The sequence below is a fragment of the Brassica napus genome, chromosome C2 (genome assembly GCF_020379485.1).
Source record: "Brassica napus cultivar Da-Ae chromosome C2, Da-Ae, whole genome shotgun sequence".
NCBI lineage: Eukaryota > Viridiplantae > Streptophyta > Magnoliopsida > Brassicales > Brassicaceae > Brassica > Brassica napus.
The window spans coordinates 17,468,031-17,540,119 of NC_063445.1; the positions used below are offsets into that span (position 1 = coordinate 17,468,031).

The following is a 72,089-nucleotide window of genomic DNA, read 5'->3' on the forward strand; positions in this document are numbered from 1 at the left end:
ATAAGTCGTACTCGAACGTCTCCTCTTCTGAGTTGTGAATGCATATCCTCGAGTACAAAATCTCGGATATGACTTCACAACAAAGTTTGGTCCAACGACCATCTCACGTATCCAATCGTCAAATGTTTCACCTCTGGCCAAACCAGCAGACACCTATTAATAGCACATATATATATGTTATATCAATAAATGTGAATTAGTATAAATATGTGATAAAATATATTTTAATTTGTTTAAAGCACTCACATAAGTAAACATCCATCCAGTAAATTCTCTCTGCTTCATTTCTTCTAGTTCGTCCTCTGTGGCGTATCTATACTCGAACCGCTTTTCTGCCATGAAAATCATGTATATGATGACAATAATGTAATTAATTAAGATTTAAATTTCAACTTGTTAAAATAAAAATTTGTAAGCTCATTTATTTACCTCTCATATTGAAGAACGTCTTCGCAGTTGGTGAGCAAATATGTTTGCAAATGACTGCGCTCCTGCTCAGTAAGTCGACGGTCCTTTGGTTTTCCGCTAAGTCGTCCAACGTCTGTGAAAATGCCTCTATCATCATGCCGAGCAGGTCTTCTGTTTTTGGTCTGAACTTCTGCTGGAAAGTAGTACTCGGCAAAGTTTGAAGTTTCTTCATTGATCATCTGTGCGACTATAGAACCTTCCACCCTACTTAAATTTTTCACCATCTTTTTCAAATGGAACATATACCGCTCATACAGATACATCCATCTATACTGCACAGGACCACCAAGTTCCAATTCTCTTGCCAGGTGAATAACAAGATGCTCCATAACATCAAAAAATGAGGGAGGAAATATCTTCTCAAGGTTGCACTGAATCACGGCTATGTTAGTCTTCAAATTTTCAATACCTTCAAGAGTCACTGATCTCGTGCATAAATCGCGGAAGAAACCACTTATCCCTGCAATTGCTTCATGAACATTTCGTGGTAATAGTTCCTTGAAGGCGAACGGAAGGAGGCGCTGCATCATTACATGGCAATCGTGGCTTTTCAAGCCAGTAAACTTTCCTTCCTTTCTGTCGATACAGTTACGCAAATTTGATGCGTAACCGTCTGGAAATTCCACATCGTTTGAAATCCAATCAAAGAACGCATCTTTTCCCTCTGCATCAAGTCGGTATATGGGAAAAGGAGCCCTACCATTCTCATCAACATGAAGTTCTGAACGAGCACATATATCGACTAAATCCAGTCTTGACTTCAAATTATCCTTTGTTTTACCTTGAACATTAAGGATCGTGTTCATGAGATTGTCAAAAAAGTTCTTCTCAATATGCATGACATCTAAATTATGCCTTAGCAGATGATCCTCCCAGTATGGCAGATCCCAGAAAATACTTTTTTGTGCCAGTTATGTAGTTCTCCAACAGCATCTACCGGAAAACGCTCATGTCCACCGACGTCTGGCGTCCTTTCTGCACCAAAATCTCTTAGTTGTATCTTCAAATCTTTCCCACAAATTTCCGGAGGTGGACTGTCAAACACCCTCTTGTTCTTCGTAAACAAATTCCTACTCCTACGATATGGATGATCAGGTGGTAGGAATCTCCTGTGACAGTCAAACCAACACGTTTTCCTTCCGTGTTTTAGTTGGAAAGCATCAGTGTTATCTTGACAATATGGACATGATAGCCTTCCATGCGTTGTCCATCCAGACAACATACCATATGCTGGAAAATCACTTATTGTCCACATTAGTACTGCCCGCATTTGAAAGTTTTCTTTACACGAAACATCGTATGTTTCAGCACCTTGAGCCCATAGTTGTTGCAACTCATATATTAGTGGCTGAAGAAACACATCAAGTGATCTCTTAGGATGCTCTGGTCCGGGAACGAGAATCGAGAGAAACAAAAACTCTCGTCGCAAGCACAAGTTTGGGGGTAGGTTGTATGGTGTAAGAATGACGGGCCATAGAGAATACTGTCTTCCACTCTTGCCAAACGGACTGAAACCATCAGTACATAATCCAAGGTAGACATTTCTTCTCTCATACGCAAAGTCGGGATACTTTGATTGGAAATGCTTCCACGCTTTTGCATCTGAAGGATGTCTGATCTCACCATCTGTTGAGTGCTCCGCATGCCATCTCATTGGTTGCGCTGTGCGTTCAGACAGATACAACCTCTGCAACCTTTCCGTCAAAGGTAAATACCACATCCTTTTATATGGCACTGGAACTCTTCCACTCGTATCTTTATAACGAGGCTTTCCACAAAATTTGCATGTAACCCGCTGTTCATCCGCCCTCCAATAAATCATGCAGTTGTCGCTGCATACATCTATTACCTGATACGATAAACCAAGACCAGCTACGAGTTTCTGAACCTCGTAGTATGAACCAGGAGCTACATTATCCTCGGGTAGAATACCTTTTACAAAATCAGCAATCGCATCCACACAGTCTTCAGCCAAATTATAATCTGTTTTAATGCCCATCAATCTTGTAGCAGATGATAAAGCTGAATGACCATCTCTGCAACCTTCGTACAATGGTTGCTTTCCAGCATCCAACATATCATAAAATCTCCTAGCTTCTGCATTGGGTAAATCTTCCCCTCTAAAATGATCATTTACCATCTGCTCAGTACCTACACCATAATCTACATCCGTTCTAATTGGTTCTTCTAATCTAACCGCTGGCTGAGGTTCGCTAGTACTACCATGTTCATAATCAGTTTCCCCATGATGATACCAAATTTTGTAACTTCGTGTAAACCCACTCAAATATAGATGAGTCCAAACATCCCACTCTTTAATAACCTTTCTATTTTTACAATTAGAGCAAAGACATCTTAACATACTTGTTTTTTCTTCCGGTTGTCGGTGAACTAACCCTATGAATTCGGTTATACCTCGTTGGTATTCTTCCGTAAGCAATCTCGTGTTCGGATCCAAATGAGGTCGATCGATCCAAGAACGAAAATAATTTGAAGAAGACATATTTTTTATGAATCAAATTCGTGTGTAAATAGAGTAAGAGGGAGGATGAAGATATGGAGTGAATGAAGAGGAAGAGGAGTGCTTGTATTTATAGTTTAAATCCTGCCGACAGATCGAGGAAATTCCGACGGAATTCCGACGGAAAAGGCTAGTTCGTCGGAATTTCCTGGGAATTTTGTAAAATCCCCCAACGGCTCTCCAACGGCTATAATATTTCCTCGGAATTCATCGGTTTTTTCCGATGAACCCATTTTCCCTCGGAATTTCCTCGGAATATTCCGACGGATAGATATTTCCTCGGAATTCCGTCGGTATATTCCGAGGAAATTCCGAGGAAACCCAATTTTGTGCTTCCTCGGAATTTCCTCGGAAATTCCTCGGGATATTCCGAGGATTTCATTTTCCGTCGGAATGTCCGTCAGAATACCGCTGTTTTCTTGTAGTGACGAGCTCATTTCCTTGGTGATAGGTACAACTTGACTACGACCAACATAGCTGAATCTATAAACAGAGTGCTTTCAGAAGCAAGAAACTTGCCGATTGTAAGACTTTTAGAAGCAATAAGGCTAATGATGACACGATGGTTTTTGGCACGGAAGAATGATGCATATTTGATGAAAACAACTCTAACTCGTGGAGTTGAGAAGCTTTTAGAGGTACACTTGAGTTCCTATAACACATGAATATTTTATGAACACAAAACTAATGTTGCAAACATACTTTCACAGGGACGTGTACCATATTCTAAAATGCTCAGCGTACAGCAGATAGATATTCACCAATATCAGGTTTCTGGTGTCTCAACTACACACATAGTGAATTTGACTGAGCGGAGATGTTCATGCCGCAGATTTGACATAGAAAAGTTACCATGCACGCATGCAATAGCAGCAGCAGAGGTGACAAAGTTATCAACGATTTCTCTATGTCATCCATACTACCGTGCAAACTATATGCACAATGCTTACTCCACTGCAGTACTGCCGAGAGATGCTGATACATCAGTTCCTGAAAATATCGCAGGAATCATTTGTTTACCTCCGGTGGTTCGCCAACCACCAGGGAGACCCAAAAAATCAAGAATGAAATCTTGCCTTGAGAAAGGTGAAAATAAGAAACGCCCAAGAAAAGAGCATAAATGTTCTATTTGTAATCAGGTTGGTCACAATTGCAAAACATGTCCTGTTCTTTAGACAGTTTGAGTCTTATGTTTTTTTTTGTTTCTTGTTTCGATTTGTACTTGTTTCTTGTTTCTGGTTAGACAGTTTAAATCTTTTGTTTTTTGTTTCGATTTGGACTTGTTTCTTGTTTCTGGTGACAATTTGACATGCTTGTTTCTTGTTTCTAGTTACACAATCTATTTACTGGTTATACAGTATGTCCTTTGTCCTGTTGTACTCATAATAAACAAAGGCAAGATGGGCAACGATGTCTGCAGATATGAGTCTGCCTGATTCCAACGATTTTTACTAAAAATTCATAATGAAATTACACAACTTCAAGGCAGCAAGTAGATAATGATTCCAAAACATGAAATACTACATAACAGTAAATAACTTTGTTTCTAAAACATGAAAATACTACAGACCCGAGACCTCATCATAGATCTCGGCAGCTAACTTAATACGCATTGCCGGAATGCACTGGTCAGAAAGTCCTTCAAAACCACAACCAACTGCCTTACACTCTATGTACTTCAGAGCGTAAACACCACAATCCCCAGGGTCTTCATTCTTAGGCACACTTTTAGGTCTTGAAATCCTGAACTGTTGTGAACTCTTCTTCCTTTCTGGAACCATTTCATTTAGCAATAACGGAATCATCTTCGTGAAAGGACGACACTCTTCTAGAAGATCTGTGATGCTCGGGACAACTGTATGTATGCTGTCGTAAACATGAATTATTTTCTTGTCAAGATCCACTTCTAAAGCGACCCAATGGTTACCATTGATCAAGTGGCAAAGAAACAACCGATCAACATCCTTCAGCCACTTTCTGTTGTTGGAAAACTCTTCAGGATAATTGCCATTGAAGACCTTCTTGTACGTATCTGAGAACTTCCATGTCTTAGGATCGTATTTCTTGTAGTCTCTGACCCACGTGTTGACAAACCAGTGGTCAAGAAAAGCTATCCTTGATGAGTATGGTGAAGGGTTCCTCATAGATCTTTTATGAAACATAAGCATTGCAGATGCCATATGCTGTCAACCAAAAAAAAATAGAGTGTATGTTAGCTACCCGGAATCATGTTGATACAAGAAAAAAATGAAAAACTTACAGAATCTGTTAGCCACCCACACTCATCTTTTTTCCAAAGATTTCTTGGCGTTATTAGCTTCATGTAGAAGTGAGTGTCTACATCGTTATCACCACTGAAATGAATGAAAAACAAGCTCAAGTTAGTCTAACAGTTTGAATTATGAAGAAAAAATAAGACATGTTACTCATTACACTTACGCAATACTTCGTAGATAATCCATTAGCTTCTTAAATTTTGTTTCCTCAACTTTAGTTAACGGATCACAGTCGGCTATACACTCAGAATCGCCTGTTATGATCCTCTTCACAGTTGAGTTACCAACATATGGATACACGTGAGTCTTTGTCAGCTGTGGCTTGCGTTTATGCAAAGGTCCTTCTAAGATTGATGCCACTAACTGGTCTAACGTGGTACCTAGGTTGTCATATTTTTGCTTATCTTCTAAATCAGACCATGTTTCAGCAGAATCTCTAAGTTGTGGAACTCCATTCTTCTCCTTCTTAACATTTATCAAACCTCCAGCAGGTTCTTTTTACTTGATTTTTTCTAGTAACCGAATCTCCAACAGTGTCAAGTAGAATAGGAGACGTTAGCTTGACCTCGGATTTCTTGGCTTTCTTTCTAACCACACACTGCACTGCCGCATCTACATCAAATGGTGTCTTGTCTTGGACCATCCATGACTATTTGAGTATGTCAAAACCAATTTCAAGTTAATTTCGAATCTAAAGTTACTTTAACCTAAAATAGACATACTCGTAAGTGAAGCAAAAGACTAACCGGGTCATTGCTGTTGACTTCATCTTCTTGGTTTACAATGTGTGCATCATTTTTGGGGGCATTTGCTTGCATCTGCTCTGTAATTTTAGCAACTTGTTCTTGTAATGCTAAGATTTGATTGCCAAGTACCTGCTCGGCTTGAGCAACTCTTGCATTTACTTTTGCTTCAATCTTTGTGTCTAATGTAGTCAACACCTTCTCAGCAACAACTGTGTCCACATTTTGAACCGTTGCAGTCAATGTCTTCACTGCTTCCATTAGATCATGCCTGAATCCATCATCTCCACCTGAGTTAAGGCTGGATCCACAGTCCTGCCATAAAACAGTAAACGAACTCAACAATAAAGTCAAGTAAAAAATAAAGTACTTTCAGCACGGCTTCACAAACTAGACTAATCAATACATACAAGTAAACAATCAAGTAAGCATACTCACTGTGATTTTCCTCTTCGCTGGATTTTTTTTTTCATGCAATCATCTTCTTCAGTCACTAAATTCCTTTGCTTTTTGATTGCTACTGGTTCATTAGTTGCCTTCAAGCTCCAGTACTTATCATCAAGCTGGTCATGTAGAATGTCTAAAATCAAGTTATGAAGATCATCATCAACCTTGTCATCATCCCATTGAGAATATATGTCCGATTCTGCCTTAACAATGAGATGTCTGACACGCACCTACCAATCAAGTCATGTAAAAAACATTAGTATGAATACATTACAAGTGATCTCTTTTAATAAGAGTTAACAATAATGTAAGAAACTACCTTCTGGTGAGCTTTTTTCTCTTTTTTATAAAACATATCCCACTGTATACGGGGACGGGATGCAGACCAAGAGAGAAGAGGAACTTGGTTACCCTCAATATGGTTCCCATATTCATGCCCAATGCCAGGTATTGATTCATACACCCAGATGAGAAGAGCATGAACACATCCACGAAGTGTATATTTCTTCTTTCCTTCATATGAAACAAGCTTAACTGAATTAACGAGGCTGGAAAATCCGACACGCCCCCAAGGATATCTTTCAAAAGCTTCTGCGTCTAAGACTCTCTTCGCTTCTTCCAAAGGAATTCTGCTACCGGGAGAGATGCCTAATATGCCAATCGATAAGACACAAAGCCAGCCAATCATTCTTCTCTTCTCAAATGACCAATTCCTAATGCGAGGAAACAATTCGCGCAACTCAGATAACATTGGACCATGTGAAGGAGACACACCAATCTCTTCCCAAAACGCCTTATGATCAACCTCCACCTTATCATTGATGTCGAAAGGTTCACAATTCAAACCTGTTATTTCACCAAACTCATATAGCGAAAACCTGATTGGCTGTCCTTCTATTGCAGACCATAGCTCATGAAGATTATCCACGACCAGTTGGTTTGCCAGCAAATGGTGAACGACTTGGGCTGACCATGTATAATCCATCTCTTTGAACCTTATAATAACTCCAACAGAAGATGCCTTAATGGATTCCCACGCATCCAAGACAACAGATTCCTCCACCATCTGCAAACCAGCCAAGTGACAGTTATGATTCATTGATCGATATTGCAGTGGACATTTTCCCTCTTCATAAAGTCTTGCTGGATATTTCTGTGGGTGCTTGATGTAGTCATATCTCTGTAAATAATGAACAATGAAGTAAGGGACACACGAATTTTATATTTCCAGAAATCCAATTCAAAAATACCCAAAAAACTAAGAAAGAGACTAAACTTTGATGCCACGATTTCTATTTCAATTGAATAGCTTCAAGAGGAGATGAGGTTGTATCTGAAGAAACAACTGAGAAAACGTAAATAAAGCCACCACCTTCGACGAAACTTTGAATTTTAGAAAGGAGATTTAGGGTTCGCCGGCTGAGTGGATGAGGAATCGAAAGCTTTTAGTGGTAGAGTAGAGTGTTGACATGACCCAATCGATGAGGAATCATCTTAATAAGAAAGAGAATCGAAAGTTTGAGGATTACACAATTTGGAGATTTAGGGTTCTTGGGGAGGGTCACGGGAAAGAGAAAGTGTCGTGGGGGAGAAATTTTTTTTATTTTTTTTTACCTTTTTTGTTCAACCAAAGCTTCTACTTTATCTAGAATCTTTCATTTTTCTGTATTAAAAAGTTATATTACGTTTAAATCTATTTATTGATTGGGTATTTTGGACTTTAACTCACTTTTTTCTTTTTTTTTTGTTTTGGTATGTTATTCTAGTCATTACTCATAAAAAGTGTGTTATTCTAAGTAATTTCGCATTATAATACCAATAAAGTGAATACTAATCACGGAGAACAATGACCAATTGTTTACGAAAACTTAAATGGTTCAAATCAGTAGCCAATGAACATTGAACCAAAAAAAAATAACAAGACAAACAGTAAGTATTCTTATGTAAGTATGACTATTACATTAGTAAACATTGATATTAGTAAAACCATATATCTCGAGTAAAGTGACTTCATATGCTAAAAAGAAATTTTACTAATATTATATCTATTCATATATACACATAATATATTGCAAGCACTCAACCATAAGACTTTTACAATATTGTATGCACTCATATATGTAAATAATATATTGCATTTACTTGGCCTTAAAGTCTAAATGCAATTTCTTATCAATTCTAAAATAATTCTTATTTTATGAATCCAATACACAGTTTCATAGGTTAATAAATTTAATAATCATTAGACAATATGCTGCCGTAAATAAGAATGAAGATTCTAATAACAATATGCAGCCGTAAACATGAGCAACATGATGTCTTTTTGAACAAAAGATAAGATGTTATTACTAATTATCATATATCAACAGCTCGTAAGTTATTAAACTAATATGCTTTAAGAATTAGCAGCCGTATGAGAACTTTAAATATGCTTAACAAGATGCAGTAGCAAGGATGCTAAGTAATGCTAACTTTGACATGTTTAGTTTTACGAATGAATGCAATATTAACAATAAGTAATGAAAGCGATACCAACGTGATGACTTTCAATAACAAAATATAAGCATCACATATGATTAATTTACAAAGAGAGCACATACGGGTATAAACTGTAATAAAATTGAGCATTAGCTTATAAACATCGACAAGATCTCTTTTCAATCCAATGATTTTCTTTCCTTAAAACAATGGTAGATCAATATTGTCGACTAAAGCACCTAAGCTTATATTGTGTATGAATCAATTCTTACAAACCATGAATTGATAATAAGCATGATTTGAAAAGGGATTGAATATAGACTAAAAGTATAGTAGAATGAAAATCTATACCTACTAGTTCAAGATTGCTAGAGTTTCGTGCTGATAACGTGTTATAAGTAAAAAGAGAAGATGAGAAATTGATGTGTATTATTCCATGAGTAATGAATCCTTTATATATGATTACAATAGCTCGTAGACAAAACCACTTGGAGAACAAGTAAAGCTTGGAGAACAAGTATATTTAAGACTTGCCATAATGACATCACCATAATATTCATAACATTTCCAAATATATTATTTGGAGGCTTTTTTTTTGCTCATTTTTATTCAGAAACCCGCGATCTTTCTATTCTCTGTTTTTTTGTTAATGTAGAATCCATAGTATATGAATCCAAATGGTGATATTTAACGTGCCTTGCAATACAAAAAATGAATTCGGATTGTATATTTAATAGAAAAATCAAATCAAGTCTACCTAGAATATTCTTCGGACAAAGTATATCATATTCTTAATATCAATTTCATATAAATTTAAAAACCTAACAAGCATACAGACTGTATATATTTAGTATTTTTTTTGGTAAACACATTGATTAAACGTTTAAACACACACCAATTAACCTAATGTTCCAATAATACTACAATCGAATGGTATGTCATTGTAGTATTTTAGGATCGAATCCACAAGGAACTAATGATCTATAACACCAAGAATACACAAGCTTCCTTAATCTAAGCAAACAAGAATATGGATGATTTTGTAACAAGATAATGTCCTAGGAATATAAACAAGGTGATCTCAAATCCAATCAAGAAATAAGTGCAATAAGTGCAAGAACTTTCAATCAAATGCTAAGGATGGATCCATGGGCAAAGATAATTGATATAAGGTGATCAAGGTTCAATCTAGGATGTTCAAACAAAACAATCAACAAGTCTATAGGTCTAGATCTCATTCAATATAGATTAATCCACTGTCGTGGCAAAAACCACTATGCTAATCATGAATTAAACATCAACTGTCGTTGGCTAACGCAATCAAGCATGCATGAATCACAAGTCTACTAACCACTTAAACATCTCGGACATCAACTGTCGTTGGCCAAGTATTAAAAGACAATACTAAGTTCATTCAAGCATTTTAACAAACACTTCCGGGCGTAAACTAACTTAAGGTCTAGATGAGAGTGATCAAGTCTAATCTAGCATTAAGAACACTTAGCAAGCATTGAACAATTTTAATCAAGCAATAAACATCCTAAATATCCACCTAATCACCCTAATCTATCTGATCCATGAATCACGAGTCACTACTCACTAATCTCCATGAGAAACCTTAAACCCATGTAAGGATCAAGGCTAATCATGTTAATGAGCAAGAGAAACACAAATATAAGATGAAGTACTTCCTTAGATTATCAAAAGATTCAAGCTTTTACAAGTTTAGACAAAGTTTCGAGAGAAAATGTGATAAAACTACAATTTTTAGGTCTAAAACTATATATAAGAGGTCCAAACTCGTGCTTGTTTAGTTGAATTAAATTGGGTCAAACCGGTCAACAGCTCAAAATCTCGTCCGCGAGCGGCTTCTTTCTCCCGCTCCAGCAAGTCGATATTGGACAGGGGCATGGGTCTTTTTCCAGCAGGTTCACTTGACCGCTCCACTAGGCCGCTGCAATGCTTGATCTTTGATGTTGAGCGGGTACGTCTTGCCGCAACTGAAGACCGCTGTGAGCTATGCTCCAGATACAACGACTTCTCGTCCCCGCTGGCATCAAACCGCTGTAGCCCGAGCTTGGAGACTATGGTTCATCGTCTCTGTTCTACTCGAGCCTCTCCTCTCCGGCCATCAAACAGCTCTATCCGAGCTTGACTTCTTCTTCCTCGCCTTGACCAAGCCGTGACTGCGCCACCGTCGTGCTCTCAGTTCAAGCCGTGGTCTACTCCGGTAACTCTCGTCGTCGGAATCAAGGCGCTTCAGTCGCAGGTGAAAGCTCGATGCTCAACGGTGTCTCACCCCCGCGATATCAAGTCGCTCCGGCAGTGTTCTCAGCTCCTAGCCGCGGCGATCTGGGTCGAGCTCATGCTCCTCCGCCGTGCTCAGCCGTGAGTTCTCCATCTCCACCGTGAAATCAAAGCACGGATTCACTCGTCGTCTTCTAATCATTGCGCCTCCGTTGAACCACAAATCCTCCATTGCCGTGCTCCGTCGTCACCGTGACTATCTCTCCCGTCGTGGTGGCTGCCAGAACCGTCAGAATCAAGTCTCGCCGTCGGGATTCAGATACGGCGAAGAGAGCTCGTGAGCTTCAATGGTGGTTTCTTCAATATTGCAAACCCAGTCCCTGACCTTTTAAATACTTTTTATTTGGACACAGACTTTGGAAAGTTAAGAAACGTCCCTTTGATTCAGCCCCAAACATTTTCAACTTGCAATCTAACCCAGCGAGTATTCCAAAACTGCAACCTTGGTCCTTGAACTTTGAATAACTTCATATTTGACCCAAGACTTCCATAATGTGCAATTCAACCCTTGAATTTCCCCCCAAACTTCCAAATGAGCATTCCAACCCCTATGATATGCAAATGAATATGCAAATGCAATATAAAATGACTAAATCCTAATCTATATGATCAAAATGTACAAGAATGAATGGCTAAAATCATGCAAATTCATAAGATACACATATATATCATCTCATAATATCGTCAAACTCCAATATATATTTCAAACTTATTGAGACGCATATTTGTCAATATGATTTTAGTTACAAGTGACCACTGTTCTATCCTTATTTCGGTTATAATGGATATGTATTATTCCTTGCAAAAAAAGCTTTAATGTTACTCACTCTAATATAACTAAAGACTAAATATTCACTAAATTAAATTGATGACACAGTATATACTGTACAATAGGAATGTCGATTTTATATTACCAAAGATGAGTTCTAAAAAAATTGATTTCTTTTCATATTAGTGATTGGTATAACATGTTAAGGTATATTATTAATTGTTACCGGCTGTATATATATAATATAGTTATTGTATTGTCGTCCGAACCATTACAAGAATGAGAACAGAAAAATTGCTACTGACTATAAAAAAGAGAGAAATTCTTGGGTTCACCCCATAGGTTGAATTTCTAGGTTCACCAACCAATAGTGTTTGAATATTTAATATTTGATATCTTTTAAAAAAGGAAATAAAATTGAATTTCCAAATTAGATTATATTTTTAAAATAAAATAATAAAAATACATAAAAATAGTTACAAAAAATAAATTAATTAATATTGTTAAGTTTTCAGCAAAATACTAAACCCTATACCTAAATCCTAAACCCTAAACCCTAAAAGTTAAACCTTAAACTTTGGATAAACTCTAAACCGTTGGAAAATCTTAAACCCTAAATCATACATTAAAAACTAAATTTTAATAACACTAAACCCTAAATACTAATCACTAAACCCTAAACCTTTGGGTAAATTCTGAACCCTTGGATAAATCATAAATTTTAGTGTTTAATTTTAAATATTTTTTATTTAGAGTTTATGATTTATCCAAGGGTTCAGGATTTATCCAAGGGTTTAGTGTTTAGTGATTAGGGTTTAGGGTTTAGTTTTATTAAGATTTAGTTTTTAATGTATGATTTAGGGTTTAAAATTTTTCGATGGTTTACGGCTTATCCAAGATTTAAGGTTTATAATTTAGGGTTTGGAGTTTAGGATTTAGGGTATAGGATTTAGTATTTTGCTAACGGTTTAACAATATTTATTTATTTATTTTTTGTAACTATTTTTATGTATTTTTATTGTTTTATTTGAAAAATATAATCTTATTTGGAAATTCAATTTTGTTTCCTTTTTTAAAAGATATCAAATATCTAATACTCAAACACTATTGGTTGGTGAATCTAGAGGTTCACCCTTGAACCCAAGAATTTCTCTAAAAAAGATCCCATCTAGGAACGAGAACAGAAAAATATCACTTGGTCCATTTTATATTATGTTATATAATACAATACTAATTTGGAAGGTTTGTGGTAATTTTTTTTTTGTTGAAATAACGTTTCTATAAAAACATGAATATGTAATGTATAATTTTATCCAATATATAATATATACTTTCAAATGATCATCTCATTCCGCGCAAGGCACGGATTATTACCTAGTATATATATTATAATAAGATAAATTCATATCTTCTCTATATATGAAGAAGCGTTTTTTCTTCCTGGTGAGGACACGTCGTCGTCCACGTGGCTTCTGTCGAGGCGACACGTGTCCCACCCCAAAACTCAGCACTTAGATAGGACAGTTTCTCTGGCCCGTAATCCTTTATGTGTAGATCTAATCTATTTTCGCGATGTTGTGTGTGTTCTTCTTCTTCATTGTTCGATGGCTACGGTGACTCTTGCCCTTCCTCACGAATCTGAAACTGAGAGCGTTATGGTTTTTACGTGTTTATCCCCATTAATTCAGACGCCCACTACGAATTCTTCAATGAGTCTTTTAGATCTGAAAGGCGGTTTGATTCGGTATAAATAGATGTGAGTATTCTCCCCGATGGATTTGACATATGGTAGATGTGCTCAGAACTCCAAGCTCCGACTCCTCTTTACTGATTAGGTTCAATGATTCAACCGATTTTGACGAGTTAACCAAACCGGTCTCTCCGTTACACAGCTTCCAGGTACGGACATGATTTGTATTTATAATTTTATATAGATGGTCTTATTATGTATCTGGGCTTTGTGTTCTATATATTGATATATTGGTATCGGTTTATCCATGTAACATACTAATATCGATCTTAATTTCCGTATCACTCTTTCTGTCTGATAGGAAGGTGCTCAGATATTTTAGGAAAGATGGGCATAACTGGAGGAATAAGAAAGATGGTAAAACAGTGAAAGAGGCTCACGAAAAGCTCAAGGTTAATAATATATTTGCATTCATGTTTCCTCACTATTGTTTTTAATAAATATTTTAGAGTAACATTGTTTAATTATATATACAGGTTGGAAGCATTGATGTGTTACATTGTTACTATGCACATGAGGAAGACAATGAGAATTTCCAGAGGCGTTGCTACTGGATGCTTGAACAGTGAGTCCTATGTTTTCCATATTTCACATTTTTACCGGTTTAGTGTACCGTAAATGTTACTTTGAGAACAGAAAGAAAATGAAATGTGATTTGTTACTTTTAGTGCATATGTCCTATGTTTTTTGTGGGTACAGGGAACTGATGCATGTTGTTTTTATTCAATACTTGGAGGTTAAGGTATAGCTTTTCTCTCGGTACTGTACTAATATAAACACCCATTCACTCAACATTATACTGTTCCTTTTTAAAGTGGGTTCTCTTTTTTTTAATGGTGGTTTTGATAAGTTCATGCTATTTATACATGGTAATAGGATAAGTTCCAGTGGAATAAAAGAAAACAATTCAAATTCTCTGAGTGGCTCCACTTCTGTGAAAATTGATTCAACGCAAACACATCCAGCACATTGTAAACCACTATGTGAAGATGCTGATTCTGGTCTATATAGTTATCCTTAGCTTTATGTATGTTTAGGGACATAGTTCTATTTACAGGCTACCTTGTTTTAGTAAAAGAAGGTTTCCTTCTTTCCTGTTGCGTCACTTCGGATTCCACGTAGATAAATCGAGTTCTGTGAGCGCGAAACGTGTCCAGCTAATTAAACTCACCGTTTCATTTAATTTTGTGTGCAATTGGTACGGACGGGCTTTGCTATGTGCGTTCTCTCTAAACTTAACATTTATTGGGCTATTTGTTTAATTCAAGATTTCGTGAGACCATTACCGATAGTCCCCTTCCACTTCATCTAATACACGCAAAATTAGGGTTCATCATCCATCGATCTCCGACACCTAAAATTTTTCTTCAGCATTCTCTAACACCATCAATGGCGTCTTCACTTGCATCGTTAGGCCTTCTCTTCTAAACAACCGAAACGGTCAGAGTTAAATATTCATCACTTTTAACTCCATAGACCGACGTGAATACGATCTGACATTGATTGTGAGTTATCTTATGCAAGGCGGTTTATTATACACCTATAAAAAAGGTTAGCTTTCTTCACTTGAGTATCATCCTCTCAATCCGTGAAAACACCAAATTTAATAAATTCTCGGTGTGGCCGCTGCTCCTTTGCTCAGGTTCTGGGAACCCAAGAATGTCAAACGTGGTGGGGAACTCATGTCTCTTGATATGCTCTTACTGGATTCAAAGAAAAACTAGATTTTGACCCAAAGCGCGGGTTTGTTTTCTTTGACATATTATTATAATTTAAAAATGTGTTTATACATAAAATGTAAATCAAGTGTCTTAATGATTTTTGTTAGCATTTGTTTTTATGTTTTAAGTTAATTTTTCATCTATACAAAATGTTAGTATTGTGAAATAATTAATTTTTTTTCGAAAAATACAGTAAGAAATTATCTTTTAATTTCTTTCTGGTAAAATTAATTTGTACATTGACTTACAAAATTATTAAAATATTTAAATGAATTGTAATATTATTTAAATTAAGATCGGGTGTATTGATATCATCTATTACATTCATATCTAATTTATGTTTATGTTTATTAATTGTAAATGTGAAATTATTAATTATAAATGTGAAATTTTTATATGACTTCAAAAACAATGTTTAATATTTAATGTAAAGCCCATAGTTGACAAAAAAAATGCAAAGCCCATATAATATAAACTTGTTTGATAGAAATTTATCTAATAAACCATTGCAAACACATAATGGTTTATCATGGCCCATCTCGTTTGTAGCCCAACACTAATCACATATATCCATCTTTTTTTTTACCGTTCATATTTCTAAAAGAAACAGAAAAAGTAAGAAGAAAAAGACATATAGAACGGTCTCTTTACCGACGGAAGATACAATGAAAAAAAAATCATTTTTCGATGGTGAGAATCAAAGCTGTACAACTCCGATGGTGAGAAAAATAGTTTCTCGATGGTGAGGATCAAAGCTGTACGACTCCGATGGTGAGAAAAATCGTTTCTCGATGGTGAGAATCAAATCTGTAGATATCAGAATCTCGATTTGTTAAGGTATTTTCTCGTTAGCTCATCCGCAAATTGTTTTTATTCTATATGTAATACAAAGTGCCTAATCGAGTTTCTGTTGACAAATCCTAACATGCAGATGAAGAGATTTTAAATCTGAAAATATAATAAAAGAGAACCGACGAACACCATCGTTTTTCACCTTTGTAACTTTTCAAACAGATAGCCTGGATAATAAGGTGAGGTTTTGTGAAGATTCTGTTATATTTCTTCGAAACTTGGTGACTTGATGAGTATAGATGAGACAATTCATATAGGGACTGTGGTGGAAAATCTAAAGAAAGCTTCCAAGTCATTGTTTTAATGTTAAAAGTGGCTGGTAGTTCTAGATTATATTTTAGTTGTCTTACTAATGTATACAATGTTTTTGCAGGTCTTTCAGTGGTCTCGTTAGAGCCATTATTCACTTGAAAGACATTGACAGAGACATCAGGAAGGCGTTGGTATTTTCCACATACGTATTGATTTTATGTAGTAAAGATATTCATAAAACACTGTCTGTTAGTTGTAGATTGTATTAAGTTGTCTTATAAACGTATACAATGTATATGCAGGTCTAGATTAGTCATCGCTAGAGCCATTTTCCAGTTGAAAGACATGGGACAGAGACATAAGAAAGACATTCATAATGACATGTATCCAACTTTTCTGCAATGATATAATCTGTAAGTTACTATTAAACTTTTTCAGAATTTAAGAAGCTAGGAATGGAAGTGACTATCGGTAGTTAGGATTGAAACCGGAGTTTGATTGTTTGATTTGGTGTTATTATCTGTAAATAAGATAAATATATTGCATTCTGCAGCGTAGAACTTTTGCTAAAGTTCATAATGACATGTATCCAACCTTTCTGCATGCAATGATATAATATGTTAGTTAGTATTAAACTTTTTCCAGAACTTTAGAAGCTAGGAACGGAAGTGACTATCAGTAGTTAGGATTGAAACCGGAGTTTGATTGATTGATTTGGTGTTATTATCTGTAAATATGATAATTATATTGCTTTCTGCAGCGTACTTATGGTAACAGAATATCTGATTTGATGATAATCAGTATCTGTATTTTGATTTGATTAAGGTTTAATAACTTGGCAATACTTATGGTAACAGAATATCTTTTATGAGAATATCTTTTTAGTAATATTCCAGTAGAAAATATTTTATGAGTAACTATCTACCAAGAAATAATATATAAGCATCAATCTCATCTCATTCGAGCCTTTTAAACATATTTTTTTACACAATATTATGTCTTAAAATTTAAATTTATTCAACGCAGATAACTGTATTTTAACAATATGTTTAATAAATATTTAATAGATATGTAATAGGGTGTATTTGTTTTTAAAAAAATGCATGATTATAAAAGGGAAAACCAAACTCCAATATAGTTATTAAATAACCGAGTCTTAAAAATTATTGAAAGCAAAAACCAAACATGAGTATTGCCAAATGGAAATAAATAAACTCAAATGTAAAACTAAGTAAAAAAAAACAATTCAATAACTCCACTTCAACGTTTCTTATTAGCCTCTTCCACCATCTCAATCTTGATCGACCTTGTGCATGGTTTCTTGGATGTTGAACTGAGGTCACCCTGCTCAATAGTCTCGTCTTCTTTTCTCTTACTGGATGGTGTAGAAAAAGCATCCGCGGTTTCTTGGCTTTCACTTAAGTAGATAGAATCCTGTATCAAATTCCATAAGCTCAATAGTGTTAAGATAAAACCATCCACAATACACAATAATTATTGATATAGATTTACATGCTCCAACCTCATCACCACTAGTAATTGCCAAATGCTTATCAGATTGACAGTGAGTGACTGCATCAGGAACGCAAGTCATTCTCTCTTTATAGATTTTCCCAACCTTATAAATTTCTGCACCATACGCCACATTCTCTTTCTCAACATATACTCCAAATGTGAAGTTTTTGCCAATCAAATCAGTAATACAATCTGGTATTAAGGTCGGATCTTCAAGCTGAAAAAATGGTTTATATTAGTTTCATATAAAAACTTGCTTCTGTAATAAAAAAACAAAATGGTGATTTTGTGGATGTAAATACCTCATCCCAGCTTCCATTCAACAACTTTTCTGGAGATTCAGCAACAATCACATTAGCAACCTTATCTAAGATCATTGTTTTCGAGACCCCCGTATCATCACTGACCATCAAGTGGAGCCAGAACCTACAAAGGAATATAACTATCAATATATCTATATATATAATAGATTATCTATGTTGTGTTTTAACACATATAATAGAGCATCGGTTAACAAATATTGTGTAAATAAAATAAATTTCAACTCAAACCTTGGTGAAACTTCGAAAACACTGTCTTTGCATGTCTCACACCACCAAATATGAGTTGTGATCTCCTTACCATTCAATTTTTTAACTTTGGTTCCAGTTTTGATCACTCTTTTGTTGCATGCTTTACAACCAAAGTAATACCACGACCAATCCATATCAATGGCATAGACTGTGCATCTCACCAAGCATCTATCAACCTACAATTATAATGCATTTAACCCCCTCTAAACCAAAAAGAAAAGGTACTACGTAGCATAATATATGAGAGATGTCCAAATGACTTAATAACTGCTTACTTGAGTTGATGTTATCATTTCTTGGATGCTCTTAGTGGGAAAGAGTAACCACTTATCACGCTGTCCTCGCTTCTCTGACTGATCAACTTGTTTGTTGTTGTTCTCTTGACTGTCCTCATTACTTTGGAATGAGGTTAGAGTTTTGTCATCGTCATTGATCCTTGTTAAAATACAAAGATTAAAATTAGTAGTATGTGTGTGATAACGAAGTTACATAATATGGACTTACAATTCTTTAAATGCTTCAGCTTCAGGTATTGACGGGTTGATCATCATTTGAGAAGCATCAAAAGCATTAGAGATTTGCAGTTCTCCTAGTAGATAATTAAAAAAATACACTACATGTAAATGAAGCTTTGATAAAGGATTAGTACATTATCTAAAAAACATGGTACTGGCGTAAATTATGTACCTCTAAATCTCCCAAGCTTAGCAAACCTGAGCAGCATAGTAACCATTCCATCTTCTTGGTTAATTGCAGAATGGAGTTTCTCGGCTAAGTTGCCCCATATGCAGCATGGTAAACGTGAATCACTACGAATAGTTGTCAAGATATGGTTAGTTATATTATCTTACTCGAGTGAATTCATTTTTTTTTTGGAGTAAATGACAGCTAACTTACTTGATGTTGCTTAGGGTGAATTCAAGCTTTTTTCGTTGCTTTCCCCCGGTACACTGAATGTTTTCGACATCACCACAATCCATAACTTGATCCAGCACATCTGTAAAAAAAAATGTAAACGTTAGTATAGATTGTTACATAATAGATAGTGGCTAAACCGATTATATTTATATGTTTACCAATTAAAAAATTCTCATCAAGTGTTCCAGACAAAACAGATTGAAAGTCGGTCAAATTCAGATACAGCTCGTCATTAACGTGATTAGATCGCGTAATGAATGTATTTTGATTGAAACCATTTTCGAGGTATGATCTGTGGTTCGATAAGCTCCACCAGCAGGAGTAATCTGGAAATTCCGGATGTAGCGCCATGCTCAAACCGTAAAAATCCTTCCCTTACTTTCAATGTAAGTCCTTTTACATGTTGCATGATTTTTTGCCCCTAAAACATGTTACATATAAATTTAAAATATTAGTAGCCAATCCCAAAATGTTAAATAAAACATAATCGACTGAAAAATACAGTAACGAACGCTTACAGTCTCATCAGCCAAGACGAATTCCATGGTCTCCACGGATTGAATGCATTGTTTCCAAGCGTGTAGAACCTTTACACGAACCAACCAAGTTTTTTTCCATGGTTTCAAGTCGCCGAAGACGACAGATTGTTCATTAGGACCTCTCGATGCTTGGATTTGCATCGAAGGTGCAATATTCTTAGTAGCCATTGGTTTGTTTTTTGGTTTATTCGAAGGTGTGGCTTTGAATAGGAACCTGGTGCTGCCTATTTATAATACTGATCGGATTCAAAGCGAGGTGTTAGGTTTAGGAGAAACTTGGGAAGAAAGTTGGGGGATCTCGACTTGGAAAATCGAATCTCTCTATATTTTAAGATGAGTTTTTGGAAAATTCAGTTACCATGTCAAACAGTCAATATTGTTTTCTGCGTGTTCCTCAAGATGGGGGATATTCTCTTTATTTGATTTGGTATCGAAAATCTTATAGTACGAAATGGGCTATAAAGACGATAAAATAAGCCTTAAAACGAAAATCTAAGTATAGAAGTGGTGGGCTTTAAATTTTCGAAAAAGCCTTAAAAACAATTGAAAAAGGGAATGAAATGTTTTGTAATTAAATGGAAAATTCAGGGGCAGATTCATAAGAAGTATTCTGCTTTAATAGTATAGATATGTTCTTAAACTCATGTTCAGAGTGCTTTTATGTATATTGTTTTGGAAGCCATGTTAAAGTGTTCTTAAACTTACGTTCATAGTCTTCTTATGTTATTAAACTAATGTTCATAGTCTTCTTAGACTCAACATTATGAAACTGTTATATTCGGATCTTAATTAACCATATTCTGAAAGATTTATTCAGAAACCTTTTGTGATTTTGCTCATGTTCTTAGTCCCCTTCTTTTCTTAAACTCATGTTTATAGTGATCTTAAGCACATGTTCATAGTGTTCTTAAAAACATGTTCATAATGTAGTCACGTGGTTCAGGGAGAATTGAGTTCACTCCCACGGAGGAGGATGCTCATGTTATTGCTGATTGTCTTAATGATCTGTGCAGTCTTTTCTCTCAATTATCTCTAATTGTAACCATGAATTTGCAGTATTTTCTCAGAGAAGTTTCCTTCTTCTCCGGGCCTGCACTTTTGGGTGCGTATCCTAGATTTTGGTTCCTAAGGGAACTGGTATTGCTTGACAAACACTCAAGTTATGATCCATCAACCACTTGGTACTGCCGGAGCCAAAGTATGATCAATTTTGTGCTTCTAGATTTTTCTTTTTCTCTTTTACTGACTGATGTTCTGATAACAGAAACATTGAATGTGTAGGCAACCAAAATGAATATTGGCATAAGAGAATGATGTCCCACAAAATTTAACTAAACAAAACCTTCTCTAGAATCACCGTAAACCTGAATCACAGGCATGACTGAAAGAAGGAGCCATTCTTCTTATTCTTCCACATGATTCTTTTGTTTCAGCCTAATGATATTTTTTACATATTGAAGGTGAGACAGCCCATGATAACTTCTTGAATCCATGGGAGGCGAAAGAGTATGGTTTAGTCAGCACTGTAATTGATGATGGCAAACCAAGATTAATCGCAGAAGGAACAAATAAAGATTTGCCATTAGAGTAATCGCGGAGACACATTGGCTACGGCACTTCTGTATAGTGAATGTTGTTCTCGCATTTACTTACTCTTATTATTTCCTTATGTTATAATAGCATGTATTAGGTGCAAGCCTGCAACTATAAACATGGCGTTTCCTGACTTTGCAACATTTCTCGAATTATTTGGTGTAATTTTAAGTAAACAAAAAAAAAAAAGATTAGTTGTTGTACGCAGACAAGTGCGCTATGTTGATGGCTTCAGAGATAAAGTTTGTTTGAGACAATTTAATGTTTTCTTAAAAGTTCAAAAAAAATCCGTTTTGAGTATTAGTACGGTTCCACTATACGTCTAGAACCATATAAACCATGCAAATATTTTTAAAATACATGACTCAGATATGCTTGCAATAAACTAATTAATATTGAATAAGCAATTGTTTAAAAATATTATAGTATAATTATATTTAAACTATAAAATTGAAAATTTGGCTACAGCACTTTTAATTATGATTTTATTAATTAATTTTAATTACTATAAGTTAGACTCTTTCATAACACCAGATTGTTGCTTTTTACAAGCTTTCAATTTTAATTTTATAAGTTAGTTTTTTTAAGTACACCAGTTTGATGCTTTTTTCAAGCTCTTAACCACCTACGAGAAAATGTGTTAAGGCAGATTTATGTAACAAGAAAAAGCATAATTTTGAGTCATGGATATGTAATATGAGAACTGAGAACCAAAAACCAAATCAAAACTGAACTGTAAAAACGAATCCAAAATCGAACCAAACGGAGAAACAAATGAATATGAATATTTAGAATAGAGTTTATATATCTAAAATATTAATTATATTTAGTTTAAGTTACCGCATATTCTAAAGATACTATTTATAAAACCAACTATCAAAAAACTGAATTACTTATTTATCCAAAATATTTAGAGCTATATGAATTATCCAAAATAGCTGAATAGCCAAATAGTTTTATCGTAAATATTTAAATTATTCATTTACCCGATATTTAATCCAATACCAAAAATCGCAACCAAATAAAACAAAACTTAACGGATATTTACTGGTTCATAACACTGTTACTCAAACCGAACCAAACCCAAAATAACTTAACCTACTCCTTGCCAAATTTAATAAATAACTGAACAGTTCTTATATCTCTAGAATTAAAACGTGAAAAACCAAATCGAAAACTGAACGCTCATGCCTTTAGTGAAACTTTTTCAAAAGCAAGCATATGAAAACAATTGGCTGAGATGTGAAACTGATGACTTGATCCAAAGGGAAATTAAATTTCCGTAAACAGACCACATCTCCCACAAAATTTGCATTATTAAGACGCCATTATCAACTATTAAGGCATTTATATTCAACTACGGGTATTCCGGCGCTACGCGCCGGGTTCGGACATTGATTTCTCTTTTGAATGCCATTAGTTTCATTTTGTATCCGTTAGTTGTTAGTATAATCGAGTTTGAATTATTTTTCTTGCCAATTAAGAATTTAGGATCGTGAACTAATGACTAATTTTATGAGTACATGCTAAGCCATTTGCCTACAGGGGTGATAGCTTTCCACGGCCATGTCCAGACAATAGATCCGTTCTGGCATATGCTTGGTCTCGTGTACCAAGAGAAAACAACCTTTTCTGATGCAGAAAGTGCAGCTGTTGTTCATTTCAATGGAAGAGCCAATCCTTGCCTTGATAAAGCATTTCCTCATCTACGCCCTCCGTGGGCTAAGTATCTTGATTCCTCAGACAGGTTCATCAAGAGCTGTCACATTAGAGCATCATAATAACAATCATATATCAAAACTCAATTCACACGTAGGTTAAAAGGACCTCTTCCAGATCATGTTCTTGCAGTCTCTCTGTACTTTCAAATTCTGATTGCGAGAAAGTAAAGAAACACATTCTATGTATTAATGTTTGAACATCTGCCAAACTCTACTTAAATTTACATGTAAATAGATAACATTGCGCCAAGTAATTGGAGTTAACAATGTCATATCATTATCATTGTTCAGTAGATAACAGTTGTTCATACGAGCATAACATGATAAAACAAAAGCAACGATAAGACTGAGAAAGCCGAGAAAGAAGAGAACAAAACAAATGGACTTTTCTTTTTTTTTTTTTAGCGTAAGCAAGAAGCAAACCAGTTGATGATTTTTTCCCAGTTAAGCAACTGGTGGACGAAGGACATGATCCTGAGAGGTATCGACTGAAGCAGGAGGCATGAACTGCCACATGGCAACTCATGGGTAAAAAAAATATTCATATATAAATCGGGAAAAATGTAATTGTTTAGAGGGTTAGTATAAAACAATGGTGCTTACGTTTTCATCGATGAGCAACATGTCAACACTCATCAGTTCTTTGCCTTTGTTGATGTTTTTGGCCTCCCAAAACCTCAATAGACAGACCTCCGCGGTGTTAGAGCATCGGCCGGCTCTCAGATCGGCAAGGAGCGTGTACGTAGTCGCCATCGGAATCGCTTGCTATGAAAATAATTTCTTTTGGATATGGTTTTAGCTGTACTGAACATTGAAGAAAGGAGCGATATTTATAGCTGAAGCTTCAACCTGTTACTGTGGAAAACGAAGAGGTATTTATTGATTGCTTCATGTGGGCGGAGTGGATTAATAACGAAAAACTCACAGTAAAGAAATGATTTATGGATCGGGGAGACGTTACAGAGTTTGGATCGACGCTTAAAGTCTGTGAATTACATCGTGGATGTCACACGTGAAAGAGGAAGACGGCGACGAACCCTAATACCGAATGGATCTTTAAACAGGGTCCAGGTCCGAGCCTAACCTATTCATTGTAATAAAAGTCCATTTCTCAAACGTTCAATGACAGAACAGCCGACGGAAAATATCGTAGAGGCTTTGGTATTGCGATATGTGTCGTGATTTGCGCCGTACTCCATGATGACGTGGCACAAAGAAAAGGGAGAATACCTTACTTTGTTGTCATAGATAGATTATAGAGTTTGTTCAAAAAAAAAGATAGATTATAGAGAAATAAATCATAATAACTGATAAATGATAATACTAATAATTTAAGTTATATACTACATTCCTATGATCCATTTATTAGCGGGTTGGTCCGCCACAGGTTGCGGGTTTGTATATGTATATATCCAAATCCGCTCTGCTAGTGAAATATATTTGCCATTTGTGTTATTTAATAATAAAATAAAAAAATTTCGTTAGATTCACTTGTTTAATTCAAAAATATTCTACGATTGTAGTTGCTTTCTGTGTTGACACACTTCCTTTTTTTTATTAGTTAAATGTAATTGGTTGATGGAACCGCTAGTTTTAGAGAAGCGAGATTATGAAATTATTTCAATGTATGGTGGCAATGTGCATAACACATAATATTTTATTGTTTGATAAAGTGGATGTATACAAATAGTTAAAGCAGAGTTGTAATATCTTGTATTGGTCGATAAAATGAATGGAGTGGCTTTTAGATAACATTATTGAAGATAAGAAGTAATGAGGCGGACTTATTTGCTTAAAGTAATAACATAGGTCTCCTTGGATTATTTGAGAAAGTTTTTCGAGGTTTAGTAGTTTCTGATTTGCATCCATTTCAATGTTATTTGGTGGAAGAGATGAGATAGCTGTACACTTTTTTTTTTTGAACAACTTAGATAGCTGTACACTTGTAGTTGTTTTGGACTGCTTTGTTTTATAAACGTAGGAATAAGTAATTTAATATTACGTAAAACTAAGAGGCGTGTGATTGTGTGAATGTTATTAAAAGGATCAATTGACTATGACATCTTGAGTTGTGGTTTGCATTTGTAACGCTGATCTCCCATAATATTTTGTTAAATATTGATAATTTAGTGTAAAACAAAGGTAAGAGCAAATTCTTTAGTGTAGACAGAATCAGGTTCAAATTCGTTTAATTTGGTTCAACACAAATCTTACTTAATTAACTCAAAGTAAAATTTGGTTCAGTATTTGGTTAGTTTGTTTTGAAAATTCTTTAAAACTTTTTGATTTTGATTATATTTTAGTTTAATTTTGTTATAAACTTTAGATAAATTCGGTTAATATCATTATTTTCGGTTAAAATATTGGTTGGTTTGGTTCAGATTTTTGATATGGTTTGATTATAACAAAAAAAAGAAAGAAGAAGATATGGTTTGATTATAATTCTTTTTTTGCTTTTGAAAAAATGAAGTGATCGACTGATTCGGCAGTCGAAACATTTTTAGAAAACCTACCAAATCGAACCAAACTCCTAACTAAAACTAACCAAAAATTTTGGTTCGGTTCAGCGGATTCGGTTTGATTCAAAATCCCAGCCCTACCATTAACCATAATGTCATTGGAGATCACAGATGTTTTATTCTTACAAGGAGAACAAAGAGGATACAAGTCTCTTGCTACATGTCTAACCTTTTCAAAGACAGTCCTTGTATGCCGAACAATCTTAGTTTTGAGACAACATATTTATTCAACACCCGGTAACTCTACATATATCCACACAAAAAAAATCACATCACAGATCAAGCTTATAAAGTTAATCTGTATGATCTAATCTTCATAATCCATTAATGCATGTGGATGCAGCACCATCAGCGATTCCTGCATTCTCTAGGAGTCTCTCTGTCAATGACCAGAGTCTCTCTGTCAATGACCAGAGCCTCCCAACTTCTGATTTCACCTCAGCAATACAATCGGCTGAACTGTTTTCGTTTTCTGGCACTACAACAATATCAGAATCTACCTCCATACTCATGTCACACAACAAGAAAACAGCGACATACCGAGGGAAAAAAATCGTCGGTATGTCGTTGGAATAACGTTATTCCGACGACATACCGACGAAACAAGTCCTCGGAAATAACTCCTCGGAAATTCATTTTTCCTCGGAAATTCCTCGGAAATTTCCGACGGAATTCCGAGGAAACGAATTTCCGAGGAAACTCCAAGGACCACCAGTTCGTCGGAAAGCTCCTCGGAATATACCGAGGGAGAACTTCCTCGGGATATTCCCTCGGTATATTCCGATGGACTTTCCGATGGTCCAATCCTCGGAAGTTCCGACGAAATGTTCCTCGGAATTTTCATCGGAAATTTCCGAGGAACGGAGCCCTCGGAAAATTCCGAGGAATGAGTCCCTCGGTATATTCCGAGGAAGAAGTCCCTCGGTATATTCCGAGGAAAAGTTCCTCGGAAATTTCCGAGGGTTCATTTCCTCGGAATTTCAAAAAAAAATAATTTTTTTTTAAAAAATAAAATTTTTGAAATTTAAATTCGAAAATATAAAATTAAAATTAAAATTGAAAACATATTAGATAATATTCAAAGTTGTACAAATAAAAATAAAACATTCCGAGTTTTTGAAAAAAAAAAACTACGGGTCTTGCACGTTCGGGAACACCTCGTTCGGGTACATCCTCTGCATCATCTCCATCATTTGCTGGTTCAGCCTCCTCTGTGCCTCATAGCCTGCCTGTTGAGCCGCCATCTGGGTCTCCAACAAAGATATGCGATCATCCTTGTCCTTCAACTGAGCCGTAAGTACTTCTGGATCAACAAAGGGCGGTGGTGCAGAAGAAGGAGGAACCGACCGAGTGCGACGACCCAAACCGACCAAACGTCCCTTCTTCTTTGGAACCGACTGAAATAGAAAATAGCCAAATTTAAATCAAGAAATAAATGAATTGAACTTTTTAAAAAAAAGAACTTACGGATTCAACGATTTCGTTGATTCGAAACCGGGACAAGTTGGTCGAAGCCGTCGAATCGTCATCCTCGGTTTGAAGCTGAGACACTTCGTCTTGCACCTGAGTTTGGACGAGGGTGACCACTTCCCTCACAAGACCGTCATCAATCTGGCCGGTCTTCTTGTTGGTATACGCCCTCTTCATTAGGGCGAGATCATCAACCGGCTCGCCATCATTTTCTTCCGCCCTGAAAAAACATAAATTAAAGAAACATTAGAAATTAGAAGAAATGCACAAAAAATAAAATTTCTAAACTTAAATAATTGAAGAAAAAGCGGCTGAACTTACCATGCGATCTCCCAAAGAGGCAATAGATTGAACACCCAAGTAATGCTTGAAGACGCCCTTCCCTTTACGGTCGCTTCTGCGGTTGGTGGAGTTGGTGGAAGAAGTTTCTTTCGTCTCTTCCTTATCCCAATGCGCACACAACTCCGTCCAGACCGTGTTGTTTATCGACTTTGAGATCTTTTAATAAAAAAAAAAAGAAAATAGTTTAATAAATAAAAAAATTGTTTAATAAATTAAAAAATTGTTTAATAAATTAAAAACAACCTTGTTGATTTCCCACTTCTTCTTCCACTCGTGGATCTGCTTCCCATAGTTGTCCATAACTTTATGGACGAAGTGGTGATAGATAAAGAGCGTCTCATCGGAATTCCAGTTGAATTCTTGCTGGAAAAAAAAACACAATTAGTAGAAAATTTATATTAAAGATTAAAAATATAAGTAAAAAATTAGAATACTTACCGCATACTGACAAAACCACAGATGCTGCTTGTCGGTAGGGAAGTCAGTGAAAGTCGGATGTCCCTTATCGAGGGCCAAGTACATCATACGGTTGATCCATGCGCTGATCCCGTTCCCGAATCGGTTGAACCTAATAAAAAGAACAAACACTTAATAATGAATCAAATTTTAATGAAAAAAAAATGTTTAATTACCATGTTTGACCTCGTCCATGTGGATACGGAGTGAGATAGGGAAGATGGTCACGACCGGGCTGTCGAACCAACTCCGCAACACTCATCACTCCCGGACGACCCAGAAGAGCAGGAGCGGGTGCAGCAGCGGGAGCGAGAGGAGCAGAAGCGGGTGCAGCACAGGGAGATGTATGGTAGGAGCTGTGGGGCGAAGGGGAATCCTGAAAATAGTTGGAATCCCGAGACTGGCTCCCCGTACCACCACGACCACGATGTTGTCGAGGCCGGGTCTGATCATCATGAGACCTGTAAATTAAAAAAAAATTTAATAAATATAGAAATGTTTAAATTTTTTTTTTTAAATCCCAAATAATAGTTTTTAATCACAAAAAAAGTTTTATAGATATTAAAAATGTTTAATAAATATATAAAAATAGTTCTAATAAACAAAAAATAGTTTTAATAAATAAAAAATAGTTTAATAATTACAAAAAATAATTTTAATAATATTAAAAATGTTTAATAAATATAGAAATTTATATTATATATATATATATATATATATATATATATTTTTTAAAAAAAATCTCAAATAATAGTTTTTAATCACAAAAAAGTTTTATAGATATTAAAAATATTTTGTAAAATCCAAAAAATCGATTTTATATACAAAAAACGTTTTGTAAAATCCAAAAATCGAATTTATATACAAAAATCGTTTTGTAAAATACAAAAATCGAATTTATACACAAAAATCGAATTTATATACAAAAATCAATTTTATAAATACAAAAATAATAAAAAATTTATAAAAAAATTCCAAATCAATTCAACAAAACAAATTATTTAACCAAATCACAATTCTAAACCTATTATACAACCAAATCACAATCCTAACCAATCACCCTAACAAAAATCTATCAAATCTATACAAAAACCTAACAAATAGAACCTAAGAGAGTGGGATAGGGTCCTTACATGATTTGTGTAGGTTTAGAGAGGATTCGCCGGAGAAGAAGAAGAGAGAGAAGGGGGAGATTGCCGGATAGGAGGGAGAGGAGCCGGAGAGGAAGAAGAGAGAAATGGGGAAGAAGAAGTGTTTCGTCGTTATAAAACCTAGGGTCCGACGGATAGTTTCCGTCAGAATTTCCTCGGTTTTTCAATTTCAATTTTCGCGAAATATTTCGCGGCTGGTTTGCCCGGTTAAATGAAAATATTCCGAGGAAATTCCGACGGTCACTTAAATATCCGTCGGAATTTCCTCGGATATTTCATTAATTCGAGGAAAAAGAATATCCTATGCATGTATTTCTGTTGGTTTATATTGTTCCTCGGAATTTTCTCGGAATATTCCGAGGAAATTCCGATGGACACTTAAATATCCGTCGGAATTTCCTCTGATATTTCATTAATTCGAGGAAAAAGAATATCCTATGCATGTATTTCTGTTGGTTTATATTGTTCCTCGGAAAATCCTCGGAATATTCCGAGGAAATTCCGAGGAACACATGTTTGGGGTTTCAAACCATCAATTTTTTTTGCCCTATATCATTTCTTATACAAATGCAATGCATACCATTGAATAATCTTTGTATAGATGATCATAAACTATGAAATAACAAAATTTCAAAACGAATTGTAAGTATTCCCTTTACCGTTCATTAAAGTGCATAAGTGTTTCTCTTATGTTGTGGGGATTTCGTTCATACAATCGGAAAAGTGTTTATTATAGGGTAAGCAACAAATTTTTGACTTCATAATCAGTCTAAGACACTCAATAAGGGTTATATAAGTGTTATTCAAACCGCAAAACGTTGTTTTTGGTTTAAAAACCCTACTTCCTCGGAATTTCCTCGGAATATTCCGAGGGAATTCCGAGGAAAAATACTCTATAATCAAATCCCTAAATCGACAAGGTTTATTCCGAGGAAATTCCGAGAAAAACCTATCTTCCCTCGGAATTTCCTCGGTATTTCTATTAAAAAAAAAAAAGTCGATGCTAGTCTGTTTCCGAGTCATCATCACCAGATGAATCTGAATCTGGATCTTGGTGAAACTCTCCAATCACTGGTTCATCCTCTACGTGAACGACGGTTTCCTCTCCGAAGTCGGTTAAATCGACTACAAGGCCAACTCCAGCTAAATCTTCTGCTGCACTTAAGTTGCCGGATGTGCTTGGTTGTAGTGGGTCTTCCAGCTCAGAACTTCCCTGAACTCGGCCTCTCGGGTTGAGTCTTGTAACAGTAACCCATGGATCATCTCTGTTCCTTACCCGGGGGTACTTGATATAAAAAACCTGTAACATTTAAAAAATTATTAGTAAAATTATAAATTAATACACATAATGATGAATCATTCTGAATAATTAACATTTAATTACCTGATCGGCCTGAGAAGCAAGAATGAAAGGATCATAATATTGCAGATTTCGCCTTGAATTTACTGATGTAACACCAAATGCATCTGTTCTCACACCTCGATCTAGAGTGTTGTCGTGCCAATCACAATAGAAAACAGTACAGCGCAATCCAACCATGCCCAAATACTTGATTTCCAAAATCTCATGTATGTGTCCATAGTATACATCATCTCCTGATGCAGAACAAACGCCAGCATCATAAGTCGTACTCGAACGTCTCCTCTTCTGAGTTCTGAATGCATATCCTCAAGTACAAAATCTCGGATATGACTTCACAACAAAGTTTGGTCCAACGACCATCTCGCGTATCCAATCGTCAAATGTTTCACCTCTGGCCAAACCAGCAGACACCTATTAATAGCACATATATATGTTATATCAATAAACGTGAATTAGTATAAATATGTGATAAATGATATTTTAATTTGTTTAAAGCACTCACATAAGTAAACATCCACCCAGAAAAATCTCTCTGCTTCATTTCTTCTAGCTCGTCCTCTGTGGCGTATCTATATTCGAACCGCTTTTCTGCCATGAAAATCCGGTACATATGATGACAATAATGTAATTAATTAAGATTTAAATTTCAACTTTTTAAAATAAAAATTTGTAAGCTAATTTATTTATCTCTCGTATTGAAGAACATCTTCGCAGTTGGTGAGCAAATATGTTTGCAAATTACTGCGCTCCTGCTCAGTAAGTCGACGGTCCTTTGGTTTTCCGCTAAGTCGTCCAACGTCTGTGAAAATGTCTGAAACCGTAACATGATATGTTGCCCGTTCGCCTCTATCATCATGCCGAGCAGGTCTTCTGTTTTTGGTCTGAACTTCTGCTGGAAAGTAGTACTCGGCAAAGTTTGAAGTTTCTTCATTGATCATCTGTGCGACTATAGAACCTTCCATCCTACTTAAATTTTTCACCATCTTCTTCAAATGGAACATATACCGCTCATACAGATACATCCATCTATAATGCACAGGGCCACCAAGTTCCAATTCTCTTGCCAGGTGAATAACAAGATGCTCCATAACATCAAAAAATGAGGGAGAAAATATCTTCTCAAGGTTGCACTGAATCACGGCTATGTTAGTCTTCAAATTTTCAATACCTTCAAGAGTCACTGATCTCGTGCATAAATCGCGGAAGAAACCACTTATCCCTGCAATTGCTTCATGAACATTTCGTGGTAATAGTTCCTTGAAGGCAAACGGAAGGAGGCGCTGCATCATTACATGGCAATCGTGGCTTTTCAAGTAAACTTTCCTTCCTTTCTGTCGATACAGTTACGCAAAGTAGATGCGTAACCGTCTGGAAATTCCACATCGTTTGAAATCCAATCAAAGAACGCATCTTTTCCCTCTGCATCAAGTCGGTATATGGGAAAAGGAGCCCTACCATTCTCATCAACATGAAGTTCTGAACGAGCACATATATCGACTAAATCCAGTCTTGACTTCAAATTATCCTTTGTTTTACCTTGAACATTAAGGATCGTGTTCATGAGATTGTCAAAAAAGTTCTTCTCAATATGCATGACATCTAAATTATGCCTTAGCAGATGATCCTCCCAGTATGGCAGATCCCAGAAAATACTTTTTTTGTGCCAGTTATGTAGTTCTCCAACAGCATCTACCGGAAAACGCTCATGTCCACCGACGTCTGGCGTCCTTTCTGCACCAAAATCTCTTAGTTGTGTCTTCAAATCTTTCCCACAAATTTCCGGTGGTGGACTGTCAAACACCATCTTCTTCTTCGTAAACAAATTCCTACTCCTACGATATGGATGATCAGGTGGTAGGAATCTCCTGTGACAGTTAAACCAACACGTTTTCCTTCGTGTTTTAGTTGGAAAGCATCAGTGTTATCTTGACAATATGGACATGATAGTCTTCCATGCGTTGTCCATCCAGATAACATAGATAACATATCATATGCTGGAAAATCACTTATTGTCTACATTAGTACTGTCCGCATTTGAAAGTTTTCTTTACACGAAACATCGTATGTTTCAGCACCTTGACCCCATAGTTGTTGCAACTCATATATTAGTGGCTGAAGAAACACATCAAGTGATCTCTTAGGATGCTCTGGTCCGGGAACGAGAATCGAGAGAAACAAAAACTCTCGTCGCAAGCACAAGTTTGGGGGTAGATTGTATGGTGTAAGAATGACTGGTCATAGAGAATACTGTCTTCCACTCTTGCTAAACGGGCTGAAACCATCAGTACATAATCCAAGGTAGACATTTCTTCTCTCATACGCAAAGTCGGGATACTTTGATTGGAAATGCTTCCACGCTTTTGCATCTGAAGGATGTCTGATCTCACCATCTGTTGAGTGCTCCGCATGCCATCTCATTGGTTGCGCTGTGCGTTCAGACAGATACAACCTCTGCAACCTTTTCGTCAAAGGCAAATACCACATCCTTTTATATGGCACTGGAACTCTTCCACTCGTATCTTTATAACGAGGTTTTCCACAAAATTTGCATGTAACCCACTGTTCATCCGCCCTCCAATAAATCATGCAGTTGTCGCTACATACATCTATTACCTGATACGATAAACCAAGACCAGCTACGAGTTTCTGAACCTCGTAGTATGAACCAGGAGCTACATTATCCTCGGGTATAATACCTTTTACAAAATCAGCAATCGCATCCACACAGTCTTCAGCCAAATTATAATCTGTTTTAATGCCCATCAATCTTGTAGCAGATGATAAAGCTGAATGACCATCTCTGCAACCTTCGTACAATGGTTGCTTTCCAGCATCCAATATATCATAAAATCTCCTAGCTTCTGCATTGGGTAAATCTTCCCCTCTAAAATGATCATTTACCATCTGCTCAGTACCTACACCATAATCTACATTCGTTCTAATTGGTTCTTCTAATCTAACCGCTGGCTAAGGTTCGCTAGTACTACCATGTTCATAATCAGTTTCCCCATGATGATACCAAATTTTGTAACTTCGTGTAAACCCACTCAAATATAGATGAGTCCTAACATCCCACTCTTTAATATCCTTTCTATTTTTACAATTAGAGCAAGGACATCTTAACATACATGTTTTTGCTTCCGGTTGTCGGTGAACTAACCCCATGAATTCGGTTATACCTCGTTGGTATTCTTCCGTAAGCAATCTCGTGTTCGGATCCAAATGAGGTCGATCGATCCAAGAACGAAAATAATTTGAAGAAGATATGTTTTTTATGAATCAAATTCGTGTGTAAAGAGAGTAAGAAGGAGGATGAAGATATGGAGTGCATGAAGAGGAAGAGGGGTGCTTGTATTTATAGTTGAAATCCTGCCGACAGACCGAGGAAATTTCGACGGAATTCCGACGCCAACGGCTAGTTCGTCAGAATTTCCTCAGAATTTTTAAAATCCCCCAACGGCTCTCTAACGGCTATAATATATCCTCGGAATTCATCGGTTTTTTTCGAGGAATACATTTTTCCTCGGTATTCCATAAGAATATTCCGACGGATTGATATTTCCTCGGAATTCCGTCGGTATATTCCGAGGAAATTCTGAGCAAACCAAATTTTGTGTTTCTTCGGGATATTCCGAGAATTTTATTTTCCGTCGGAATGTCCGTCAGAATACCGCTGTTTTCTTGTAGTGTCAGCTTGAGTTAGAAGCTCTGTGCTCATCTCCGCAAGCTTCTGCAATGCACTCGTTGCAGCTTCCACTTCAAGTTGAGCCGCCTCTAGCTGAAGCTTCTCTATAGCTAGATCACCCATTGTTCTCCCCTCGATCCTCTCTTGCGTCAATGCATATAGCATTATCAAATCTTCACCGTCATGAACCGTTTCTTCTTTCAATTTCTTGACTTCCCTCTCCTTAGCTTCTAGTCTTCCCATGAGTACATTGATCTCTTCGTCTTTCAACGTCAGAGCCCTCTACGCAGCTAAAACTTCCATTTCTTTCAACCGTGGATTCTCTATTGTGAAGTTTAGCTCCATCACTAACCGTTTTTTCTCCATCCCATAATCACCGTAAGGTTGTTTCTCTAGTGGTTGTTGCTGCATCTGATCTTGAACCAATCTGCTCGTCAGCTCTGCGATTCTTTCCACCCCCATCTCAGCTTCACTGGCTTGCAACTTGGAGCTGCCTAACTCATCTTCTCTACTGGCCATAAGCATCTTCAGCTCTTTAACCTCACGGTTCACTTCTTCCAATTGATTCCTCGCTTCCGTGAGCTCTTCATCTTTCTCTTGCAGCAACAGTTCTAGAGAAGCATGTTCAGACTTTAAATGCTGAATCTCAAGTTTAGCCTCCACCACTTGACTCTTTCTCCTGAAGTTGAGTCTGTGAGACTTGAAACTCGTTTGTTTTCTTGTCAAGCTCGTCTTGGATGGTGGAGACATCACGCATAGCTTCCTCCAACAGAGACTTCTCTTTCTTCAACTCCTCTCTTAAGTCCTCGAGCAGTTCCTTTTGGAGTGATGTCTCTCGCTCGAGTGCAAAGTTCTTAGCCTCGGCGACTCTGAGCTTAACTCTCTCGCTCTCCACTTCACCGCGAGCATCTCTCAAGTTTTGCATATACGACAACACGCTTCTCCTCTGCTCTTCGAGTTCCTCTAACTGTTTCTCTAACAGCACCTCCTTTTCTCCCATTTGCTATCTTGAAGATAACAAAGCTTCCCGAGAAGAAACAAGCTCGAATCTGACATCGGTTAGAAGCTTCCTCACTCTCTTAAAGTCCTCCATGGTTTTGTTAGCTTCTCCAAGCCGCTTCACTGTCTCCTCCTGAAGCTTACTCACTTCCTCCTGAGCCACCAACCACTCTTCCGTCTGTTTCTTCAAGTTAGCTTCTGTTTCTCTGAGCTTCTCCTGCTCAAGTCTCTTCTCCGCCGTAGCAATATCTAGCTCTTCTTCCTTCTCCTTGAGAGCTCTCTGCAGCGCTTCTATCTCATCTTCTTGTCTCTCCACAATCTCCTTGGCTTGTCTCAAGAGCTGTGACATGTTCTCAAACTCAAAACTCGCCACGGAGATCTCCTTGGTTTTGATTGAGATCTCAACGCGCATTCGATCCAGCTCACGCTCTTTAAAAGTCAATGACGCTTGTATAGCGACAAGCTCCTCGTCTCTTTCCCTAAGCTTATGCTTTAACTCTTCGATCTCTCTGGCCTGTGAAGCTAACTCCACGTTCGCCCGCTTCAACTCCTCTTGTAAACTCTCGTGCTTCAAAGAAGCTTGGAGGATGACTCTCTCCCGCTTCTCCAACCCTTCCTTTGCTCGGTTTAGTTTCTTCTTCTCGGAGAGAACCTTCCTCTCTGCGTCCTGCGAGTCTTCTTCGCGTTTCAACAAAGCCATTAGCGCAGCTTGAAGGTCAGACTCAAGCCCCCCAAGGCTTGAGTAGGACAGAGCCTCATCAGGAGGATACACCGAGTTCTCATTCGTTTGTTTATGTGTCCGAGCGAATAGTTTATCCAAAAGAATTTTTGAAGGCTCCTCAGCTGTTCCATTGTCGTTGAAGCTTGGTCTTGTATTGTTCAGAACTGATTGAACGGTGAGTAAAGAACGTCTCTTTCCCTTTCTACATCTGGTGAGGAACGTAACAAGAGTCTTCTGCTTCTGGTTTACACTTGTCTGCATCAAGAAATTATAACACAACACATCAAAATAAAACTCAAAGTCTTCATTTTTATTTAAGGGAAAGTAAAAAAGAAGAAGCAAAACTTGATGATTGTGGGCAGACATTAAGCATCATTCTGAGGAAAGCAAAGAATAATAAGAGAACAAAACCCAATAATAAGACAGTAAAAACATCATGAAAGTTCTGAGCTTTTTATAAAAAAAAATGTGAATCAAAAAGTCTAATAGAGGAAAGGTAAGTGAGAAGGTGAAAACCTGGCAGGGAGAGAGAGACGAGTAGGAAGAAAGATTCAGGCGAATAGCCTGAGAGAAACCCATCACGAGCACATATCAAAGAATTTGAACCTGATTCTTGTAAGCATCCATATTTTTTTTTCTTTAGTGTAAAACAAAGAGAAGTCTCATGTCAAAGAATTTGAACCTGATTCTTAATGAATGGAGGAAGAAATCCAAATAAAGCATATGAATAAGGTAAGAGCAGAGTAGAAACCTTAGCAGCAACTACACCCTGCACAAGGAGCCCGAGAATTCCTAACATCACAAAAAGTCAGATTAGACCTGAGAAATAATATTAAAAGAAAATATGCTTACAGTATCAACTCATCACATTTAACAGAGCGTAAACTTCAGGAATACTCTCTATGATCCCTTTGAAAATAAAAATGACTCCACGATTCTTGTCTGGTGCCTAGAAATGGTATATCAATCGATTTAGTGGACAGTAAAATACATGACTGCATAATCTTTCATATAAAAGTTTTCTTTAATGAGAACTTGTCTTGCTCTAGCTTGAATTATATCACAGATCTGTTTACAAATAGAGCGTTCCAACTTCAACTTACAAACCATGCATGTACAATCACGGACAATTCTCCTCAAAACTATTGAGTGTATGTGTGCATATATACACCGAATTGTAAGCATGAACGCACCTTCTCTGCAGTCTGGGACTACAAATTCATTGCGCAGCTCCGACTCCCCAAGCCAGGGGCGAGGGCACTGAGGAATTGAGTGGTGGGGGTTTTGACGGAGGATTTCACAGTTTCGGAAGCGAGTCTCCTCTGTGTTTATTTGTGAATAGTGAATAATGTGGAGAAGAATACTGAGATGAAGGTTTATTTAAGGTGAAATGATGAGAGGATGCAAACAGTTGCATGGCTATAGATTGCTTCAGTAAATAATGGGATTTTATGATACAAAGACGTGCTACATCGACGTTATGGAGGAGTACCAGTCAAGGTTGAAACGGCTGGGTAAGCTGATGCGATGGAGGAAGATGAAGAAAGTGACGCGATGTAGGGCAAGGAGCTATGGTAATTGACATAAACTCTCGGCTTTGTTTAAAGCAATTTTGGGCTTTTGGGCTTTTAAGAGATGATTAACGACAAAGCATTTTAGAGATTAAAAGCGCCACGTCAGGTGGCAGAAGAAGCCCCATGCTTTCTAATGATGTGGAGGGCCGTGTGTAGAGCACAATTCTATTTTATAATAATAATAATAACAATAACAATAACAATAACAATAACAATAACAGGAGAGGAACGCGGAAGGAATCACTGAACCAGCCAGCTGTGACTATATCAAAACCCAAACACCATTTAACAAACATAAGAGTGGCCACTTGCTGGAAGCTCATAAAAATCACTTCATAGGATGAGAGTCACCAATTAGAAAAATTGTAATGACGGCTAGGGTTTTGGGAGGCGACTTTCGTACGTTGAGTGAGGGAGGACAGGACGCAACCATGGAGGACATCGGTGGGAAGGAGAGGCCGCCGGGGGATCCACCGGATGTTCCTGGGTCATGGGTGAGGAAAGTAGTAGGAAGCAGCGAAGGAGGGATGCCCGTACCAGAGGAAGTTGTTGATGAGAGATTTATGGAGTCGAAATTGAGTTTGGAGTTCCCGAACGGGGAAGATGGAGAACCGGTGATAACAATAGGAGAGGAAGTGTTGACAGCAATGAATAGCTTGTGGAAGAGGTGCATGATTGTTAGGGTTTTGGGAAGAAACGTTCCAATTCTGAGCCTGAGACGTAAACTCATAGAATTATGGAAGCCTAAAGGGTCGATGTTTGTGATGGATCTCCCAAGACACTATTTTATGGTACGTTTTGAGTTAGAGGAAGAGTACATGGCGGCATTATCAGGAGGTCCATGGAGGGCGTTTGGTAGTTACCTTATGGTGCAAGCATGGTCTCCTGAGTTTGATCCGTTGAAGGATGAGATCGTTACGACGCCAGTTTGGGTTCGATTATCTCATATTCCAGTGAACTTTTACCATAAGACAATATTGATGGGCATAGCTAAGGGGCTAGGACGACCAATCAAAGTGGACTTGACAACCTTGAAATTCGAGAGAGCTCGTTATGCGAGAATCTGTGTAGAGGTGAACTTGAATAAGCCTTTAAAGGGGTCAGTGATGGTAAATGGTGAGAGGTACTACGTCTCATATGAGGGAATCTCTGCTATTTGCTCAATGTGTGGTATGTTTGGACATCTTGTCCACGCATGTCCATAGAATGTTACGGAGCGAGCTCTTGCCCCGGTGCCTAGTCCTACTATGACGCATGCTGGGCCTGAATCCATGGGAAGGGAGACAGAGTTTACTCAGGTGAGACAGGCGAGGAGGAAGCGTGAGCAATCAAGAACTGTAGGGGGCTCGATGCGACGTCAGGAGGAGCGGAGTGTGGGGGGAAGGAGAACACGGGAAGTACATAAGGAGGGAGTGTTGGAGGAAATTAGCGTGTCAAATCGGTTTGGAGGTTTGGAGGATGAGGGGGAGAAGGAGGAGCTTGCGGAGGTTGGTGTGAGAAAGGAAGGAAATAAAGAAAATGAGAACACCAGGAACCTAAACTGGAAAGGTCCGAGTAGGGTGCATGGGAAGACTATGACGTTTGTAGCAAATGAGAAGGAAGAGAATCAGGCCTCAATTCGATTGGGACCTAAAGTAAGGAAAGCAAGTAATATGAGAAGTACACAGTCCCAAAAGCCCAAATCAAAACTGATTGGGCCTACACGTGGACTGGTATACGGTCCAACTACAGAAGGGATCGACATGCCTGCTAGTGGAAAGAGACTGAGAGTAGAGAAAGAGAGTATCGGCCGACCGGGTGGAGTCTTCACCGGAGTTAGTGACGCAGAAGGGAAGGAGAGGAATCCCGATCATGCTGAGGAGCAGAGGAGTATGCAGGTGCAAATTGCACAGATGGAGACCCCCCAGATTGCTACATCGGATTCCTGTGTGGAGCAAGTGGGAGAGGCGTTGACGGGTACGGAGGCATAACGATTTGCCCCGGTGATTCTAGGTGTAGACTATAAAAATCTGATGAAGTGCATTTTTTGGAATTGTCGGGGAGCAAATAAACCCCAATTCCGTCGATCGATCCGATATATGGTGAAGAAATTTAATACTGATATACTTGCAGTATTTGAAACGCACGCTAGTGGAGCAGCTGCGGGTAGAATTTGTCAGAGATTGGGGTTTGAGAACTCCTTTAGAGTGGATGCGTGTGGCCAGAGCGGTGGTATGTGGCTTTTATGGAGATCGGAAGTAGGAGAGCTGGAGATTGTTAAGTCTTCTGATCAGTTTATCTATGCTCGAGTAGGAAGTGGGACCGAGGTGATCAATTTGATTGTCGTGTATGCTGCTCCTACGCCGAGTCGTCGAAGTGGTCTATGGACTGCTTTGGGAGAGGTGATTCAAAATGTTGATGGGCCGGTGTTCGTTGGGGGTGATTTCAATACTATTGTGAGATTGGATGAGAGAAGCGGTGGGAATGGGAGACTATCTGAAGATTCACTAATTTTTGGAGATTGGATAAATGAGATGTCGCTCATTGATATGGGTTTTAGTGGAAACCAGTATACATGGAAGAGGGGGAAGACAGAAAGTACCTTCGTCGCCAAGAGATTGGATAGAGTTTTATGTTGTGCTCAGTCGAGGCTGAAGTGGCAAGAGGCAAAAGTATCACATCTACCGTTCTTGGCCTCGGATCATGCCCCGTTGTATCTACAACTCACGCCAGAGACCAAAGGGAATGCATGTCGACGCCCTTTCCGGTTTGAGGCAGCATGGCTACAGCATAGTGAGTTCAAAGAGTTGTTGCTAGCCTCGTGGAATCGGGACATCGACACCAGAGAGGCGCTAGAGCGGCTGGGAGTAAAACTGAAACAATGGAATAAGGAGGTTTTTGGGAATGTTCAAAAGAAGAAGGAGTCCTTGGTTTCGCAGATTACGAGAGTTCAACAACAAATTGATCTGCAACAAACAGAAGAGCTATTGGTAAAAGAAGGTGAGCTTCTGAAGGAGTTTGAAATAGTTCTGGAACAGGAAGAACTTATTTGGTTTTAGAAATCACGGGAGAAATGGGTTGCTCACGGGGATAGAAATACCAAATTTTTCCATATGTCAACGATCATTAGGAGAAGGAGGAATAAAGTGGAGATGCTAAAGAATGATGAGAACAAGTGGATTTCGGAGGCTCGAGAGCTTGAGGAGCTTGCGGTTAGCTATTTTAAAAAGCTATACTCGTTGGAAGACGTGGAGACTGAGCCCCATGACCTACCTATGAGGGGATTTGTGCGTATCACTAGCCAAGAACATACGGTTTTGAATAAGAGATTCTCTGCAGAGGAAGTGGAGAAGGCGATTAGAGATATGGGAAGTTTCAAGGCGCCAGGACCAGATGGTTTCCAACCAGTCTTCTATCAAAGATGTTGGGAAACAGTAGGTGACTCTGTGGTTAGGTTTGTTCTTAATTTCTTTGAGACTGGGACATTACCGGAAGGAACAAATGATGCTCTAGTTGTCTTGATTCCGAAAATACTCAAACCAGAGAGCATTACTCAGTTTCGCCCGATCAGTCTCTGTAATGTGCTGTTTAAAGTGATAACAAAAGCTATGGTCGGGAGGTTGAAGGGTATCATGAATAAGTTGATTGGTCCTGCTCAGTCTAGTTTCATCCCGGGCAGGCTTAGTGCTGATAACATTGTCATAGTCCAAGAAGCTGTTCACTCTATGAGAAGAAAGAAGGGGCGAAAGGGTTGGATGATCCTGAAACTGGATCTGGAGAAAGCGTATGATAGACTGCACTGGGATTTGCTAGAGAACACACTAAGGGCAGCTGGTTTATCAGCATACTGGGTTGGGAGAATAATGGAATGCGTTGCTGGTCCAGAAATGAGTATTCTGTGGAATGGTGAGAAATCAGAATCATTTAAGCCATCGAGAGGGCTTCGACAAGGAGATCCCCTATCACCGTATCTCTTCGTACTATGTATGGAGAGGCTCAGCCATCTGATAGATGAAGCAGTAGTGGAGAAGAAGTGGAAGCCTATTAGCCTGTCGAGAGGAGGGCCGAAACTCTCACATATTTGTTTTGCAGATGATTTAATTCTGTTTGCGGAAGCATCTGTGGTGCAAGTACGAGTGATAAGAAGAGTGTTGGAAACGTTTTGTAGAGCTTCTGGGCAGAAAGTGAGTCTCCCAAAGTCCAAAATATTTTTCTCTAGCAATGTCTCGAGAGAAAGAGGAGAATACATTAGTCGGGAGAGTGGCATTGCGTCGACAAGGGAGCTGGGGAAGTATTTGGGAATGCCGATCTTACAAAAGAGAATAAATAAGGATACTTTTGAGGAGGTCCTGGAGAAAGTGGCTTCAAGACTATCAGGCTGGAAAAAACAAACTCTAAGCCTCGCAGGAAGGGTTACTCTAACTAAGGCGGTCTTATCATCAATACCGGTACATCAGATGAGCACAATCTGTCTGCCAGCCAGTACTCTTGATAAGCTAGATAGTCTGTCAAGAAGTTTTGTGTGGGGAAGTGGTCAGCATCTGGTCTCCTGGGATAAAATTTGCAAGCCCAAAGCTGATGGGGGGCTTGAGATCAGAGTGTCGAGAGACATGAACAAGGCATTGATTGCCAAAGTAGGATGGCGCCTGTTACATGATGACAAGAGTCTATGGGCCAGAGTTTTGCGTGGCAAGTACGTAGTACGTGACATTCAGGATCCAGCGTGGAGAGTGGTGGGGAAGACTGCCTCGTCTACTTGGAGAAGCATGGTACTGGGGATCAGGGAAGTAGTGGTGAAGGGGCATGTTTGGGTTATTGGTAATGGAAGGGGAATCAAAATTTGGACTGACAAGTGGTTGTCGGGTCAAGTACTTTCAGAGGCCGCGATCATCGATCTTCCAGAGGGTTTTGAGAATATAACTGTGAGAGAGTTATGGGTGGATGGTGGGGGATGGGACCTTACCAGAATTGCCCCCTTTATCAGCGAGGAGACAAGGCAGGAGCTCGCGGCAGTGGTGGTCGACACTATTACAGGAGCGCAGGACCGGTTGGGTTGGAGAGAGACACCGAAGGGAGAATTCTCAGTGAGAACTGCGTACAATTTGATAACACGAGATGATGCTCCACGGCCACAAATGGGAAGCTTCTTTAAAAGAATGTGGCGTGTGGTGGCGCCTGAGAGAGTAAAAATGTTCCTCTGGCTTGTTGGAAATCAGGCAATAATGACGAACACAGAGCGATTTCGACGTCATCTAAGTGGAACGGATGTTTGCCAGATTTGCAAAGGAGGAATCGAAACCATCTTGCATGTGCTTAGAGACTGTCCTGCGATGTCAGGAATTTGGGACCGTCTCGTCCCAACTAGGAAGAGACAAGCCTTCTTTTCAATGTCATTGTTTGAGTGATTTTATCTGAATCTAAGTGATACGCAAGAGGGTAGTGGAGTTCCCTGGGCTACGACGTTCTCCTTAACTGTTTGGTGGGGGTGGAAATGGAGATGTGGAAATGTGTTTGGTGATAACCGACTTTGAAAAGACAGAGTTAAGTTCTTACGGAACTTGGCGACATAAGTGATGGCAGCAAAGGATGCGGAGAGCAGGAAGTGGGACAGAGGTGATCGAACTGAAATCATGATAGGTTGGACGCCACCCCGTGTGGGATGGATGAAGCTGAATACGGATGGGGCCTCTCATGGTAACCCGGGACTGGCAACTGCAGGGGGTGTTTTGAGAAATGGTGATGGTGAGTGGTGTGGTGGATTCGTATTTAACATAGGAAGGTGCTCTGCTCCTTTGGCAGAGCTGTGGGGCGTTTACTATGGACTTGTCATTGCATGGGAGAAAGGTATTAGTAGGCTGGAGGTGGAGGTGGATTCTAAGATGGTGGTGGAGTTCCTTACAATGGGAATTGGTGAGACTCACCCGCTGTCTTTCCTGGTACGGCTGTGCCATGGCTTTTTAACAAGGGACTGGTTAGTCCGAATTCTTCACGTGTATAGGGAAGCAAATCACTTGGCTGATGGTTTGACTCACCTTGCTTTTTCTTTTCCGTTTGGGTTTCATAGATTAGATACTGCACCTTTGGATGTTTTTAGCCTTTTGAAAGAAGATGTGGATGGACCTCTACGGCCTCGACAAGTTCGTTTGTAGTCTGAAGTTTTTTATTAAATAAATACTGAGAGTCCTTTTCTCCCAGGTTCCTACCAAAAAAAAAGGATGAGAGTCACCAAACTTTACTGTTACTCGAAAAAATAAAGTACAAGATTAACAATTACATGTTACGGCTACGACATTGACGACCGGTGTAACTTATGTTACTACTACAATCAAATAATAAAGTTTGCTTCTATAAATTGAGTAGAAAATAAGACTTCATGGTCCATCCTTAAATAAAATTTGTTTCTATAATTTGAGTAAAAAATTATTTTTTTATTATATGATTAATGTAATTGTTTAATATCTTTTAATAATATAAAATTAAGCAAAAAATAGCTAAGATACAAAAATTGTTATCAAATATTTATTATTCATAATCATTAATTGTCATATATATATGTTAATCATATTAGGTAATTTTGTATCTTTTATTTATGAAAAGTGCGAGAATATTCTTTTGTACACTATTTATCAATTTGATAGTTAGTTTAATAAAAAATATAATATAAAATTAAGATGGATCAACCTATTTTTTAAAGTATTCTGAATTTCATTCTCATAGTTACACATGACTACAAAACAATGTTGTAATGTTTCTCAATTAATATATAAGGGATAAACAAAACATAATACCATATAAATAGACAGCCGTATATTAAAAATCTTGAGGCTAATAAAAATATATTACAAATAAACATACACAAATATATGACATTCTGCGCGTAGTGCGGACCGGCCCTAGTATATTTATAAATAATACTCCCTCCGTTTCTAATTGTATGTAGTTTTGCTTAAAAGCACGAATATTTAGAAAATTGTTATTTTTAAAGATAAATTTAGATATTATAATTAATTCCCTCAAACTGAGGAAGATTCGGGTTTTTTTTTTCAATTTTAAGAAGATTTCCACGTATTTTAGACAAAATCGTGAAAGTCGGCATCCTGCTTTTAACTAGTGAGATTTTTTGTATGTGTTAGTTTATGTCCCACAACTTCTTTTCGTTCGATTTTTGTTTCCTCTTTTTTTTTTGAACAACCTTTTTGGACCGTCCCGTATTTTAATTCCATACCGCTTATATTACGAAAACCGCGGTTGCCATCAGAACCACTTTTAAAAACAAAAATGTAAGAAAGGATAATAAATTGGAAAGCAATAAAGTTATGCTATATATATACTGTACATGTCATCCTAATCAATCACGTTGATGTCGATAGAAAGTTTTAGACGTCATGGGCATTCGGGGTCCCAATCGGGTTTCGGTTTTATCCATTTGGGTTTTGGTTTTTCGGGTTTATCAAAATCAACCTCATTCGGATTATATAAAAGTTCGGTTCGGAACAGGTACGGGTTCTATCGGGTTCTGGTCGGAGTTAGTAAATCTTCAAAGAACTGGTGTAACCCATTGTACTTTCGGGTTCGAGTCTCAATCGGTTCTTCGGTTTAAAAATACATGATTTGTACCTATTTTGTAACTAAAACATAAATGAAACCGGTTCTTCGGATTTAAAATACATGATTTGTACATATTTTAATAGCCAAAACATAAGTAAAATCGATTCAAAAATAAGAAAAAACATCAAACGTGATCATTCAAAATCAAACGAAAGATAAACATAGTTAGTGATAGAAAGAAAACCAAATAAATGAAATCATAAAACAAAAACTAAATTCTCATGAAATGAGAAACATTATTCAATGAAAACAAAACCAAATTCTAAAACCTTCGGGTTTCAATCGCCACATTCCACAATCAACCTTCATGTAATAGATAATTATTTTAGAAGTTCAATAATATCTTAAAGTATTTTGGATACATATTAAGAATTAAGATCATATTTGGTAGAAGTTCTTTTTGTGATTTTAAATGTTTCGGATTTTATCGGATATATCCATTTAGGTCCGGATTCGGTTCGGATAATACCCATAACCCAAAATACCAAAAAATAGGATCCATTCGGTATTTATGTCGGGTTCGGATCGGTTCAGATTCATTTTTATCGGATCGGGTTCGGTTCAGATTTTCGGGTTCAGATTATTTGCCTCATTTTTGTAAAAAGGGTCTCGGTGTTAATAAAGTTTACTTTAAATTTCGTTCGCAATTATCGTAGGAGCTTTTGGAATGTTTTGACTAGCAGGTATTATTCAAGGATAGTAGATATATAAATTAGAGGTTGTTGTGACCTGCATAAAGAAAGAAAGATCTCAAAGAAATGTAGTAAAACAGAAAAAAAAAAAAAAAGATCTCAAAGAATTGGAGTATTTGAATGAATTGAGAAAGCTAAACCTAGTTAGAAATTATAAAAAAGTTGTACTATGGTATTTGAACTTTTAAAAGTAAAAAAGTATATGATTTCTCTTTTCCTTACCGAGGAGGAAAAAATATAGATACAAACCACATATCTTTTCGACTTCCAACACTCAACCGTTCGATTCCCTCCTTGCAGTATTTCTTCATCTTCTTTTTGGAATAAATGTATCTCTCTCTGTGTAAAAAGATCTAATAAATATATTTGCATAGAATTGGAAGAAACTGAGAAGTCTTGTGATTGCAGTGAGAGTTAAAAAAAAAATGCAGGGACTGTGGGAAGTGAAGGAAAAGAAGGAGAAGAAGGAGAGAATCATCAAAGGAAGAGATCTAGTGGATGTTGTCTTCTCATGGTCTGTTCGTGATGTCCTCAACTCAAAGCTTTACAAAGGAAAGGTTCTGTTTTCTTCTTAGAAACCTAAGATATATTTACCCTTATTACCTCTTTGCGTAGGTGCTTAGTGGATTTTCTGTGTGTTTTGGTTTAATAGGTTGATAAGATCCCTAACACATTCCAGTCAAGCAAAGAGTATTTTAAGTCATTTGTTAATCCGATCATCGAAGAGACACATGCTGCTTTGTTGTCAAGTATGGAAACTCTGAGAAGAGCACCAGCTTTCAAAGTTTGGGAAATCAAGCCAGCCAAAGATTTTAAACCTCCCAAGAATCTTTATTACGAGGTTACTTTGCAGACAGTGTCTGATAATACGACCAAGGGAGATGGGAAACTGTTGGAGTTCAACGATCTCGTTGCAGTGACTGATAACAAGCCTTATAGAATCGATGACTTGAGATGTTCCAATGAGCCTTACTTGCTTGCTCTTGTTTGTGGAGTGAACGAAGATAACCCACATTTGATTACTATTTTGGCTTCGAAACCCATCGTTTTCGAGGAAGGTCACATGGAAACAAGAAAGAAAGGCAAGGGTGTGAAGAAAAGCCTAAGCCTCTTTTGTGTTTATTTGACCAACATGATGACCAATATTCGTATTTGGATCGCCTTGCATCCAGATCCTGAAGGTGGAAACTTAAAGCTTATATCTAAAGTACTTCAAAGCAACAATGAGGTAATTATTATGAATCTTTTTTTTTGGTAAAAGTAATAATTATGAATTCACCTGAAGCAAATAAAATTCAATTCTTACAAACTCTGTTTCTTGTGTAGGTTGGTGGTGAAAGTTGTGTTTCTTGCCAAGAAAACAGTGAGAATATTATGCCAAATCACATAGAGAAAAGGCTGCGTTCTTTCAAACTGAATACATCTCAGGAGGAAGCGATTTTGCGTTGTCTAGAAGCCAAAAACTGCCGCCACTCCAACAATATCAAACTTATATGGGGACCACCAGGGACCGGGAAGACGAAAACAACAAGCGTTCTGCTTTTAAACCTCTTTAAAATGAGATGCAGGACACTGACTTGCGCTCCAACTAACATAGCTGTTCTGGAAGTTGCTTCAAGGGTTGTGAAACTAGTCTCCGAGTCATTGAGGCTTGGTGGATACGGTCTTGGAGATATTGTCTTGTTTGGCAACAAAGAAAGGATGAAGATCGATGATCGGGAGGACCTTTTTGATGTTTTCCTCGATTACCGAGTTGATGAGCTCTATGACTGCTTTCTAGCTTTAACTGGATGGAGAGCAAATGTTCAACGCATGATCTCTTTGCTCACTGATCCAAAAGAAGTGTATCGCCAATCCTTCATCGAGAATGACAAGCGTCGTCCTTCGTTTAAAAAGTTCGTAGAAAAGAGGTTTAGTAAACTCAGGACGGACTTGCGTTCTCAGTTCTCAACTTTGTGTCTGCATCTACCAACTGCTTCGCTCTCCTTTCAAGTAGCGGAGAAAATGAATGCCACTAATGATCTACTTAGAGCTATGAAAGTTTCAGATGTCGTTAGAGTTTCCAGGAAAGAAGATGCAAGAAAGCAAGATTGTGTGGAGATGTTAGGATCGATTTGCGAAAGCATCGAACTTCCTGATTTCATAGGGAAGTTCGGACTTCAAAGACTCTGCTTAGAAAACGCGTATCTGATGTTCTGCACAGCGTCGAGCTCTGCCAAGCTACACATGAGCTGTCCGATACAACTCCTCGTAATCGACGAAGCTGCTCAGTTAAAAGAATGCGAGTCTGCGATTCCTTTGCAGCTTCCAGGGCTTCGACACGCTGTTCTAATCGGCGACGAGAAGCAGTTACCTGCGATGATACAAAGCAAGATTGCTTCGGAGGCTGATCTTGGGAGGAGCTTGTTTGAGAGATTGGTGTTGTTGGGTCACAAGAAGCAGTTGCTGAACATGCAGTACCGGATGCATCCTTCTATTAGTATTTTCCCGAACCGAGAGTTTTATGGTATGAAGATTTTGGATGCTCCTTCTGTCAGGGTGAGAAGTTATGAGAAACAGTTTCTCCCTGGGAAAATGTATGGGCCTTACTCTTTCATCAACGTGCCCTATGGAAGAGAGCAGTTTGGACAAGGGTTCAGTTCGAAAAACATCGTTGAGGTCTCTCTTGTGGACGAGATTTTGTCAAAGCTGTACTCAGGTATAACACTAATCTTGATTCTTGATTGGTTTTTTAAAGTTGGTGTCTGATAATGTGATACTAATTAATCTGGCAGTATCAAGAAAGTCGGGAAGATCGATAAGTGTTGGTGTGATTTCACCTTACAAGGCTCAAGTGTTTGCAATTCAAGAAAAGATAGGCAAAAAGTATGATACCAGTGAGAAATTCACAGTGAGTGTTAGGTCTGTAGATGGGTTTCAAGGTGGTGAAGAAGATATTATAATAGTCTCAACCGTTAGGTCTAACGGTAAAGGAGCCATTGGTTTTTTATCTAACCAACAAAGAACCAACGTAGCACTCACACGTGCGAGGTATCTAAACACTTATCTCACTTATGCTAATTTTGTGAAACTGTTTTTGTGTTGTTCTTGATCCATTAACTTCGTTTTGTAGATTCTGCTTATGGATTCTTGGAAACGAGTCGACTTTGACCAACAATAAATCAGTATGGAGTCGGTTAGTAGATGATGCTAAGGCACGACACTGTTTTCATGACGCATATGATGATGAATCATTAGCTCAGTGTATTAAAAGATCAGCAACAGCCCTTGATGATCTTGCTAAGCTTCAAAGCAATAAGCTTCTTTCCTTTGAGAATTCGATATGGAAGGTATTATTCTTCTCTTTTTATCATATGTTTTAAGGTTATCTATGCAAAATTCTAATTTTTTTTTGTAATCCATTTGTGTGTGTATTAAGTGTCTTCATATATAATTTCTTTCATTGCTTATAATGGAAACAAAGTATTTACATTACTAATCTGCTATTCTTACTTCTCTACTCTTTTCTCCTACAGGTTTTGCTTACCAACGAGTTCTTGAAATCTCTGGAGACTATCATAGACTCTGAAATTAACAAGAGAGTTATGAGCGTTTTGGAAAAGATATCAAATGGGAAGTTTCAACAAGACTCAAAGAGTGAGAATCTGTTTAGACAAGAGGATATCGATGACGGCTTAAGCCTCATTTGGACAGTAGACATTATCAAGAAACAGAATCACTATCTCCAAGTTTTAAAGATCTGGCATGTTTTGCCATCTTCTGACGTTTCTTGTGCTGAAAAATGTCTAGAGAAGCATTACAAGAGATACACGAAACTCAAGATAGAACGGTGCAGATACATATGCTCTCAAGGGTAAGTGTAGTTATTTTTTGTGGTTTGATTATGAAAGAAACAAAAGATAGAACGTTGCAGATATATATCTAGTTTTTTTTGTTCTGTATGTATTGATGCAGGAATGTTGTTGTACCAATGAGATGGCCGGTCAAGTCTTGCTTAAAGAATGACATGATAAGCGATGTATCAAGATCGTTTGCTTTGTTGAGTGTTTTGGATGAAGCAGAGGTACAATCAAGCAAGACTTCTTTGATGAATCTTTTCAAAATTCAGGAATTTTTGTATAAATGCAATTCTAATCATATTTGCTAATTTTTGTTTCTGTTTTGCAGGAAACGATGGAAGATGAAGAATGTGTGGACGATTAGAAGAAAGGCTCTACTCCAAAGATCTTGAGACTGATTCTTCTTTAAAGTATTTCCTGAGTATCAAGCCGACTTTTTCTTTCTTTCCTTTCTTCCTTAAAAAGAAAAACAAAGTGTAGTTTGCTTCTTGTGCGTGGGTGGATTTAAAGCAAACTTCGTTTCTGTTCTCCAATATTATTGTTCAGATTTTCTAACTGAGGCAAATGAGATTGTTAAGTCGCTCAAAATGTGTTTCTCAAAAACAAAATATTTTTTATCGATTAGTAACATAAGTAGCAAAACGAACGATATAGCAAAAGGAGCTTGCCATTAATCGCAATGATCACTAACCGAACAATAGACCAACTCGTTGGGCCATTGGTATTAGTCCATGAGATTAGTATAGGGCTTTGGAGATTCTTATGGTTAGTGAGACACATATATATAGTCTTTTGACCTAATTTTTATGGTGAGACTTACAAGAATCAAAAAGACAAAAAAGAGAAAAGAGAGAAAGAGGCAGAATTTCGTCTGGGTTTGTCAAGGCAGATTTAGAGGGTCAAACGGATCCTGATCGGGCTGATATTTTGTGGAAAGATTCTTCAGTCAGTGGGTTAAAGGTTCATCGAAGGGATTTGGATTTCAACGGTTGGATCTTCTGTTATCTGGGTTTTAGTGAAGCTGGTCGTCACAGTTCTTCAGCAGTGCTGTCTTTAGTGTTTGGTAAATCCGACGGTGAGATCTTCTCTTATTGAGCTGAAATTTGGCAGAGGTGTTTTTAACTGGTTTATCTTGGATTTGTGCGGTGGGATTAGTCTCTGGTTGCCGGAACCCTTGTGAGCTGAGGTCGTTTGGTTGCTGCTGGTTTTGAAGCTTTGTGTTGCTCTCTTGTTGTTATTGTTCTTGTGTTGGAGATAGCTCTTTGTAACTTGAGTCTCTGTTCTGTTCAGGTTGTTGAACAGGGAGGACGTGGTTGTACTCACATACATTTATATAGTGGATTGTTGAGTGGACTACGGTCCCGTGGTTTTTCCTTCTCACATCGAGGAGGTTTTCCACGTAAAAAGTGCTTGTCTCATTTAGTTATTGCTTATACTATATCCTGCTATCGTCGAAGTATTTTCCTCACAGGTTCACACAAGGTCAGGAAAAACACGATCGATCACATTCCGCTGCGCTCGTGTCGTGTGTCCATATTTTTCCCCAACAAAGTGGTATCAGAGCTACTGGTTTTAGAGCTTTGGGTTTGATAACTTCGGGTTATTGTTGCCTTTGAGAATGATGGAAAATACGAACAGGATGATAAGCTTGAATGGTGTTAATTATCATCTATGGAAGGGCAAGATGGAAGATCTGCTCTTTGTTAAAGAATTCCATGTTCCAGTCTTCGAGGAGAAGAAATCTGAGAAGAAGACGGATGAAGAGTGGAAGCTGCTGCATCGCAAAGTGTGTGGGTTGATAAGGCAGTGGGTAGATGATAATGTGTTGCATCATATTGAGACTGAGACGGATGCTCGTTCTTTGTGGAAGAAGCTGGAGCAGTTGTATGCTAGGAAGACCGGAAACAACAAGATGTACATGATCAAGAAGTTGATTGAGTTGAGGTATCAGGAGGGAACTCCGATGACGGATCACTTGAATGCGTTTCAGGGATTGCTCAACAAGCTGTCTGATATGTGCATCAAGTTTGATGATGAGATTCACGGTCTGTGGCTTCTCGGTACTTTACCGGATTCTTGGGAGGTTTTCAGGATGTCTCTTTGTAACTCCGCGTCGGAAGGTGTCATTTCGATGGATTCAGTGAAGAACAGTGTTCTTAATGAGGAAGCAAGAAGACAGTCGAATGCTAGCAGTTCGCGTTCAGATGTCTTTGTTACTGAGTCAAGGGGGAGGAGTTCGAGAAGAGATCCCAAGAGGGACAAGAACAGGAGCAGGAGCAAATCTAATAAATTTGCTAATATGGAGTGCTACTTCTTTGATAAGAAAGGGCACACGAAGAAGGATTGCTGGAAGTTGAAAACCAAGTAGCAAGGAAATCAAGAAGAAAAGGTGGATCGAGTGACTGTCACCGAAGATCAGTTTCTCATTCTTCTTGAGGGTGATGCCATTAATGTCGCATGCTAGGACACCAGTTGGGTGATTGATAGTGGAGCTACTACTCATGCTACATCACAGCGGAATTTGTTTTCTACCTATACTAAGGGTAATTATGGTTCCGTGAAGATGAGAAATGATGGTTTGGCTCAGGTTGCTGGTATTGGTGATATTTGCTTGGAGACTAGTCTTGGTACTAGGTTGGTGCTTAAGGATGTTAAGCATGTTCCTGATATTAGGATGAATCTGATATCGACGGGAAGACTTGATGATGAGGGTTATTTCAGTTTGCACGGTGGTGGTAAATGGAAGCTCTCTCGCGGTTCTTTGATTGTGGCTCGAGGTGAGAAGTCTTCATTCTTCTATTGGATGCAAGCTAAGGTCTCCAAAGACGCTGTTAATGCGGTGGAGAATGATGGTGTCATGGAGTTATGGCATAAGAGACTCGGTCACATGAGTGAGAAGGGAATGTTTGTGTTGTCTAAGAATGAGGTGATTCCAAGAATCTTTTGTTTGTACCTGCAGAAGTGTTCGCATTGCTTTGCGGGAAAACAACACAGGGTGTCTTTCAAGTCTTCTGCGCCTTCTAGGAAACCCGAGGTACTGGATTTGGTACATTCAGATGTGTGTGGTCCAATGAGGACAAGATCTCTTGGCGGCGCATCATATTTTGTGACTTTCATTGATGATCATTCAAGGAAGTTGTGGGTATTTCCTATGAGGACGAAGGATCGGGTGTTGGGATATTTCAAGCATTTTGTGGCGTTGGTTGAGAGACAAACGGGGAAGGAGCTGAAAGTGTATCCGCAGTGATAATGGTGGAGAGTATTCTGGACCATTTGATGCTTATTGCAAAGAGCATGGAATAAGGCATCAGTTCACGCCACCTAAGACTCCACAGTTGAATAGGTTGGCTGAAAGGATGAACATGACGATTGTCGAGAGGATGAGGTGTTTGATCTCACAGTCAGGCTTATCGATGACTTTTTGGGGAGAAGCTTTGAACACGGTGGTTCATGTGCTGAATTTGTCACCGAGTGCTCCACTGGATGGTGATATTCCAGAGAGGGTTTGGACTGGTAAAGATGTTTCTTACAGTCAGTTGAGAGTCTTTGGGTGTAAGGCATTTGTTCATATTCCCAAGGATGAGAGACCGAAGCTTGAGATGAAGTCACGACAGTGTGTGTTCATCGGTTATGGTCAGGATGAGTTCGGGTACAGATTTTATGATCCCGTTGAAGGGAAGCTCGTAAGGAGCAGAGATGTTGTGTTCATGGAAGATCAAACGATTAAGGACATTGACAAGTCCAAAATTCCAGCTCAGGTTTATGAGAGTTTGATTGATTTAGAGGCTACTCCTTCTACATCGGTCCACGGTGAGGTTGAAGTTGAGGTTCAGGATGATACACCCAGTGCAGATGCTCCCGCACATGAAGATAGCAGTGGTGATCATGGTGACGATCATGGTGAGACACCAGCTGCTGAGAACCAACCTACTGTTGTTAGAAGATCCAAAAGAGGTCTTAAACCGTCGACAAGGTATGATCCTAGTGAGTATATTTTAGTTACTGATGGGGGAGAGCCGGAAAGCTATGATGAAGCTTTGGATGATGAACACAAGGATATGTGGTTTGGAGTCATGGATGAGGAGATGGATTCTTTTGAGGAGAACCATACTTTTGAGTTGGTGGAATTGCCTAAGGGTAAGAAGGCTCTGCTTAATAAGTGGGTGTACAGAATTAAGCATGAGGATGACAATTTGCCACCTCGACACAAGGCTAGATTGGTTGTGAAAGACTACAGCCAAAAGAAGGAAATTGATTATGATGAAATCTTTTCTCCTGTTGTGAAGATGTCATCCATTCGGGTTGTGCTTGGATTGGCAGCGAGCCTTGATCTAGAGGTTGAGTAAATGGATGTGAAGACTGCTTTCCTTCATGGTGATTTGGAGGAAGAGATTTACATGGAACAACCGGAAGACTATGTGAAAAAGGGCAAAGAAAATTTGGTTTGCCGCTTGAAGAAAAGCCTTTATAGATTGAAGCAAGCACCAAGGCAATGGTACATGAAGTTCAAGTCTGTTATGGGGGAGCATGGTTATGCTGAGACTGATTCAGACCATTGTGTATTTGTGAAGGTGTTTGGTGAGGATGATTTTATCATCTTGTTGCTGTATGTCGATGATATGTTGATTGTGGGCAGGAACATGGACAAAATTAAGGAGCTGAAAGAGCAGCTCAGTGAGTCCTTTGCCATGAAAGATATGGGTCCAGCGAAATAGATTCTCGGTATGAGAATTGTTCAAAACAGAGGTGAGAAGCTGATTCACTTGTCTCAGGAGACGTACATTGAAAAAGTACTTAAGCGGTTTCACATGGGCAAGTCTAAAGTGTTGAGTACTCCTCTTGCTCCACACTTAAGACTGAGCAGTCAACAAAGTCCGAAGACATATGTGGAGAAAGAAGATATGGCGAAGGTTCCATAAGCTTCGGCAGTGGGTAGTTTGATGTATGCCATGGTCTGTACAAGACCGGATTTAGCTTACGCCGTTGGAGTTGTCAGCAGGTTTATCTCCAATCCAGGAGGAGAACATTGGAATGCTGTGAAGTGGATTTTGAGATATCTCAGAGGGACTTCTGATCTGAAGATTACATTTGGGGGTAAGAAGCCTTTACTGGTTAGTTTCACTGATTCTGACATGTCTGGAGATGTTGATTCTAGCAAGTCTACTTCGGGTTACTTGGTAACATTTGCGGGTGGAGCTGTGGCATGGCAGTCAAGGCTGCAAAAGTGCGTTGCACTATCTACCACTGAGACAGAGTTCATTGCTGCAACTGAAGCTTGTAAAGAGTTGTTGTGGATGAAGAACTTCTCTGAAGAGATCGGTTTCAAGCAAGAAAAGTATGTGTTGCTTTGTGATAGTCAAAGCGCCATCTGTCTCGGGAAGAACTCTACATTTCATTCGAAATCAAAACACATTCAGAGGAGGTATCATTGGATACGAGATGTGGTTGCTTCTAAGGAAGTGGAACTTGAGAAAGTTCATACGGATGATAATGGAGCTGATATGATGACAAAGTCTTTGCCGAGGGGGAAGCTTGAAGTACGCCGAGGGATAGCTGGAATGGCTGTTTTCTCCACCTAGTCGGAGGGGGAGTTTGTTGGGTTCCTTCTAGATGGAGGAAATCCATTGGGTTTGGTTGGTGATAACCAAACTTGGAAGTTGGACCATTGGTATTAGTCCATGAGATTATTATTGGGCCTTGGAGGTTCTTAGGGTTAGTGAGACACATATATATAGTCTCTTGACCTAATTTTTATGGTGAGACTTACAAGAATCAAAAAGACAAAAGAGAGAAAAGAGGAAAGGAGGCAGAATTTCGTCTGGGTTTGTCAAGGTAGATTTGGAGGGTCAAACGGATCCTGATCGGGCCGATATTTTGTGGGAAGCTTCTTCAGTCAGTGAGTTAAAGGTTCACCAAAGGGATTTGGATTTCAGCGGTTGGATCTTCTGTTGTCTGGGTTTTAGTGAAGCTGGTCGTCACAGTTCTTCAGCAGTGCTGTCTTGCGTGTTTGGTAAATCCGACGGTGAGATCTTCTTTTATTGAGCTGAAATTTGGCAGAGGAGTTGTTGACTGGTTTATCTTGGATTTGTACGGTGGGATTAGTCTGTGGTTACCGGAACCCTTGTGAGCTGAGGTCGTTTGGTTGCTGCTGGTTTTGAAGCTTTGTGTTGCTCTCTTGTTGTTGTTGTTCTTGTGTTGTAGATAGCTCTTTGTAACTTCAGTCTCTGTTCTGTTCTATTCAGGTTGTTGAACAGTGAGGACGTAGTTATACTCACATACATTTATATAGTGGATTGTTGAGTGGACTACGGTCCCGTGGTTTTTCCTTCTCACATCGAGGAGGTTTTCCACGTAAAAAGTGCTTGTCTCATTTAGTTATTGCTTATACTATATCCTGCTATCATCGAAGTATTTTTCTCACAGGTTCACACAAGGTCAGGGGAAACACGATCGATCACATTCCGCTGCGCTCGTGTCGTGTGTCCATATTTTTCCCCAACACAACTGTCGCTAGCGATTAATCTCAGAGGTCACTAGCCGAACAATAGAGCACTAATCGCCAACGGCAGCGACATTGAAACAATCAACAATAGCGATATTTAATTGCTGTCGCTGGTCGTTGCTGCTAGCTATTGCTAAATGAACATGGCCATAATATAAATATCAAGATGAGATTTTCTAATTAAATGTTGACTTAAGGACACAAAATGTATAAAATGAGAAAAATATAGGAAAAATTAGGAAAAAGAAACTCTTTCAACTTAGATTTTTCTCAATAAGATTTTTTGAATTTTTTTTAGGAAAATAGGATTTTATTTCTTGTTAATACCATAATACCCTTATAATTAATCAATTAATATGAATTTAAGTATAAATTATAATTTCCGTACTTGATTTAATATTAATTAATATTTTTTTAAAAAAAGTAAAAACAAAAGGTAAAAAAACACGGTTAAAGGGTATTGGGTTAGTCTAATACTTTTTTTATCTTGTCGTAGCCGTCGTTGTTCTTCTCTCTATCCATGAAGATTTAGGGTTCTTGGAGATAATCTTTGTTCTTCATCGGTGTTCCGTCAATCCTTTCTTCGTCTCTAACCTCGTTTTGGTGACCGAGAAGGGTTTAAGGAGGTTTTGACATGGATTTCTCATCACACGGATGTTCAGGGAACAGTCCGATTTAGAGATGAATATCAGGAGAAGTCTAAATCTCTTGAGGGGAGATTTTGGTACTCGGAGAATTGGGACAATCGATTTTTTTCAAAGGGATATACACAACGGGATCCAAGCCACTAAGGGCATATCTTCAGGATGCTATCTGCAGGGGATTGAGTTATGGGAGTATAAGTGGGATACGGTTAATAATGGTTTGTGTCAAGGTTGTCAAGGTTTGTGTCTCTTTACTTGTGCAAAGTAGGATTTGATTTGGAATATGATCTAAGGAATTGTTTTTAGGGATCAAATGGTTTAAGGGATATATATATATATATTCTGCAACCTCTGGAATACATGGATTCTGTTTTTAAGCCAACACTTCTTGATAACCTAAGTAAAAGAACGAAGTTTTTGGAATACATGGACTCTGTTTTTGTTTACAAGACCTTTATATGGGGGCAAAACAAAGGATCAAAAAGAGGGATATTAGTAGAACAGAGGGGGCATGGTGCTACTAACAAAGATGACTATAACGATCAAGCTAGATGGTCTTCTCCATCTATTCAAGACTTTGGGAATTTGTCAAAAAGTGAGGTCTATATCTGGACTTCAGATCATGGAAGGTTGATTGATTCATAACATATACTTATGGCACCCAACAGATAATTTCCTCACTCACATGAGATTTCATCATACCTCAACGAGTCTACTGTAATTGGAACAGATTAGGTCACGGTTATGGAGCACATACGGTTATGGAGAACATATAGTTTTTTATTGTTTGGTCTTAATAAGCTGTATGAATAGTCTTCGGGTCAGTGTCTTTTATTATTGTTGGTGTGTCTGTTTGGTTTCTTTGTATGAGCCTAAATTCATTATAAGATATTGTAATAATCATATACTGGGTCACTAGACATTACGAGTCTTTTATGTTGGAATCAGAGGGGAGTTATGAATTCAATAGAAGGTTGTACCAAAGCCTTCAACAACTTCGTAGTATCAATCCTGACAGGCTCTTTGCAGATCATATTTTGGTAAAATTTTGGGTCAACTTAATGGCGAACAATATTGCTTCTTTAATCATATTGTATGGGAACCAAAGGATGTAGTAAATATATATGGTCCATTAAGAAGAGAGAGAGACGAATAACTGGGAAGAGAAATATATAATTTAGAAATGAGAGATTTATGGTAGATTTAGTTTAGATTTAGGAAATATATTTATCGAAATATGGAAGTTTCCATATTTTTCGTGATTTGCTTATAATATGTAATGTACGTATATCAGAGCGCTGAAGAGAGGGTGGGAGGTTTATTTTTCCTTACGCATTTGATAACGTAAAAGGCAGAAAAGATTATGACACATATAAAAAAAAGGTAGTTCACAGAGTCGAGGTTAGAAGTTGCAATAAAGCTATAAGTAGACTAAAGATATCTTGTTAAAATATTACCCGACGAAATCTAGCTAGGATAGAATATTGAAGAAAGTTTTGTTTGTATTCTCTACCTAGGATAAATCCGTGTGTAATACTTACTATCCGATTTCTAGACTAAGTAGATGGGTAGAATGAATATTATATTTGTGCTAGAACATAAAATAAAACATGATTTCACTATTTTTAAAAATAAAATTTAAACATATAAATAGTCATACTAATGTTTCCAATGGCGTACATATTTTTTTATATTTTTAAAACTTATTTTACTATTTTTTCCATTACAGAAATGTAAAACATGTCCAAAATATCTAAAATTATCAAAAGTTATATTTAAACAAACAAAAGTTGAAGGTATCTCTTTTACCCAATTCTCCAAAAATATATCATAATATGCATACGCAGGGACAAGTGGAATTGCATTTGACCTTTTTTTTGCTTATGATTATAAATTTCCATCGGAAGATATGGCTGCGGCGCCGCTTGCTCTTTGTCCCACGCTTCCTCCGCCAAAATTTCATCAATTTACTATGAGATTATATCTTTAATATGTATCTTATTCTTATATAACAAGGATCCTTTTGGGTAAGATAGGTAAAACTTGTGAATGTATTTTTGATACATGCATAGCTAGTTAGACTTCCCACTTATAAAATAGGTGGGTATGAAGCATCATATTGTTATGTTCAAATGTTAGTTCAAAACAGAGCCGGCCAAACCAATGAAATCCATGATTCCAGCCGACATTTTTAACAAGATATTTCGGCAACATTTTAGAAAAAAAATCTGGCTTAGTCTAGTGGTATAAGAAGCATACTAGATTTTGATCCGCGCTTTCAAAGCGCGGGTTTATTTTTGTTTTTTTTTTCAATTGACAAATATTTAGTAAATGTCACATTTTCATATATTTGTGTTTTATTTTATAAAAGACTTAAAAATTTTATCTTTATTTATCGTATTTCATTTTAAATGACTATTTATGTTAAAAAAATTAAACTTTATTTTTTTAATGAATTAAGTTGGTATAACTCTGATAAATTAATTTTATTATGGGGTTAATATTTTAATTAAAAAATTATATACTTTTAATAAAGATTTATACTTTTCAATAAAAAAATTCAATTATTTTTATGAATGCTTAAATTATATTAAGAAAAGAAAAAAATAATAATTAAGAATAGTTGAAAAAAAATTATTTGAACTTGGACTCAATGGTCCAAAGGAAAAAAAAAGGTGAGAATTGAATCTGATTTTTTAATAGGCCCAAATGGCCCAAGAGAGATTTGATTTGGGCTGGATCCAAAAATAATGACCCAATATAGATTTGTTATTAATATTACTTAATTGCCCTTAATGAAACATGCAATGTTAGTGAAGGAAACATGCCCCTAAGGTAATTATGACAATAGGATCCTGCTTTAATAGTATAGATAATAGACTTCATTTGTGCAACTTGGGTTCAAAATTGTGTTAGTACTTTTTTTTTTTGATAAGTGACCACTTTTTTTTTTGGTTCCAGCCTTCTTAAACCTAGGACCGGCTCTGGTTCAAGGTCAATAAATTTTACTGGTGTTAGTACAGTAGAACTTCTATAAATTAATACTCGATAAATTAATAATCTATATAAATTAATAAATTTCGCTGGTCTCAACTTGCAGCGGTTCAAAATTTGACATAAATCGATAAATAATAAGATAATATTTTTAAAAAAAAATTCTATATAAATATATGGTCCCATTAAAATTATAAATTAATAATTTGTATATATACATATTTTATATAAGTAAGAACCTATTATTATATTATTATTATTATATTTTTTCAAAAAAAGAACCTATTATTATATTGTTTATTTTACATTCACAATGAAAATATATTTATATTCTCTTAACACTTAATATATTTTTGATAAGATTTAGTAATATTATATCTAAAAACACATTTAATTTTTATGCAATATATATTATATACACCAAATAATATAATAAAATTAAAATAAATGTCAAATTTTGAAAAAATAACAATTAATGTCTACACACTAAAATCAATTATTTTTCTTATCTTAGGATAAATATATCTTAAAATAAGAAATCTAAATAAGGAAATTTTTGTAAATTAATATCTCTATAAATTAATAAAAATTTAAAGTCTCAACATTATTAATTTATAGAGGTTTTACTGTATATTATATTATATGTAAATCTTCATGATATTATCTTATACTATAAAATTATATGTAAATCTTCATGATATTATCTTATACTATAAAGAAGAGTTTTACTCTCTTCTCGAGAGGCCACATCATCAAATAGCTTATTATCGAAGTGACACGTGTTCCTTCTTTTAAAAACGTTGCGTTTCATTAACTCAGTTCAGCGATAGATGTGGGTTTCTCTGTGGGTTTGGGCTTTATATTGTTGTGACTATACGTAGCCTGTCTGTTAATACTCTTAAACAATGTCGTTTTGTAAATTAGGGTTCATCGCCTTCTTTTTTTTCCGGCGTTAGAGAAAATTGAGATGGGGTTTCGATTTTGACGTTTGATCTTCGTCTTCTTCAACATAAATGCTCCCATTACAGATTTATCCCGTTAAGCCTCTTATTAAATCCATCAACCACGATCTAGATTTTAATGCAAGTTTCTTTTGAGCAAAGCGGTGTATCTGCGAGTATATAAAGGTAGCCTTGCTCCTCTCAAATCCATATTCTCAATCTTTCTTAGTAGAATTATTCTCCTGAAATGGATATCTCAGAGAGTTTTTTTTTCTCTTAGTTGAAGTCTGGCAGGTGCTCCCAGTGGCGGATCTATGTGGACAGTAGGTGACACCCCTTAAATAATATATATTTCGCGTTGTAGCTATGTACGAAGGACCAACATAGCGCAACTGGTTATTTTCCTTTCTTTTGACACCCCTACAAATTCCAACCCGAGTTCAGTTCTTAACTTTGCACCTTTTTTTTGTTTATTTGTTACGGGCCTTTTGTGTTTACTTATTTTTGCTTGAATCCAAAAAAATAAAAAAGACGCACTTACCCTCGACGTTTGAAATTTTGGCTTCCTGATTTTAGGTTTCTAGGATTTGTACCTGACACAAGATTTGTAGTTAGATTTAGCAAGATAGTAAAAATATTGCGTTCACATTAGATGGATTTGCATCGGTAAACCAAAATATACAGTGGCAAGAGGATAACTCTGACGTAAAAGGTGCAGGTACATCCTAAAATGATTTCGGTGAGATTTTATTTAGAAATTAATTTAATTAATAATTATATGTTATTTTCCTATTTGTGGACCGTCTATATAAAAGATTGGATTGCCAATTATGTAATCGGCTAACTTATTGAATAGCAAATCAGTGGAATTTTATTATCTGGCTAAACTGATTGCCTTACCCTAACAACTTATTCCATATAAAGAACTATACCTTAAACCCTACAAGCTAATCCCTAAGCTCTTGAAGAATCAAAAAGCCCAAATCAGTAAACCATAAACTCTAAACCCTATTCCTAATTCCTAAACCTTAAACCCTAAACACTTATAGGACTTGTAAACTCTTACTCTAAACCCTAAAGAAACCCTAAACCCTAACCCGTACAATCTAAAGCCTAACCCCTAAATCCTAAACCCTTAACCCTTATAGGATTCCGAAACCCTAAATGTAAACCTAGAAACCCTAAACCCTAACGCATATGGGGCTAATCATACAGTATATGATGTCGTCCGATTATTAGCCGTCTAGAGTTTAACATAGATGTACAATGTCGTTATTATATGGATAACTATAGCGTTAGCTGGCTAAATTAATTTCTCAACCATTACACCAAACCCTAAAACCATATGCCTATATCATAACCCCCACTCCCTATACCCTTAAAGTTCAACATAGCTGTGCAACTATGATCCTTCCTAATAATCTAGTATATAATATACGGCTAGAGTTTGAGATAGATGTGTAATATATTCATTATCTTGATAAGTATGATTTTAGCTGGCTTAATTTATTGCATATGCCATTATTCCTAAACGTTGCCAACATATTTCCTTAGACGACTAAACTTTGCGTAAAAGATTAAAAATATTAATATCAGGCTACAATTTTGTGTGGCCAGCTCCGAAAAGTTATATCATCTAATATTCGAGACATGACCAAACATTCATTCACACAAGATTGATGAGTCATACAGCTGCCGTCGAAACAGAGGGTTCATCAAGATTAAGGGCGTTGAGGATTTCTCTGATTGCGCATGCCTTCGGATATGAAGTTACTCTAACGCCGGTGGGTTCTTCTCCGACTGCGAATATCCTTTCTGGTAGTAGGCATGGCGGCCCGTGTATACCGTCGTTCTCCTCCATCAGGTTGTTGAGTTCAGCAACTCTAATTTGCTATTTTTTTTTAAGAATTGGCACAAGAGATGGATAAAAGGGATTTTCGAAATTCTGTTTCTTTCGTAGAGATATGAAACCTCTGACAAAGAGATACAGAAGATTTTAGCGTATCTTAATATTATATTTTGGTCTATCACTTGCAGTTAAGGAGTGGCTTATGTTGTAGGGGTAGCAGAGTAAAATAACTCATGGAACAGTCGTCGTTTTTTTCTCTTTGGTCATTTCCCTAATAACGTATAAGTATGTTGGTAGAGCTCCTAATTTCTCAATTTGTTTCCTAGATCCGCCACTGTTGAGGTCAGATCGCTGCGTTTCTTGGAGGCCAGGAATGTCAGGCACGGTGGAGATGTCCGGCGAGCTTCTCCATGTTTCTTCTTTCTGATAACTTTCAACCTCTGTTTCAGGGAACATTATGAAGGCCACTATTAATTCTAACCGGCGACCTGCTCTCAACATTAAACATGTAGAATCTGTTTTGTTTAAGGGAGATGTTTTCGAATTCACTTTTTTTTTTTTTTACTCCTTTCGTTTTTACTCCTTTCGTTTATGTATTGCAGTCAACCTTCATACAAGCCACTGTGTACAAGCATCTTATCAAGACAGGTTCAATTTATTCCATAAGCGGTTTTGATGTGACTCAGAGCAATCTGAACTTAACGCTGTCTGACTCTCCTCTATCGATTTGACTCAATCGTCAAAGTGTGTCTCCACCGTCGAAGTGCGTCTCATCAGATTCTGGGAGGCTCTCCCTCGCTCTTTTATCATCTCTCTACCAGCTATATGATTGTCCATTGTAATCGATTTCTGTTTGAAGTTTGTCTTTGAACTTTGATTTTTTTTTAGAAATGTAGAAAGTTGGAGTTTATCCCGAAGAGTTCATAGACAAAGAAGTAAGTACTAAACACTAACCAGAATAATATCATTGATGTTGTGTTTGCAGGATGTTATAAAAGCTATGTTGGAGAGCTGTTCAAGAGTACTTCAAGGTTTAGCTTTCAACACTGTTGTGGTGGAATGATTATGTTATCTTTGTAAACAAAAGTATGAGACGTAGTGAATGACTTCTTATAGGTTTTACAGTTTACTTCTATGTTTGTTCTTTTCCTTCTGTTCTCTTAATATCTCATGTAAATTTATGTCAGATAAAAATCAATGTAAAATCTAGAAATAATGTATTTACTTTTTTTTGTGCTCAAGTTCTGTATATAGTGAGCAAAAAGAGAAGAATGTTCATCAAGAAAAAAATTACATTATAAAATTCAAGGGGATGATAATATTAGTAATCTAATTTATGATTCTAATTTTATATAAAAAACAAGTTCCGCCATGGTAGTGTGACCAAACTACACCAAACTACGAAATCTGAAAAGGCCACACAGACTCATAGACTTCCTGTTTCAGTCGTCTTATGAGCCCTCAATAATTAAAACAGTCTTTAGGACACCAGATCGAAGCTTTTACGTGACGTTCTCCTGAGTTATAGATTGTTTATACATACTTCTCTTACTCTCTTTCTTAAGTTAATCAGAAACAGAGTTCCAGAAGCATAAAGCACAGTTTGAGTCGCAACTAAAACAAAGAAATGCTAGACTCAGGTTTTAGAGAAAAGACACAAGGTAAAACATGAAATTGGAAAAAATATGAAGCTGGTGTTGAGCTGCAGAGACAAGACGTACAACTTGAGGAGAAGAAGTATAATGTAATAGGTGTATCAACAAAAGATGTGACTGAGTTGTAGGAACATAAATCACAGCTTGGGTTGCAACTCGAACAATCAAAATCTAAGATTAAATATTTGGAGCAGAGGCAAAGGATCAAAGATCATGATGAAGAAAAAAAGAGTTATTGAGCTCGAGTAAAGAAAGCCTAACTTGAGTTCGAATCAGGCGATCAAAATCTATGATCCAAGAATCAGAAGATTCAAACAAGGTAATAGATATTGAATAAGCAAAATATGTGGATGAGTGATACGGACAGATGCATTGCATAAGTAGAAATTCGAGAATTCAAAAACTATGATTGAAGTTCTGGAAAAATTCGAAAAAGATAGTAGATGAATACAAAGAATTGGTGGTAGAGCTGCAGAAGCAAATAATTACTTGTGTCGCAACTATAAACATTCCATTAAAAATCATTATATTTTTCAAAAGAATATACAGAGTTAAACAATGTAAAATGTTTGCACATGAAATTCTACAAATAAATATAAAAATAATTATAGTATTAGCTTATTTAAATTATGTCAAAGTGAACCTACATTTAATTTATTGAAAATGTAAATTATACTAGACATAGGCATATGAAATTCAGATATTTCATATGTTTAGATAAAATATACATTACACTCCAATTTATCCGATAAACTTTTTACACATTAAATTCCACAAAATAAATAGAAAATAATTATTGGTATTTAGTAATAATTTATTTTAATTATGTCAAAACTGATTTGACGTTCATAAATAACCAAACAGTCTATACATCTCTGAAGACAAGGAAAAAAACCAACTAAACCGGAATCAAACAAATAAAATCCTCAAATAATTTTAGTATTAGAATTACCAAATATATTTAAAACACTAATTTTTGACCAAAAAAAATTTAAAACACTAATTATAAACTGAACTACATAAAAACCAAATTACCAGAATATTGTTTTTCCAAAAATATTTAAAAATTACCCGAAAGAACCGAATTGTCTGAATAATTTTAATTCAAAATATTTAATTTACCCGAATTACCCGATATTTCAATTAAAATGACTAAAACTGATTTAATATCTGAAAGATCTGAAATTATCCAAAACTCCGAAACCGAATTGGAACTAATATTTTAGTGGTTATTAGTCCAATCCTGAAATTGTTTCTTCAACCGAACTAAAACCAAAACATATTTTAAAAATAACCAAACTATTCATATATCTCTAGAACAAAAAAAACGAAATGGAAAAAAAAACAGACTGAACTGAAAATCAAATATGTATCCAAATATTCAAAGTATTGTTTATATACTTAAAACTATTAATTATAATTATTTTTAAAATTACCAAATAATTTTTAAAACATTACTTATAAACTGAATTACCTGGAGAACGAATTACTGAATACTTTTTATCCAATTTTTAATAAAATTATCTGAACTACCCAAAAGTTCTGAATTATCCAAATAATTTATATCCAAAATAATTAAATTTACCTGAATTACCCGTTATTTAATCCCAAATAACTAAAAACTGATTTATCTGATTTTTCCAAATTATCCAAAACAGAACGAACAAGAACTGAATTGAAACCAAAATTTTATCGGATATTATTTGGTTTCTAACATTTTTATACAAATTTAACCAAAACAAACAAAATTTTGGTAAATAATAGAACAGTTTTATTTCTAGAGTCAAAAACCCTGAAAAGATCTCGGACCGAATCGAAACCGACAATCCATGCCTAAGCAAAACCGTTAATTCTAATGTTAGTAATGACTAAATGCAAAGATCTCAAAATTCAATTTTACATAGTGATTGCAGTGAAAATCCGCTTCGTCACTAACAAATACTAAATACACGCAACAACACATTGATAAAAGATTCACAAAATATATAAACTCATCTACTTTTATATACTACATTGACAACACCAACAATATTCATTTAAAAATATTACCACAAAACAACATCACTTTAACAAAATCACACACAGCAACAAATACAAATATCCCACATGAATTTGTTTGTGAGATGTTTTCAAATCCATTTCTTTTCAATATATTTTTCTAGCAAATCGTAATATAAAATTTACGCAATAAAAATAGACAATAATATAGGTATATACATTGCCATAAATCATATTCTGCGCGTAGCGCGGACCTACCCTAGTTTATTTTATTTGAGACTGAATATTAGAAAATAAAACTTCACATACCAACTTAATAAATTACTGCAAAACTATGCAGAGGCGAATCCAAATTTTTATTAAATGGATAAATATTATAATTAGTGTAAATTTACAAATTAGTGATTACAGAATATATTATTAAATGGATAAATATTATAATTAGTGCAAAACTATGCAGAGCATGTACGCTTTCTTTCTTTACTAGCTTAATTTCCCCCGGAAACTATATGTTGGCTATTCAGTTTATATTATCTTCTTTAAAAATAAAATCTGTTGAAAGGTAAGTTTTGATATCAATGGCGCATTGTGGCGTTGGATTTATGGCTTAGCCTTTGAAACTAGAACAATTATGGCCCTAATTTGATTCTCGTAGGAATAGATACTTTACACCATGTCATGAGGAATCAGTGTCGGGCCTGTCGGCTGGTCCGGACCTAGGAAGAGATTAGAATCTGGCTCCAGTCATTCCCACTTAACAGAAAAAGGTAAGTTCTGATTATGTAAACTGTTGGCTAGCTAGGAAGTTTAACATTTTATACTTATGTCATGTGGATAGTAGCTACCGTTGTTTAACGTCGTGTAAATAACCAACACATCCCCTATATATTATTTGAGAATCAAAAATATGCAATTTTCTATTTTGTATTAATTACATTTTAATCTGACGAGTTGCCAACACTTTAAGTCTTTACAACGCTTATATGACAGCATTACAATGAGATTAGGCAAATCTTAGACCAACCTTCTATTCTCTAGAGATATTTATTAACTCCACATATATAAATGTTTGTATGTTATTAAAACTAACATTAAGGTTTTGTATTAACCCCACATATAGATATAGTAATCGCGTTTGTTAATGAACTAACAATAATATATAGGGAATTGTCGTACTACTAAAAATATATATGTTATAATACATGTTAACATAAATAAGTTTCACTAGCTTCATGCCAATCACCCAATTAAAAAAGTATTTATCTTCAACAGCATAAAACATTTAACTGTTTCAAAACACCACCACAATTTATTGAGGATCATAGCCGGTTTAATCTCTTCAAGAAAAACATAACGTCATCCCTCAAATGTTTATGATCTTAGGAATATTCATTGCTTAACAACGTGGACAAGTGAACCGGATACTTAACAATTTGACCAGACGTAAGTCACAAGAATTCCATTATTATTCTTTAACATACGAGAAGCATTTTTATAGTTTACTGTTTATACATTGTCACTGTGAATAGGATACTGGAAATATTTTTCTACAAAATCATAAGAATTCCACCATGCAATTCTCTATTGTGTATGTTACATTTTCTCTAACATGTATAGATTAAGATTACATGTTAGTCTACAAGTTGTATTTCTAAATGTATACAAACACATTGCTAACGGTTATTTACATATCTAGGCTTATTAAACCAGTTGGTTAAGGGTGATGTGTATGGTTAATTTATCTGTAGTAACTAATGTATAAATCGGTCGGCAAGAGGAACTAATAACATATACAGTAAAATCTCTATAAATTAATAATGTTGGGATTTTGAAATTTTATTAATTTATAGAGATATTAATTTACAAAAGTTTCCTTATTAAAATTTTTTATTTAAGATATATTTATTCTAAGATAAAAATATATATTTGATTTTAGTATATAGGTATTAATTGTTAATTTTTGAAATTTGACATTTATATTAATTTTATTATAATATTTGGTGTATATGATATACATTGTATAGAACTTAAATGTGGTTTTAGATATAATATTACTAAATCTCTTAAAAAATATATTAAATGTTAAGAAAATATAAAGATAATTCAATTGTGAATATAAAACAAACAATATAACAATAAGTTTTTATTTAAAATATGTATACATATAAATTATTAATTTATAATTTTAATGGGACAATATATTTATATAGAATTTTCTAAAAAAATATTATCTTATTATTTTATCAATTTGTGTCAAATTTTGAACCGGCCCAAGTTGGGACCGGTTAAATTTAAATTTATAGAGATTATTAATTTATCGAATATTAATTTATAGAGATTCCACCGTAGGTGTGTTTATAAAAAGGAAATAAGCATTAGTTATTGTAAGGGTACATTTTTAGTAATACATTAAATCTAATTCTTTGCTAATTGGAACTTTCTTTAAATGGCTCAAAGCTGATTTATCTTGTGATTCAGCATAATAACTTTTAAAAGTGTAGATACACTATTCGTCCGTATTATTTGGACATCAATTTAAATCAAAGTTTGCTATATATTATGACTTAGGGGTGGGCGTTCGGGTTCGGGTCGGGTATTTCGGATTTTCGGGTATTTCTGTATAGAGGTGTAGAACCTGTTCGGGTATTTATGTACTTCAGGTCGGGTTCGGATATTTTTACTTTGGTTCGGTTATTTCAAATCGGGTTCGCTTATTTAGATTTTGAAATAAAAATTTAAAATTTTCATTTCTCAAATTTCTTGCATTTAAAAATATAACTTTCACTTAACTATTTTTTTTTAAAATAGATTGAATGGTTAATAGATTTGAGCATAACATTTTGAAACTAAAAAACATTAATTTGGTTATTGTTTTTAAATTTTGGATGTAACTTTTTGTTAATTCTTGAAATAAAAAATTTGACATGCATTATAAGTGAGTAGCAAATTATTTTCTCTGTAATTCTATGTATATCATATAAACTTAAAGTATGTGTAGTATCAATATAAATATTTTATATAAAATTAAAGATGTAAACTAGAAATATATGGTTAATTATACATATGTTCGGTTATCTTCGGATATCCATTCGGGTTCGGAAATTACCCGTTCGGGTTCGGATATACAATCTCTCATAATTCAATACCCGTTCGGATATTCTGCTACTTCGGTTTGGATTTCGGTTCGGGTTTTTCGGATCGGGTTCGGATGCGGCTTCAAATACCGGGTAAAGTGCCCACACCTATTATGACTTAAGTATTGCATGTTTTTACTATAAATTGGAAAATAATGATTTTTAAAAAATGTTGATTTTTAAAAAAAAAATAATAGCTGAGACGTGTCTATATATTCATATATAAGGATAAAACACTTTGTTAGCCCTCTCATACCTAATACATTGCACTCATCTAAATCTTATTACTAAAACATATCTTTGCATTGTAATGGCATCTTTCAACTAGGGCAATTGCGTTTTGCCTCTTCTTTCTTTTGCATGTTCTCCCGAGTCTCTCTCTCGACGGCGATATCGGGCATCTTCAGTTACGGTCCCCAAATCATCCCGATTACTACACGGCTCAGCAATTTCGATGGCGAAAGGCTTCGTCAACCCTGCTCTGCTATCTCACCGAAAGCGGCGCCGCCTATTTCAATCGAAAATGTATTTCTTCCTCAATCCCTACAATATATGTCGTTTTCGTTTTAAATTATGTCTTTTAAGTTATGAATATTGTAGTTCTTGTTTTAATGATGCAAAAAATCTATGTTTCCTGGTTGCTTAAGTCAGGCACCTTCTCGTATTAATATATGCGCATTATGCTACACCTAGCCTTCTTGATTAATGATGCAAAAAATCTACGTACTTACGTTTTTATTATTCTCAGGTAACACAAGCAATGGGACTGGATTATAGCTACACACAGCCTTTTGAATCGGAGGACTACGGTTTAGGAGACTCAGCAGACAGTGGCTACAGCCTAACCGAAGCTTAGTTTGAAGCTGATATACTGCTGGACCAAGCTGAGATTGATGCCTCGCGGGTTCAGTACCCTCCGCAGCCTGAGGTCGAGTTCGGTATATCAGCTTCATGCTGTATTAACTGCGCATGATTTTGTTGTAATATGTACCCTCATGCTGTATTAACTGCGCATGATTTTGTTGTAATATGTATGTAATGTATGGATCAGAACAATGTCAAATGTTTTGTATGTAATATGTTATGAGTTATGTGTGTGCATGTTTGGTAATAACAACACCAAACAAACTATCCAATTGGTAACATATATAGATCCAAAAACGGTATAACGTGATGCTCATAAACAAGTGACTTCTTTGAATCAAAAACCAAAACCAGTCCACAACAAAACAATCAAGAAGGTGTCTATCAACGATTAAAGAATCTAATCTCTACTAAAATCGATTAGCAAAAAGGACACTCATTACCTAAAAGAAGCTGTGCACACTGTCCACAACAAAACAATCAAGAATCACAAGCTGCATTTATAAATTGAAAGATATTTCAATAAGGTTCACATGTGATTGTTTGTTTGTTTACACAACTACACAATCAAATATCACAAGATGGATACATCCAAATAACAAAGCTTCACGAAAGTTTCACAACCTCCAATTCTCAAGCTATAAATATTGCATCTTCTTCCCATTATCATTCACAACTCTCCACTCTTCAAAATAATTTCTCTTTTTTTTTTTCCATTTCTATGGCATCTTCTTCCCATTATCATTACCACCAAGATGATGATGATGAGTTTGATCTTGATACCCCATTTGAAGAATTTTTTAACACCTATGCCCCTATTCCAGAACCAAAAGAGAGAAAAAAACATAATTTTATAGAGAGAAACCGGGAAGAAGGCCACAACCAGCTTTGGAATGATTATTTTAGCGAGAATCCAACATACTCTCGCAGTTTATTCCGGCGACGGTTTCGAATGAACAAATCTTTGTTCCTGAAAATTGTGCATCGTCTCTCCACCGAAATACCGTATTTTCAACCATCAGAAGATGCAACCGGACGGTCAAGTCTTTCACCTCTACAAAAATGTACTGCAGCAATTCGTCAATTGGCATACAGTGGTGCGGCTGATACAGTAGACGAATATGTCCGTCTTGCTGAATCAACAGCTCGAAAATGTTTGCACAATTTTACCGCCAGAATAATCACCTATTTTGGCGATGAATACCTATGACGTCCCACACCGGAGGATCTGGAAAGACTACTACATATCGGAGAAGAACGTGGATTTCCGGGGATGATTAGAAGCATCGACTGTATACATTGGGAGTGGAAGAATTGCCCCACCGCTTGGAAAGGAATGTATTCACGAGGAACCGGAAAACCAACAATTGTGTTGGAGGCAGTGGCTTCTTATGACCTATGGATATGACACGCGTTTTTTGGAGCTCCATGTACTATGAACGATCTTAATATTCTTGATCGATCACCCGTTTTTGATGACATTATTAACGGAATAGCGCCACAACTAAACTTTTATGTTAATGGTAATCCGTACCATTTGGCATATTATCTCACGAATGGTATATATCCGAAATGGGCGACTTTTATTCAATCTATCCGACTACCAAAAGGTGAGAAACATTCATTATTTGCTAAAACCCAAGAATCAGTTCGAAAAGATGTTGAGCG

At 36.7% G+C, this 72,089-nt stretch overlaps 3 protein-coding genes, 2 long non-coding RNA genes and 1 pseudogene across 15 annotated transcripts; 4 read left to right on the top strand and 2 right to left on the bottom strand.

Moving 5' to 3' along the window:
* Window positions 1–3,381: 3,381 nt before the first annotated feature.
* Window positions 3,382–10,878, bottom strand: LOC106363634. Its single transcript, XR_007319512.1, has 5 exons — window positions 7,732–10,878; window positions 6,447–7,635; window positions 6,012–6,323; window positions 5,250–5,914; window positions 3,382–5,172 (listed from the first exon to the last, which is right to left on the bottom strand). It is a non-coding gene; the product is annotated as an uncharacterized LOC106363634 (long non-coding RNA).
* Window positions 10,879–13,043: 2,165 nt separating this feature from the next.
* Window positions 13,044–21,978, top strand: LOC106404719. Of its 11 annotated transcripts, none has more exons than XR_007319515.1 (11): window positions 13,044–13,908; window positions 14,061–14,151; window positions 14,236–15,310; window positions 15,402–16,317; window positions 16,412–16,511; window positions 16,706–16,775; window positions 16,887–16,997; window positions 19,195–19,337; window positions 19,428–19,503; window positions 19,583–21,326; window positions 21,410–21,978. It is a non-coding gene; the product is annotated as an uncharacterized LOC106404719 (long non-coding RNA). The 11 variants fall into 11 exon arrangements; XR_007319519.1 differs by having other exon boundaries at window positions 14,236–14,501; window positions 14,636–16,317; XR_007319514.1 differs by having other exon boundaries at window positions 14,236–14,324; window positions 14,459–16,317.
* A 4,076-nt stretch (window positions 21,979–26,054) lies between these two features.
* LOC106415378 lies at window positions 26,055–37,694 on the bottom strand (annotated as a pseudogene).
* Window positions 37,695–38,090: 396 nt separating this feature from the next.
* LOC111203247 lies at window positions 38,091–38,927 on the top strand. Its single transcript, XM_048747816.1, has one exon. It carries the CDS (start codon window positions 38,091–38,093, stop codon window positions 38,925–38,927), a length of 837 nt encoding a protein of 278 aa, XP_048603773.1.
* A 42-nt stretch (window positions 38,928–38,969) lies between these two features.
* LOC125582219 lies at window positions 38,970–40,760 on the top strand. Its single transcript, XM_048748797.1, has 2 exons — window positions 38,970–39,678; window positions 39,835–40,760. Exons 1-2 carry the CDS (start codon window positions 38,970–38,972, stop codon window positions 40,758–40,760), a joined length of 1,635 nt encoding a protein of 544 aa, XP_048604754.1.
* A 5,157-nt stretch (window positions 40,761–45,917) lies between these two features.
* On the top strand, window positions 45,918–50,428 carry LOC106368384 (helicase sen1). The gene is made up of 8 exons (XM_013808332.3): window positions 45,918–46,558; window positions 46,654–47,229; window positions 47,328–48,699; window positions 48,776–49,031; window positions 49,114–49,330; window positions 49,517–49,854; window positions 49,956–50,064; window positions 50,169–50,428. Exons 1-8 carry the CDS (start codon window positions 46,427–46,429, stop codon window positions 50,202–50,204), a joined length of 3,036 nt encoding a protein of 1,011 aa, XP_013663786.1. The 5' UTR covers window positions 45,918–46,426; the 3' UTR covers window positions 50,205–50,428.
* The last annotated feature ends 21,661 nt before the right edge of the window (window positions 50,429–72,089 follow it).

Coding starts and splice junctions, on each gene's coding strand:
- LOC106368384 (XM_013808332.3), top strand. CDS start 46,427: ATGCAGGGACTGTGGGAAGTGAAGGAAAAGAAGGAGAAGAAGGAGAGA. Junction 46,559..46,653: donor CAAAGCTTTACAAAGGAAAG/GTTCTGTTTTCT, acceptor TTGGTTTAATAG/GTTGATAAGATCCCTAACAC. Junction 50,065..50,168: donor GTGTTTTGGATGAAGCAGAG/GTACAATCAAGC, acceptor TCTGTTTTGCAG/GAAACGATGGAAGATGAAGA.
- LOC125582219 (XM_048748797.1), top strand. CDS start 38,970: ATGACGCATGCTGGGCCTGAATCCATGGGAAGGGAGACAGAGTTTACT. Junction 39,679..39,834: donor AGTGGGAGAGGCGTTGACGG/GTACGGAGGCAT, acceptor ATATACTTGCAG/TATTTGAAACGCACGCTAGT.
- LOC111203247 (XM_048747816.1), top strand. CDS start 38,091: ATGACGGCTAGGGTTTTGGGAGGCGACTTTCGTACGTTGAGTGAGGGA.